Raw genomic sequence first — 53,517 nt, forward strand, 5'->3', positions numbered from 1 at the left:
GAAAAAAAAAAAAAAAGAGTCACGAGTTTCTGGTCAAGATGACAGCGGTGTAGTAAATGCAGTACTCACATCCTCCCACAACCCCATCAAAATTACAGCTAAACTACAGAACAACCATCATTCAGAACACCTAAAATCTAGCTGAATAGAAATCCTACAACTAAGGTTGTAAATGAGAAGCCATGACCTGGCTGGATTGCTCAGTGGATAAGGTATCCACCCAGAGTGCCCAAGGTTGCAGGTTCAACCCCAGGTCAGAGCATGTACAGGGGACTGAACCCACAACCTAGGCACATCAGGATGACACTAACCAACTGAGCTCCTTGGCCCAGAGCCAGATACAGTGTTCTTAAACACTAAAATGTCTTTAAAAAAAAAGAAAAAAGTCACATTTTAAAATAGAGACACTTTTTTTTTAAGAGACACACATTAGAGCATTTACAAGAGAAACGCTATGAAACCAAGGGTTTGCTCTGAGATAATCAGATGGAGTGAGGTGAGGAGGTGGGGCTGCAGAGAGCTGAAACAAGACAGTGAGTTGACAATTATGATATTGAGTAATGGGGTCATGGGGGTTTGTTATCTTCCTATCTGCTTTTGTATAGGTTTGAATTTTTGCATAGTAAAGTAGCTTTTTTATTTTAATCAAGCGAGATAGACAAACAAACAGCTAGGAAGAGAGAGAGACAAGAAGAAGCAACTCATAGTTGCGGCACTTTAGCTGTTCATGGATTGCTTTCTCATATGTGCCTTGACGGGGGTGGGGGGACTCCAGCTGAGCCAGTGACCCCTTGCTCAAGCCAGCAATCTTGGGCTTCAAGCCAGCGACCCAGCGCCTTTGGGCTCAAGCCAGTGATCACGGGAACATGTCCATGATCCCATGCTCAAGCTTGCTACCCTGCGCTCAAACTGGCTACCTCAGGGTTTCGAACCTGGGTCCTCAGAGTCCCAAGACGACACTCTATCCATTCACTGTACCACCTCCAGTTAGATGTAATAAAGTAGCTTTTAAGGATTTTTTTAAAAACAGGGCAAAGAATCCCACTTGGCTCTGTTGTCTGCCAACAATCCTGACCAACTACTCTCTTGTTAACCACCAGGGCGCTGAACCTCCCACTCTGGCCTCCAGGGAGGAGGTCCCAGGTGCCGTCTTCCCCTCTGCTGAGGCTCTGCCTCCGACTGGACAGGTCCTACTGCCTCTGTATCACCAGCCCTGCTCTGCACACTGCCATCAGCCTGTCCTGAGACATAACCTGTGACACAGCTTTGGGGATTCACTCAGTGCCCCCTGTCACTCTGACAGAAGGACCTTCAGAAACAATCTGCTCTCCTCAGAGAGGGACAATATGCTGTTTCTCCAGAGCAAGCAGTGAAGGTCTCACTCTGTCCTCGCTGTTAGTGAGCTCACAGCCCAACTTCGCCCACTTTTATGCAACGCATGGGACCTCACTCATAGGTTATCTTATTTTTCTCTCTTTCACACCTTCCTTCCCACCCGGAGACTCTTGATTCTGTTCCTAGACTATGCGGGGGGGGGGGGTCTTCCATCATAGCAGCGCCCCAGGTTCCCTCTTTCCCCTCCCCATCTGCTCCGACAACTCACTGTGCATGATGGCTTGGATCTCATACTGGGGCGTCAGGGTCAAGAAGCGCCAGGGTAGAACGGGGCAAGTGAACAGGAGGCTCTTCAGGGCCGGGTCCTGCAGGACCTGCTGCAGGGTCCGCGGGTCACCAGTCTCCAGTTCCCAGAAGGACCCCTTCGTGGACAGGGGCAGGTGCAGAACCACCATCTCTGTCTCCGTGCCCAGCACACAGCGGGCGGAGCAGGTCCCCAGGTACATTTCCACAGCCTCAAGCATGAGCGGCTGCTCCGCAGGGACCGCCTTGGCCTTTGTGTTAATTCTGTGGGTCGACATGAACCAGATGGGCAGCTGCTTGGAGCTCTGGATCAGCGTAGAGACCAGTTCCTCCAGGGTTCCGTAGCTCTGGGGGCCGGTGAGGGGACTGAACTGGCCTGTGGGGCACAGCAGAGAGTGTCGGGGGCGGGCAGGGCCAAATATACCAGGCCTCAGTCTGACCAAAGAGAACCCAGCCAGATCTCCCCGAGGACAGGGGCCCAGGACAGGCCAGCAGCTGGACACCTGGGCCACAGGACTGAGAGACAGGAGGCAGCAAGTGCCCATGTGTGAACAGACAGCGAGAAGCAAAGGTGGAGACGGTCCCTTCTGACACACAGGCACAGACAGAGGGCTGTTGCCAGAGACGGAGGACAGCACAAGGACGTGTTCCTCAACAGACACACTGACAACTGCCACGTTCTCCAACCTCCTTACCCCACCTGCCTCCAATTTTGCCAACTTTGCTTCCAGATACCTCACCGCTGCTCCAACGTCACACATGCCACCCCTGCCACCCTACCCTAGGGCGGTGCCTCTCTCTTAATTAGAAATCCAGGAGCCACTGGCCCATTGAGCTCTGACCACACCCCCCCATAAAGGGCCGGCCAATTCGGGCTGCTCTCCTCCCCCTGCCCTTCCCCCACCCCACCCATCTTCTCTTGCCGTCCAGCTGGCCTAAACTAACTGCACCCTGGGACATCACTTCACCTCTGAGATTTCCTGGTCCAGAACACTCAACACATATTCTATCCACAAAACCTAATACAAACCCGGACTGAGGTACATTCTGCAAAAGCTCTGGTCTAGATAGACTCTTCAGTAATGTGCATGTCAGGACAAGGAAAGGCGGAGGAACCTTCCAGCCCGAAGGAGACTAAAGAAACAGGACAGCTACCTGCGGTGTGTGAGCTGGGACTGAATTCTGGATCAAGGAGGAAAAACGGATACAAAAGACATCATTCGGGCCACTGGTAAAATCTGAACACAGGCTGTGGGTTAGGCACTATTATTATGTCAATATTAAATTTCCTGAATTTGATCATTAAACTATAGTTTTATGAGCAAATAAATGTCTTTGTCTTTTAGGAGACACACTAAATATCAGGAGTGACACGTAGAAGTAAAGAGCATCACATCTATAATTTACTCTCAAATGGTTCAGGAAAAATATATACACATATAGGTACATGGATAGTGACATGTCCATGTGTATGTGTATGTGTGGGGGAAAGAGACAGGAAAGGAAAGAGAGAAAACAAATGTAACAAATTGTTTAACAGTTAGTGAATCTGGATAAAGGTGTACAATAGTTCTAAAAAGTCTTCTGTAAATTATTTCAAAATAAAAACAAAATCCTCAAAATACAAAATAACACACATCATTTTCATATTTAAAAACCCTCATTGGGCCCTGGCCAGTGGTCCACTGAATAGAGCATCGGCCTGGCATATGGACATCCTGAGTTCAATTCCCAGTCAGGAAATCAAGAGAAGCAACTATCTGCTTCTCTCCCTTCCCTCTCTCCCTTCCCTCCCACATCCCTCCTGCAGCCAGTGGCTCAGCTGGTTCAGAGTGTTGGCCCCGGTTGCTGATGATAGCTCATTGGAGCACATCAACCTCAGGCACTAAAAATAGCTCAGTACTTGAGCATCAGCCTTAGATGGGGTTGCTGGGTGGATCCCGGTTGGGGTGTATGCAGGCAGGAATCTGCCTCACTATCTCCTTTTCTCTCACCAAACCAATAACAATAACAACAACAACAACAACAAAAACCCTCATTGGCTCCTCAATGCTGTCAAAATAAAGACAAATGTGTCTGTGACCCACCAAGCCCTCTTTGGTCTGACTCTTGCCACTTCCCACCTCACCTGGAACCCCCACCCTCATCTATCCTGTTTGGATGATCACAGTGACTCATACTAAGAACCAACACTCAGAGGATATCTGCTCTATGCCAGGCTTGTCCTATGCACTTCATTCATGCATGGCAACTCATTTCATCCTCACATCGAGCCTGAGTACGCTCACCACAGAGGAGGAAGCTGAGGCCCAGAGAGGTCACAGGAACTGGCCAAGACCACATTTAGTGGTCACAGAGAGAGATTCCCATGCAGGCTGCTGGCTTCAGCATCAGGCCCACAGTCCACCACACTCCACACCTCCTGCGATAACTGAGCTACATGAAGTTTCTAGAGCCCCAAATGTACATGTGCTTCTCCCTCTAATTACTCCTCTAGGGATCTGTCCTGCAGCTCAGGTGCAACCTCCTCCAGGAAGCCTGCACAGACCGCTGATGCAGACCACTCCCACCAGAGCCCCCTCTGAACTTGGGCCTACCTCTACTGTTGCCTTTTTCTCACTGCCATCATGGGAGCTCGCCTTCAGAGCAGGCTGCCCCTGTTCATCCCGAACCCCATATCTCAGCCCCCAGTATAGGGCCTGCCACACAGAGGGTGTCAGAAAATGTTTAGTAAGTGAATGTATGAGCAAACACAGAGACAGGGCACACACACAAAGCCCTGGAACAGAGAAAATCCCAGCCAAGATGTGACCAGAGAGGTAGGGAGGGAGAGGGTGCAGCCACGTCAGGCTCAGGGCATCGTCAGACCACCCTGAGCCGCATGTGCTAACCCAGAGGAATGGGCGTGCCCGCTGGAGTTGGCGAACCCACCAGTGTGTCCGCAGATGGGACTCGGGGAGACAGAGGTGCCAGCCTTACCCTTGAAGCTGGGGTCCAGCTCTATAGTCTGGCCTGTCCCTGGGTTCTCACAGACAACCTTACTGAGGCGAATCTGGGTGACCTTGATCAGGTCCCCGGTGGAGAGGCAGCACTCGTTTCCAGAGATCTCGTAGATGGAGCCTGCAGAGACAAAGACTCAGTTCCCTCGTTCAGCAAGGGCCAAGCACGGGGCAACCTGGGCCCTGTTTTCCCACAAGCCCTGCTCTGCCGCACTCTTATACATGTGTTCCTGCTGCCTGGAACGCCCTGCCCTGTCTTTCCCCACCTAATGGCCACTGGCCCAGTTGTCTCAGGCAGCATAAATGCCACCTTTGCCTTCTTCTAGTGCTGGATGTACCCCTCTGTGGGACATCCTCTGGCCTTCTTCACAGCCCTGTGCCTCCTAAGTGAGCTCAGCGAGCAGGGCTGACCTCTCAGTGTCACTGCAGCTGGCGCAGGCCTGGCCTCTCACTGCGGTCAAGTCATGAGTGAGTAAATAACCCAGTTTTCAGAGCCTAGCACCCATCCTGGTGCTTTCTTCTTCAGATGAATTGTTTTTAAAAGAAGCACCGCAGAGAATGGAGGGCCACTGACAGGGTGGGCGCTGCAGGCCGGAGTCTTGGCCCGTAAAGCAGTGTCCTCAGCAGAGAGCTGTCTCACACATGGAGTGCACAACGTCTGTGTTCTGCTGCTGATGGACAGGAAAGTACAGGTGGGCAAGCCTTGAGGCTGCCCGACTCAACCCACTCCACCCCGGCCCAGCGCAGTCCCGGCAGGGCCCTTCGCAACAGCCCTGAGAAACTAGTGAAAACCCCTCCCCTACCCCCAGGAAAATGCACACAGGCTCATAAAACACATAGTCTGTCCACAGTTTTGGGGGTGAGCCCTGGGGCTGGTAAGAACAGCAGCTGAGGCCTGACCAGGCAGGGGCTTGGAGGATAGAGCTTTGGACTATGATGCCAAGGACCCAGGTTCGAAATCCCCAATTTGCAAGCGTGAGCGTGGACTCATCCAGCTTGACAGTGGGATCATAGACATGATCCCATGGTTGCTGGCTTGAGCCTAAAGGTCGCTGGTTTGAACCCCAAGGTCACTGGCTTAAACCCAAGGTCGCTGGCTTGAGCAAGGGGTCACTGGTTCAGCTGTAGCCCCACGGTCAAGGCACATATGAGAAAGCAGACAATGAGCAACTAAAGTTCCGCAATGAAGAATTGATGCTTCTCATCTCTCTCCCTTCCTGTCTGTCCCTATCTGCTCTTCCATCTTGCAAAAAAAAAAAAAAAAAAAGCAGCAGCTCAGGTCAGTACTGCCTGTGGATGATTGCCCTAAAGACCCATGACTAGACCTGACCAGGTGGTGGCGCAGTGGATAGAGCATCAGCCTGGGATGCAGAAGACTCAGGTTCGAGACCCCAAGGTCGTCAGCTTGAGCGTGGGCTTATCTGGTTTGAGCAAAGCTCACCAGCTTGGACCCAAGGTCGCTGGCTGGAGCAAGGGGTCACTTGGTCTGCTGAAGGCCTGTGGTCAAGGCACATATGAGAAAGCAGTCAATGAACAACTAAGGTGTCGCAATGGAAAACTGATGACCTCTCTCTGACTCTCTCTGTCTCTGTAAAAAAAAAAAAAAAAAAAAGACCCATGACTGGCCCCAGTCACTGAGCAGCAGAGGGCTCAGCAGCCTCCCCTCACTTCCCGACACTCCATCCCCCCTGCTTGCCTTCTCCCACCTCAGCCTTCCGCAGGCCCTTTCCACCAAGGAAAAGGAATCCTATTGTATGTCTGCTATCCAGAACCTCCACTCTTTTGACCCCTTTGCTGATGCAAGTAAGGGTGATGATCTGCTTCCTGCTGGCACTGAGGATAATATCCATATAAGAATTCAACAGATGCCTGACCTGTGGTGGCGCAGTGGGATAAAGCGTCGACCTGGAACACTGAGGTCGCCGGTTCGAAACCTTGGGCTTGCCTGGTCAAGGCACATATGGGAGTTGATGCTTCCTGCTCCTCCCCCTTCTCTCTTTCTCTGTCTCTCTCTCTCACTCCTCTCTCTCTAAGAAAATCAATAAATAAAATATTTTAAAAAAAAATAAAAAAAGAATTCAACAGAGAAACGGCAGGAAGACGCTTACTACTATCCAAGGGATCTCTGATGATTACGATAAAAAGAAACTAGTGAAGGCGTTTAAGAAATTTGCCTGCAATGGTACTGTAATTGAGCACCCAGAATATGGAGAAGTAATTCAGCTACAGGGTGACCAGCGCAAGAACATATGCCAGTTCCTGGTAGAGACGGACTGGCTAAGGACGGCCAGCTGAAGAAGGTTCATGGGTTTTAAGTGCTTTCGGCTCACTGAAGCTTAAGTGAGGATTTCCTTGCAAGGAGTAGCATTTCTCTTCTGTCCCTTGTCACAAGTTTAGAAAACTTAAAGCTTATATGATGTAACCATTGGGGTCTGCTTTTAACTTGGACTAGTGTAAACTCCTTCATGCACTAAACTGAAAAGAGCCCCCCCCCAAAAAAAAAAAAAAAAGAAAAGAAAGACCCATGACTGTCCTCGGAAGGGCAGACACTTTTCCTTTCCTAAATGACAAAACTGAGCCTCAGCGAGGTGGCATTGGTGGCCCAACATTACAGGTAATAAGAGGCTTAAGTATAGGTAACTTGAGTCCAGTATGTTTGCCTCCAAAACTGCTACTCCAACCCCTTCCAAGTGTCCGGGCCAGCTGCCTGTTCCCTCACTATCACCATCTGTCCTCCTCCACACTCACCCCCGCCTCCATACTCACACTGTCAGGTTCTTACCTTACCCTAACTTCCGTCACTACCCACCACCCGGGGGTAGTCAAGCAGAATGAAGAAACTCAGGTATTATGACACACAGCGAGCAGAGGATGCTGGGAGAGAGCAGAGCACAGGTGCCTGCAAGAAGCCACCAGAGACAGAGTTGGGATTTGAACCCAGATCTATCAGATTCCCAAGTGGACCTGGCCAGAGCCACTGTGTGGTGGCCTGTCCTGCCTCCTGTATGGCCCTCCATGTGTCTCATCCTTGGTCTAAGACTCGCTTGGGGCCTCAGAACACTTTACTGGAAGCTGCTGTGGCAGAATGAGGGAACAGAGAGGAGACAGGACGACCAGGGGGCCCATGCATTAACTTGCTCTCTAAGGAAGTGGTCTCCCGGCCCCACCCAATGTCTTGGTTCCCTCTCTCCTCCTCTCCTCCTTCCCCATTTTGTCTCCCACAGCTCAGCCCTCACCCTCAGCAGCCTGGGTTTCCCATCTACTGAGCTGCTGTCCTCTCCCTTCCACCACCTGTCACCGGCCTCTCGCTCTTTCAGATAATAATAAATAACTAGCGGCTGAGCCCCTGCTGTGTACTGCCCCTGTGAACAAGGCCGGCTGTGGCCAGGTGAGCAGCTGTGCGACCATGCAAGGAGCAGAGAGAGGAGCAGGGACGGGAGCCATTTAAGCTGAGAACCGAAGAGCTGACCAGGATAGATCAAGTACTGCCTTTTGCCAAGCAGAGGGCAAAGGAATGGAGGGACGGAAGGAAGGTGGTGTAGATGGGTGTCAAAGGGGAGTGAAGGGCTACAGGGAGAGAAGGCTAACTTGGCACTTAAGAATCAAGTAACAGTTACAAGTCATGAGCGCCCTAATGCTGCAGCCCCGCACAGCTGGACTTCAATCCATATGCACAGCGGTTCCACTCTGGTTTTGTTCGGTTCCACCCACCTGGCTGTCAGTAATTTATTACTACTCAGGTTGAGTGTGGCCCCAAATCAGACAGCTTGGGCAGTGGCAGTGTCGGGATTCGAAGGTGGGTCGCACTTTCCCGGGTTTCTAAAGCTCTGACAGAGCCTCTGCCCCTCAAACCCACAGAAAACCTGGCCGCGGCGGGGACTCGGGTCGGGTGATCTCAGCCTTTCACTCACCCTGGAAATAGACGCCCGAGCAGACTCGCAGCACACGCGGGAGGGAGGCGGGGTCCAGGGCGCAAACGAAGTCCTGCAGCGACACGGGCTCCATGGTCCCCGAGGCTCGCTGGACCAGGACGGAGTGGCCGGGCGCCGGCCCTCCGGCGGGAGCCGGGAGCCCCGCCTCGCCACGCCCCGCCCCGCGGGGTGGAGTCGTTCTGCCTTGGGACCCGACGCGGAGCTCTTGGGTAAGCCATTTCCCTCTCCCCTCCTCAGTTTCCGCATCTCTAGAATGGGGTTGCAATTGGTACCTGTCACGTTGGTGGCACGATTTAGAAGGTCTAGATCAAGGAGGCTCTGAATAAATAAAAGCAGGTCCCACTGCAGTCATCAGTGACGGCCCCTCTGATGGAGGAGTGAGGGGTGATGATGATGAAAATGAAGCCCCAGAGACTCCCTCCACCCAGCCTATCCCCTCCACCCCAGCAGCCCTCTTCATTACAACCAAGAAACGCATCCTGCCTAGGGTGGTTCTGGGTCTCACCGGAGAGACACAGACCTGCCCTTGGGATCTGAGGAGGAAGATGGGCTAAGGAGAAATCTGTTTAGGAGAGAGTCCAACCTCTTCTCCTGACTGATTCCACAAGCTTAGATAAACTTTCAACATTTCCCTGTCCCTCAGGCGTCAGACCCACAGACGTTCAAACCCCAGCTCCTCATCTTGCTTGCTGTACAACTTGAAGTAAATTACTTTGATTTTCTGAGTTTTAGTTTCCTTATCGGTAAAATAAGGGATAGAATATTATCTTACTTAGCTGGTTGTGAGGATTAAGTGAGATGATACAGATATAACTCAAAATGTTTTATTTCATTTTTTGTCACTATAAAAGTAATAGAAGACATCTAATCAGAAATAATAATAAAAGTTTAAAATAAAAGAAATAAACCCTAATTAAAGACCTTTGACAAATAAAAAGGATAGACATTTCCCCCCACAACCCAGTTATATTTACTACTAAAATTTTACAGTGTTTCTTTCCACTCTGTTCTGCCTGTATTTTTTAATTTTTGATTTATAGCAATGGTTTTCAACTGCTGGTTGGCTAGAAGTGTCATATGGGTCTGCAAGAGTTAACAGCCTTGGCCTGATGAGGCTATAGCACAGTGGGTAGAGCATCAGCCTGAGACTGAGCATAGGTTGTTGGCTTGAGCGTGGGATCATAGACATGACCCATGGTCACTGGCTTGAGCCCAAAGGTTGCTGGCTTGAAGCCTGAGGTCGCTGGCTTGAGCAAGGGTTCACTGGCTCAGCTGGAGCCCCACCATCAGCGCACATATGAGAAAGCAATCAATGAACAACTAAAGAGCCTCAACAAAGAATTGATGCTTCTCATCTCTCTCCTTTCCTGTCTGTCCCTTTCCCTCTCTCTCTCTCTCTCTAAAAAAAAAGTAAAATAAAATAAAAAGAGAGAGAGTTAAGTACCCTGATGCTGTATGAAGATTATGGACACGGGCAGTTGAAAACACTGATTTACAATAAAGTTGCAAAAATAGTAATGATTTCTCATCTATCCCTCAGCTGTTTTCAAATTAACCCATTTGCCATCTCACATTAACACAGCACAATTGTCAAAACCGAGAAACCCACATCACTGAGTGACTGTTAACTAAACTGTATGTAGACTTTACTTGGATTTTTGTCTGTTTTTCACTGGTGACCTTTTCCTGGTCCAGAATCCCATCCAGGATCCGCGTTGCATTTAAGTCCTCATGTATTCTACCTGTAACACTTTCTCAACGTTTCCTTGTTCTTCTCGTGACCTTGACAGTCTTGAGGAGCTCTAGTCAGGTATTTTGCAGAATGTCCCTTAATTGTTTTTTCCTGATGTCTTCCTCATGACCAGCCTGGGGTCACGGATTGTAGGGTTGGGTACCACCGAGATGAGGTGTCCCTCTCATCACATCCTCTCAGTGGGGCACATGGCATACACATGACTTCTCACTGTGATATTAACCTTGATCATTTGGTTAAGGTGGAGTTTCCAGCTTTCTCCACTATAAAGTGGCTATCTTTCCCCTCTGTACCCTGTTGTTTGGAAACAAGTCACTAAGTGCGATCCACCATCAGGGGGAGCCACACTCTTGGAGGGGAGAGCCTGGAATTCTTTTGTAGGAAAAGTGTTCTCTTCTCCCCATTTATTTATTTAACATTTAAATTTTTTATTGATTTTATTTATTTATTTTTATAGGGACAGAGAGAGAGTCAGAGAGAGGGATAGATAGGGACAGACAGACAAGAACGGAGAGAGATGAGAAGCATCAATCATCAGTTTTTCATTGGGACTCCTTAGTTGTTCATTGATTGTTTTCTCATATGTGCCTTGACCGTGGGCCTTCAGCAGACCGAGTAACCCCTTGCTCGAGCCAGCGACCTTGGGTCCAAGCTGGTGAGCTTTTTTTGGCTCAAGCCAGATGAGCCCGCGCTCAAGCTGGCAACCTCGGGGTCTCGAACCTGGGTCCTTCCACATCCCAGTCTGACGCTCTATTCACTGCGCCACCACCTGGTCAGGCAAATTTTTTATTGATTTTAGAGAGAGAGGAAGAGGGAAAGAGAGAGAAATATCAATTTGTTGCTCCACTTATCCATGCATTCATTGTTGTTCTTTTTTAATTTTTTAATGTTTATTTTATTGATTTTAGAGAGAGAAAGAGAGAGAGCAGGAGAAAGAGAGGAACATCTTTTCCTGTATGTGCCCTAACTGAGGATCAAACTGTCAATCTCTGTGCTTTGGAATGATGCTCTAACCAACCGACCTACCCGGCCAGGGCTCACTGGTCGATTCCTGTATGTGCCCTGACCGAGGATCAAACCTACAACCTTGGCCCATATGAATGACACTCTAACCAACTGGGCTACCTGACCAAGGCTCCCCATTTATTTATTTATTTATTTATTTATTATTATTATTTTTTTTTACAGGGACAGAGGGAGAGTCAGAGAGAGGGATAGATAGGGACAAACAGACAGGAACGGAGAGAGATGAGAAGCATCAATCATCAGTTTTTCGTTGTGATACCTTAGTTGTTCATTGATTGCTTTCTCATATGTGCCTTGACATTTCTCTGAGATTTCAGACCTCATGTGCTTCTCTCATTACCCTACTATTTTAGGAAAATAAGATTCTGAGTGGGAAATGATCTTTCGTGCTGTTGTGCAACATGCAAATGGAGGAGCTGGGATTTGAATCCAGGCCTGTGGTAGCCATTGCCCAAGCCCTCTCCACCTCCCTAGACTGGGTGCCCTAGCCTGGATCTCCCTGGCACCCTAAGAGCTGAGCAAGGTGCAGAGAGGGAGGCTGGCTGTTCACACTGAGGTGGGGAAGTAGGTTGGAAAGGAGACCTGAGGAGGAAGCCTGCAGCAACCCAGAGCCGGAGTCCTCGTGGCACCACCAGTCTCTAACGGAGCTTTAAGAATCTGAAGGTGGTGGACCTGAACTGTGGTGGCACAGTGGATAAAGCGTCGACCTGGAAATGCTGAGGTCGCCGGTTCGAAACCTTGGGCTTGCCTGGTCAAGGCACATACGGGAGTTGATGCTTCCAGCTCCTCCCCCCTTCTCTCTCTCTGTCTCTCCTCTCTCTGTCTCTCCTCTCTCTGTCTCTCCCTCTCCTCTCTAAAATGAATAAATAAATTTTAAAAAAATCTTAAAAAAAGAAAAAAGAATCTGAAGGTGAATGGCTCAGGGCCTCCAGTGCGCAGCCACTGATCACAGTATTGGGGCAAGTCGGGTGACAGGGACGGGTGCTGGGCCCCTGCCTGATGCGTTGGCACCATATACTTTTACACATAGTTTCACATGGCCTGGTGTTTCCCAGCAACGTACCAGGGGTGTGGGGTCCTGCATGGTGGTCCTGCATTAGTTACCTCCCCCTTCCCAGAAGGGGGAGGGGCCTAACACTGACGTGACACTGGATGGTTGTTGTTACAGTGACCTGCTGTTCACTTAAGTGTCCGTCAATTTGGCACATTGGTCCAATGCAGTAGAAAACACACCAGCAGTCAGGAAGGTCAAGACCAAGGTGCGGGAGAGATGTGGAAGATGTGGAGAGCGCTTCAGCTCCAAGGGGGTGTGAGGCGGGCGAGGCTTCAGCCCTCTGCTGGCTGGTGTCGTGTGTGTGTGTGTGTGTGTGTGTGTGTGTGTGTGTGTGTGTGTGTGTGTCCATGCACAGCTGTCTCCACAGCCTGGAGGCTTCCCTGGGCTTCTGTGAGCATCTTCCTCTCAACACAGACCCTGATGGCTCTGTGGTGACCTAGAGAAATGTGTCCTTTCACAAGTCCCCAGACAGTCTGTGTGCGAGGGTTCCTCTGGCTGAGAGAGCGCCCCACGAAGCAGATAGAAACCCACCATGGGCCCCAAGGCTGTGGTCCCTCTCTCTCTCTAGAGCAGCTCTCTCCCTAGACCCCACCTCATGGCAGAGCCTCCTGCAGAGATAAGTGCAGGAAACTCACAGGATGAGGATGAGACCAGAATCCACCCACTCCCCGCCCCCTGGCCCTGGGAGGTGCGGGAGTTTGAAAGGGGATCTGTTGTCTTTTCTGTCTTTTAGGTTTTCTGATCATAAAGGTTGTATGAACAGGCCCCTGCCAAGGATCCCCCGAGACCATGTGGAGACAGTCTGCAGGGCTGCTCCCTCCCCTCACAGCTTTTCCCTGGGGGAAAAGTCACTTCTGGGAAAAGATATTCAATATCCTCAAGGAGGTAAGCATGTCTGGTTGTAAAGCTCTGAGGGACTGACTTGTGCTCTGGTGTGATGGGAACAGGAGCTTCAAGCCTTCTTCATTTCCTGACTTTGTGAAGCAGGCAGCAGACAGAGGACCTCTGTGTGGGGAGGAAGGTGAGAAGGAGAGGCCAGGGGTGAGGAGAGGTGGGAGGCATGAGGAGCAGAGAGGAGAGGAGGGGAGGGGAGGGGAGAGGAAAGGAAGGGAGGGAAGAGGAGAGGAGGAGGGAGGGGGAGAGGGAGAAGGGGAGGAGAGGAGAGGGAAAGAGAGAGGAGGGGAGGGAAAGAGAGGGGAGGGGAGGGGAGAGGAGAAGAGGGGAGGGGAGGGGAGAGGAGAGGAAGGGAGGGAAAAGGAGAGGAGAGGAGAGGAGGAGGGAGGGGGAGAGGGAGAAGGGGAGGAGAAGGGAGGGGAGGGGAGGAGAGGGAAAGGGAGGGAAGGGGAGGGGAGAAGGCAAAAGAGAAAGGAACAGATAGAGAAACCAAGGGGAAGAGAGGAGAGGGGAAGGGAGAAGGCTGAATGAGGAGATTTGGAAGCCTGCAGGGTCACCCTGAGAATCTCCTACAGTCTAGACTCAGGACTTCTGGCCAGAGAAAGGGTGTTCCCAAGACAGCTTGCTGGTCCGATCAGTAGGGGTGGCTGCTGAGGAGGGCTGGCCAGGAGTTGCTCAGGCCTGAGCAGGGGCCAGGCCCCAAGGATAAAGCTGGGGGAGGAGCAGAGCCAGACACAGAAAGTGAAACATTTGACCTTGGGCCTGAGTTATTTTTACCCCTTCACTTTCTAACGGGGATGAGGTGGAAGCCCACACTGTGCGCCTCTGTCCCAGAAGGGACTGCAGTGCCTGTGTGGCCAGAGCCGAGAGAAGGAAGTGGGCCCAGTCTGGGGGCAGGGATTAGCCTCTGAATAATTTCTGGGTTTGGGGGAGTAGCTAAAGCTTTTCAGCAGGGGTTTAATGAAAAGTTATCTCTTTCTGAAAATATGAAAAATGGAGTTACCATATGATCCAGCAATCCCACTTCTAGATATTTATTCAAAAGAATTGAAGGCATGATCTCAAAGAAATATCTGACACCCATGTTCATAGCAGCATTGTTTACAATACCCAAGAGGTGGAAGGAACCCAAGTGTCCATCGACAGATGAATGGATAAACAAAATGTGCTCTATTCATACAATGGAATCTTATTCAGCCTTAAAAGGGAAGGACATCCTAACACCTGCGACAGCAGTGGTCCCCAACCCCCGGGCCGCGGACCGGTACTGGTCTGTGGGCCATTTGGTACCGGTCCGCAGAGAAAGAATAAATAACTTACATTATTTCTGTTTTATTTATATTTAAGTCTGAACGATGTTTTATTTTTTTTAAATGACCAGATCCCTCTGTTACATCCGTCTAAGACTCACTCTTGACGCTTGTCTCAGTCATGTGATACATTTATTTGTCCCACCCTAAAGGCCGGTCCATGAAAATATTTTCTGACATTAAACCGGTCCGTGGCCCAAAAAAGGTTGGGGACCACTGTGCTACAGTGTGAATGAAACTTGAGGACATTATGCTATTGGGAAGTCCAATGTCATTCTTCTTCCAGACCTCTGTGTGAGAACGTTGGGGCCTTCTCAGCTGTCAGCAGCTCTTTCATTCTTGTTTCTGGACACTTGGAGATCTTTTAAATCTGGGGACTCAAGCCCCTCAGTTCTAGAAACTTTGGTTTTCTCTCTTTTAAGAGTTTCTTTTAGTTGTATATTGTGTCTTCTGGACCAATTCTTTAACTCCCTTGCCCTCTGTTCTACTTTCTAGGAGATTTCATAGACTTCACCTTCTATTCATGCTACCATTTTCTTTTATAGTTTTTTTTAAAGATTTTATTTATTCATTTTAGAGAGGAGAGAGAGAGAAAAGGGAGGAGCAGGAAGCATCAACTCCCATATGTGCCCTGAGCAGGCAAGCCCAGGGTTTTGAACTGGTGACCTCAGCGTGCCAGGTCGACACTTTATTCACTGCACCACCACAGGTCAGGTGCTACCACTTTTAATAATTTCATTTTTAACAATTTTCAGGCCCTGGCCAGTTGGCTTAGTGGTAGAACATCGGCCCAGCATGTGGATGTCCCAGATTCGATTCCTGGTCAAGGCACACAGGGGAAGCGACCATCTGCTTCTTCACCCCTTCCCCTTCTCTCTCTCTCTCTCTCTCTCTCTCTCTCTCTCTCTCTCTCTCTCTCATCCTCCCACAGCCATGGCTCAAATGGTTCAAGTAAAGTTGGTCCCAGGCACTGAGGATGGCTCCATGGCCTCGCCTCAGGCGCTAAAATAGCTTGGCTGTCGAGCAAGGAAGCAGTGACCCAGACAGGCAGAGCAGAGCATCGCCTAGTAGGGGGATTGCTGGGTGGATACAGGTCAGGGCACATGCAGGAGTCTGTCTCCTGGCCTCTCACTTAATAAAGTTTTTTTCAGAACTTCTTTGAAATTCTTTTTATTCATCCTGTTCTTTTTTTTTAATTCCTTTTTTAAAATTTTTTCTTTTATTAATTTTTAGAGAGGAGAGAGAGTGAGTGAGAGAGAGAGAGAGAGAGAGAGAGAAGGGAGAGGGAGGAGCAGGAAGCATCAACTCCCATATGTGCCTTGACCAGGCAAGCCCAGGGTTTTGAACCAGCGACCTCAGCGTTCCAGGTCGACGCTTTATCCACTGCGCCACCACAGGTCAGGCTCATCCTGTTCTTATGCCATGGATATTATATACCATGTGGGAGAGAAGGAGTTGACAAAGACTGTCTTCTGCTTAGATTCATTTCTCCAAAGAAAAAAGCTTAGAAGTAATTAACAAATTACAACTGTACTGTAATTATCATGGTTCGAATTATCAGTGAAGATAGCCAATAGCCATACTGGACTTAGGTTTGGAATTTAAACGTTACTTCCACAAAGTGTTGTATTACCGGAAGTCTAGCTGTCTTTCAAGACTTGTGCAAACAACCCTTCTGAGGATAGAGTTCTATTGACAGAGCAAACATGTTCTTAAGGACTAGAAAGAGAGATAGGAAGGGAGAGAAAGGGAGAGAAGCAACAATTCATAGTTGCTTTCACTTTAGTTGTACATTGACTGCTTTTCCTATGTGCCTTGACCAGGGCTGGGCCAGTGTCCCCTTGTTCAAGCCAGTGACCTTGAGCTTTTCATGCTGGCAACATTTTGGGGGGGGCTCAAGCTGGTGAGCTTTGGGGTCATGTGTCTGATTCCCCCGCTCAAGGCAGTGACCCTGCATTCACAAGTCTGCGCTCAGAGCCAGTGGCCTCAGGGCTTCGAACCAGCAACCCCAGCACTCCGGGTCAACACTTTATCCACTGCACCACCAGTAAGGCGGCACAGCCTCTTTCTTGTAATCTTAATGTTAGTTTTTTGGTTTTTTTGTAAAGTTTTTATTTATTTATTTTAGAGAGGAGAGAGAGAGAAAAAAGAGAGAGGAGCAGGAAGCATCAACTTCTATATGTGCCTTGACCTGGCGACCTCAGCGTTCCAGGTCATCACTTTATCTTTCTTGTAATCTTGAGTCAAGTAATTGTCTGAGCCTAAAGCTTTGCGCCCTCACCATCATGATTCCCTCGGCTTGGCTTCCAGAGGTGCTGCGAAACTCACACTCATGGTGAGGTCAGGAAAGAAGCATTAGTGCCAAACCTGGCTTCCAGCAACGCTGAGAACAGCGGTAGCTGCTGCCACCTCCGAGCCTCCGTTTCCCCAGCTGCAATGAAAAAATAAGGTCCCTCCTTCAGCCCAAAGGCCCTGTCCCACAGCACATCTGCCCTGATGTCCCCTGGCACCTATGCTGGGTCTGTCCCATCCATCCCTGGGCCTGGGCATTGCACAAACTAGAATTTTCACACACAGGGAGGAGATGGAAGGTCTGGGGACCCGAGAGGGAGAACTGGGCTCCGAGGGCCCTGTGCTCAGTGCTTTGTTTCATTCGATTCTTAATACCCCGAGATGTAGGTTATCTTGTTATTTCCATTTTACAGATGGAAAAACTGCCACCTAGAAAGGTCAAGCAGTGCACCCGAAGTCCAGCAGCCAGGGAGAGACTGAAGCAGGGTCCCAGGTTTGAACCACCCCTCTGTGCTGCAAGGAGCAGGAAGCCCCGGGGCAAGTTCCCTTTCTCAGGGGCCTGTCTCAGCTCTCCCCACAGAAACTCCCCACTTCCCCTAAGGGTTTGAGAGTCTTACAGAAATGTGGCTTCAGTTTGGTGGTGTCACCGGGTTTGGGGCTGAGATCCTCTGGGTGGCAGAGGCCTCTGGAAGGAGGATAACAAGCCTGTCACCCAGAGGGGCGGGATCCGAGGCTGGGAGGGGGGATGTGGGGAAGGAGGTGAAAGGGCTACATGATGCATTTCAGCTCAATGTCGTCCATATATCTGGCTCCCTGTGGGGTTGCTGGGACTCGTGGTCAACAGGACAGTCTGACCTCCTGCCGGCAGGTGGGGAAACCCAGTGGGAGAGGATTACTCAAACAGACCTTCCTTCTGCAGCCTGGGCGCCAGGGAACGCTACCCAGAGAGTGACGATCTAGCTGAGCTGGAAACCAGAGGGCTGGCAGCAGGGACAATGCACAGTGAGGAACTACAGGAATTTTCAAGTGGGAGCCACCTTGGAGGCCCCAGCAGGGAGTGAGAGCTGGCCCTGAGAGGCCCCAGGAAGGAGTTTGGCCTTTGACCCAAAGGTTTTGGGGATGAGCCCCTGATTGATGGGGTGGGACATGCATTTTTAGCAAGACTATTGGAGGTGTGGAAAAGGACTTGGCAGGCAGGGCGGGCACTTATGAGGCCATGGCTGTGCTCAGAGAGAAAGGAACGAATTCCTGCCTGGGATTCTGGGCAGATGGGTGAGGCGTTTAAGAGGCAGAATGAGTCTGACCAGGCGGTGGCGCAGTGGATAGAGCATCGGACTGGGATACAGAGGACCCAGGTTCAAGACCCCGAGGTCGCCAGCTTGAGCGCGGGCTCATCTGGCTTGAGCAAAAAGCTCACCAGCTTGGACCCAAGGTCACTGGCTCGAGCAAGGGGTTACTCAGTCTGCTGAAGTCCTGCAGTCAAGGCACATATGAGAAAGCAATCAATGAACAACTAAGGTGTCACAACGAAAAACTAACGATTAATGCTTCTCATCTCTCTCTGTTCCTGTCTGTCTGTCCCTATATATCCCTCTCTCTGACTCTCTCTGTCCCTGTAAAAAAAAGGCAGAATGGAAAGTGAGGGACAAAGCCCATGGGGTCTGGCTTAAGGTGCCCATCTGCGGCCGGGTTGCCTTCAGCTCTGGTCAGTTTTGAGAGGGCAGGTGGCTGGGACCACTGGGACATGGAGGGAGTGTGCCAGCCTTTGCCAGGCTTGTTCCCCAGCCCTGCTGTGTCCTGTTGATGGTAACATAGAGCCTGAACTTCCTATGGTGACTACCCACCTCAGCCCCAGTTCTGAGCTTTCCCAGAATTACAGGCCCATCTCCAGGACAGGCTCTGCTTCTGGTTTTTTGTTGTTGTTGTTTGTTTTAGCAAGACAGACAGAAACAGAGAGAGAGAGACAGAGGAACAGATAAGGACTAACAGAACGGAAGGGAGAGAGATAAGCATCAATTCTTCATTGCAGCTGCTTAGTTGTTGACTGATTGCTTTCTCATATGTGCCTTGACCAGAGGGCTCCAGCTAAGCCAGTGACCTTTTGCTCAAGCAAGCGACCTTGGGGTCATGTCACACTCAAGCCAGTGACCCCACACTCAAACTGGTGACCTTGGGGTTTCGAACCTGGATCCTCTGCATCCCAGGTCAATGCTCTATCCACAGAACCACTGCCTGGTCAGGCTGTTTTTTCTTTCTTAAGTAAGAAGTGGAGAGGCAGAGAGACAGACTCCCACATGCACCCTGACCAGGGTCCACCCAGCAAACTCCTTAGGGAGCAATGCTCTGCCCATCTGGGGCCTTTGCTCTGTTGCTTGGCAATGAAGCTATTTTGGTGCCTGAGGCAAGGACATGGAGCCATCCTGAGTGCCTGGGACCAACTTGTTCCAACCAAGCAATGGCTGTGGGAGGGGAAGAGAGAGAGATAGAAGAGAAGGGGGGAGGGGGGTGAAGCAGGAGGTTGCTTCTACTGTGTGCCCTGACCGGGAATTGAACCTGGTACATTCACACACCGGGCCGATGCTCTATTGCTGAGCCAATTGGCCAGGGCCCAGGCTCTGCTTCCAGAGTGGCTACTGCTACAGCTGGATGCTCCACAGACTCCCTCTGCTGTCTAAAGAAGCCTGGAGCAGTTAATTATTAGGAGAGAAAGGAGACCTCTGTCCCAGCAAGTGACTCTAGCTGGTGGGGGCCTCAGGGGGCAAGGCTAGACCTAGAGACCCCAGACCACGAGAAGGGTGGGAATGGGCCCTTCTTGGTCCTTCCCTGTAACCCCGCTGCCCTGAGCCCTCTGGTCTTCTAGCTTCTTAGGTAGAAGTCTTCAGAATCCCCCTCTCTGCCAAGGCTTCAGTACCACTCTGTCCACTTTCCAAGCCATTGTCTCTAGCCCAACCTTAAGTTCTAGGTGTTTATACAGCTGCTCACTCAACATCTTCCCCTAACTGTTCACGGCATGAAGTGACTCAGTCCCTTCCCATAACCTCTTGTCGCCTTTTCCCCTCGGCAGTGAATGGCGCCTCTGACCAGCCAGATGCCCAGGCCAGGGCCCCAGGGTGGGTCTTCTTCCTTCTCCCTGGACTCTGCCCCTTCTCTCCAGGTGCTACCATGGCCCAGGTCACATCAGCTCATCCCCTGACAGCCCTGCCATGGATCTTCTTACCTCTGGTCCCAGGGCAATGTACGCTCTTAAAATGCTGCCTCGTGCTTAAACCCTTCCACGGCTCCCCATGGCCACTGAAGCCTGAGCTTCCTGATGACCTGGCTCCTGAAAACTCTCCAACCTTATCTCTTGCCTTCTCCTTCCAGAACATACTCTCTGGCCACCTCAAAGCAGTCACACTCCCCCCAATCCAGAAATACCCTCTTTGCTTTCCCAGGCCTTGGACACATGCCTGTTTCCGCTAAGGGGGCAGCGATAAGAGTGAGCTCGATTGCTGCTGTGAGTGGTTCAGAGGAGAGGGCAGTCTGGACATTGTCAGCAGGAGAAGGCGTGGCTGCTGGCGAGGAAGACAGACCCCAGTGCCCAAGTGGCAGCATGGCTGGGTGTAGGAAGATGGCAGTGAGGGGGAGAGAGGTGTGGCGGGGGAGGCGGAGGCAGGTGGGCCGGGAGACTTGGCCGTTAGAGGTTCTCTTCTCGGAAAGGGGGGGAAGCTAAAGTCTCTGGTGGTGAAGTGGAATCAAGGGAAGGTTTTTGGCCCTGGCTGGGTAGTTCCGTCAGTTAGAGCGCCATCCCAATACTCCAACGTTGTGGGTTCTGTCTTCAGTCAGGACACATACAAGAATCAACCAAGGGCCTGACCTGTGGTGGCGCAGTGGATAAAGCGTCGACCTGGAAATGCTGAGGTCGCCGGTTCGAAACCCTGGGCTTGCCTGGTCAAGGCACATATGGGAGTTGATGTTTCCAGCTCCTCCCTCTCTGTCTCTCCTCTCTCTCTCTCTCTTTCTCTCTCTCCCTCTCCTTTCTAAAATGAATAAATAAAAAATTTAAAAAAAAAAAGATTCTAAAAAAAAAAAAAAAAAACCACAAGGGAAATTTTCTCACAACCTCCTTCCACAGCTTCTCTGTGTGTTCTGTTAATAAACGTGTCCCCAGCGTAGGGAGCAATAGTGTCACCCAACCTGGCCTAGGTGTGGAGACAGCACTTGGAGAGCCCCACAAACCCCAAAGGGGACCAGAGATAGAGACAGAAGAGTAAGAAATAGGGAGAAAAATCAGAAAGGGACCAAAATCTAGAGTCTCTCACAGACCCAAGGTACAGGCAAGGCACCAGCCTTAGGAGCTCCCCTGTGCTGTTTATAGTCCGAACCACCAGCGCCAGGTTGAAGTCCCTGCGTTACTGCTTGCCGGCTGTGTGACCTTGGTCCAGGCGCTTTCTTTGAGCCTCAAGTTCCCCAGCTGTAAGAGGGCACACTACCAACCTCCTACCAGGACTGTTGGGTTAATTAGGGGGACATTGAACATAATTTGCTAGCAGGTGCTGGCACAGGGAGCCATATTCTTCTCTGTCCTCCCCACCGCCAAACCTACAGCCCCGCCCAGGGGTTCACACCCGTTACCATAGCGACTCCAAGGATGGGAGCAGGGCCCCGCCTGCTGGTTAACTATGGAACTGCACCTTTGCCCCTGTTCCGAGGTAGACCGTCCAAATCCAATTTCCAAGTAGAACAGGAGCTGATTTTATTCTGTAGTAACAGATGCCATCCAAAGTCAGTAGGTAACTACTCCAGAACTCTCCCACCACCCTCATCATTTGCTGGGGTTTTAAATCTCTCCGCCCTCTCTGGTCCTGCAGCTGCCCCTCCTCAGAGTGCCCTCCCCTCTTCCTGCAGGCAAGGGTAGTGCCTTCCATTACCCAACTCATACATGTTCAACCCTCTTTACTTGATAAAAATGAGTCCGCACTGCCACGGTTTGCTCACAAGCAAAATGAAGGATCCAGACAGGATCTCGTAAATTCTTCTAACTCTAAAATTCTGTGATTTGCTGATAATGATTACCATATTTTAGGCAACTGTCACCAGACAGCAGATTCTGAGCCAAGATCACCTGGAGAATGGGCTGGTTCCTGTCAATAGGTGTCATTCTCCAGGGGTTCACTCCTCTTTCGCCCTGGGCAGGGGAACATGGGTTGTCCTCTCTCTCCTTAGCAGACGGCCTATTAGTGGCACAGGACTTTGGGGAAACCCATGGTCACTTCTCATCTGGGGTAGAGCGTGTCCTAGGATGGGGAGACTGTGTCTCTCAGCACCATCATGCTCACCTGATAATCATGTCAATCTTTGTGGTGAACAGGAGCACTTACCTATCTATGGCCAATGTCTAGACCTGCATTAAGGGAGAGAGGCAGCTGAATCCGCTCTGGCAGTGCTCACCTTTGAAATGCATGACTGGAAATCAGAAACATGGTGCCAGACAAACCAGGTTTCTACACATACATGCCTTCTTATCCACCTAACTACCAAATTCAGGCATTCCTGCTTTTCCACTAAAGTCATTTGGGTCCTTTATATATACTACCGTATTTCCCCATGTATAAAACTCACCGTTTTTAAAAAAAATTTGGAGTCTAAAACCTGAGTGTGTCTTCCACAGTGGTTGTAGATATTTTTACTTGCATTTCCTGCTTTTTCATGCGCTCATTGTTGAAGACTGATTTGTCATCAGACACAGATGAGGACAAGCTAATCGATGGGAGTTTTGACAGTGATGAGTTGTATGAATTTTATGATGAATAAAACTTGAGTTCAATAACTTTATGTAATTTTTTTTTTTCAAATTTCGGGTCCCAAAATTAAGGTGTGTCTTATACACGGGAGCATCTTCTACATGGGGAAATACAGTATACTGCTCACAAAAATTAGGGGATATTTCAAAATGAATATGAAGCAATAAAGAAGCATTTGATTTTTTTTATTAAACAAGAACATCAGAAAAGGAAACAAGCCAAAGAAAGTTGTTCAATTATGCAAATGAGATATAAAACCAATTTTTATTTCATTGGTGAAAATGCACTATACAAAAGGCTGAAAGTACTGGAGTATCTATGCACATTCTATGATCCCTTAATTTTTGTGAGCAGTATATATATATAACTTTTTGTTTGTTTTTTGTGTTGTTTTTTTTACAGGAACAGAGAGAGAGTCAGAGAGAGGGATAGATAGGGACAAACAGACAGGAACGGAGAGAGATGAGAAGCATCAATCATCAGTTTTTCGTTGTAACATCTTAGTTGCTCATTGATTGCTTTCTCATATGTGCCTTGACCACAGGCCTTCAGCAGACTGAGTGACCCCTTGCTCAAGCCAGCAACCTTGGGTCCAAGCTGGTGAGCTTTGCTCAAACCAGATGAGCCCACGCTCAAGCTGGCAACCTCGGGGTCTTGAACCTGGGTCCTCCGCATTCCAGTCAGACGCTCTATCCACTGCGCCACCGCCTGGTCAGGCTATAATATAACTTTAAATATATAACTTTGCAGGCTTGGATAGTATCTGTTGAGCCTAGAGACACCAAGGCAAGTTGCACTCTGCAAATCAAGTCCTGGAACCAAATAATGCAGGGCATGAGCTCTCTCACCAGGAAGGATTTATTTTATTATCAAACTAAATTTAATCTTTTAATAAACCTTCCAGTAAGTTGTCATTTGGAAAATTTAACTTCAAAACAAATGCCTAGCAGTGGATAGAGCATTGGACTGGGATGCAGAAGGACCCAAGTTCAAGATCCTGAGGTTGCCAGCTTGAGCGCGGGCTCATCTGCTTTGAGCAAAAAGCTCACCAGCTTGGACCCAAGGTCGCTGGCTCAAGCAAGGGGTTACTCGGTCTGCTGAAGGCCTGCAGTCAAGGCACATATGAGAAAGCAATCAATGAGCAACTAAGGTGTCTCAATGTGCAACGAAAAACTAATGATTGATGCTTCTCATCTCTCCGTTCCTATCTGTCTGTCCCTGTCTATCCCTCTCTGACTCTGTCTCTGTAAAAAACAAAAACAAATGCTTAGATACAAATCAACATAGCTACAGCCTACTGAGCATCAGCGTTCCACCTGTGGGCCACACACACTCTTCAGCTTAACATCCTGGAGGCTGTGAACTTGTGCTCTGGATTCAGACCAGTTTCAATCCTTACTTCACTACAGTGGGATCATGGGTAAGTTTATTTTGTCTCTGAGTCTGTTTTCTCATCTGTACAATGAGGATAAAAACAGTATTCCTTAAGGCTATGTGAATTCACATGCTGTAAATGCTTAGCAGGATAGGTAGGTTCTTGATGTATGACTAACAGAAATCTCTACTACAATGCGGGGAATGTACTCTCCTAAGTTGAGGACACTCATTTTTACAGAAGTTGGAGAAGTTGACTTCCTGTACACCTGTGATTTTATGGACCTCTCTGTGCTCCTGCTGCTGGAACGGAGCTGGCGTCATCACAAAGCCACCTACGTAATGCTCACCACAAACCAAGTGCACTTCCTGCAATGAGGTTCCAGTACGCAAGACACATCCACTCAATCCACTCTGGCTGAAATCCCTTCTAAAAATACTCAATTTTAGCTTCCTTTTTCTCCTGTGCTGCCTGAGCTGCAGCTGTAACCAGAAAGCAGCTGACCAGGCTTAAACCATGCCCACTCCAGGACAAGTGACCCAAAGTAGTGTCCCATCAGATACGTGGTTCTGCCTCCTAATGAAGGGCAGCTGGCACCTCTTAATCCATTTGGCTTCATGAGGCTTCACTCTGGGGACTGGACTGTCTAATTAGGATGTTCACATTCATAGGGGGCATTTTCATTTGTGGTAATAAAACGGGGACAGAGCACTACCTCCCAAGCCCAATAGCTGTATCTTTGACAAACATCCTCTAATGTTAGTGGGAATTGGTGATGGTGGCTGAATCACAACTGCACCAGAATGACAAAAGTTACGTTTAATTTACAATGTAATAAAGGTTACAGGTAAAAAGCTACACATAATGCGTGAAAAGGCCTATTACACAAATGTACAAATCTCTGTACAAAGCTCTTATCAACGTTTCCTACTTCGTCTCCTATGTTTGTTAGCCAGGTCTAGTCTTAGAGCTCTGGATAACGAGAGCTCTCAAAGGGGGGAACGAGCCTCTGAACCAGTATCAAACAATGTCCTCTTAGAGCCATCAGCTACCTGCAAAGTAAATCTGGAGTTGTTTTAACTGGCCATATCTCTTTGTAATTGAAGTTGTTTTAACTGGTCATATCCTTTAAAAATTGCCTTCCTAACACATTTGAAAAGGAAAGTATAAAGCCTTGGAGAGTAGAGGACAGTACTCTGGAATCAAATGAGAAACTTCAGCAAGTACTCAGGTTTGACAAGAAAAACAGGTCAAGTTCAAACAAAGCAGTAAGTTTAAAACTAGCAACCTGTGTCTATGGCACTGGTCACAGACCAAATCAAAATGTTCTCATTCCAACAGAAAGGACAAAAGAGAAAAGCCTAACTATTGGACCTCAAAACCACTGACCCAAGAAAACATTTTTTTGAGTTTAAACTTTAGCTTAATTGTAGAATTCTAAATCCTTCTTTTGATCAACCTCCGATCTGTGGCAACCCTTTTGCTATGTGGAACTTATAGAGCTAGTAAATATAAATTAGGGTGTTGGACCACAAGGCTGGTGATGTGACTGTCACCTACCTAGCTCTGTATTCAACCTGAGGGCCTGGAGTCTCTGCCCAGGGTACATGACTTTAAATAAAAATAGTCCTAGAAAGAGGTAGGAAAGAAACAGAAAGTACTGGAAGGCTTGGGGAGAGCCAGGGCAGTCTACTTAAAAGGGTTGTGAAGCACTTCTCTACACTGAAAGTTCTGAAAACTGGTCTTTATGGGATATTTCAACCCCACCCCCAGTTTTGATATTACATGGTTAGGACCCCAGGAAACATTCTGAAAGACGATACTGCACACATGGAAAAATCTTCTCCCTAGTTCATTAGCTCCCCCATCACCCTTCCACCCAATTCCCACCCAACCCCACCCTTCTCCATGACCAAAAATATCAAATCAGTAAGGAAGGTGTGGGCTTCTTGCCCGGCCAAGCTTCTTTTGCATATTTCTTCTTCTTGGGTTCATTGACAGCTTCAGGGTTATAGACTACAGGGTTCGGTGCAGGAGCCATGCTCACTGCTGATGGCACAACAGGAGTCAAGTCCACATCAGGAGCGAGGTTCGGGTACGGCATGGGCAAACCACCAATGAGAGCTGTCCCGTGGATGCCATGCGGCTGGGAGCCGGCCTCGGTGTGTGTGGGCGGCAAGCCCCCATAGAGTCCTCCACTGAAGGCAAAGTTCTGCATGCGCCTGCTCCCTGATTCTTCCAGGCCCAAGGAGCCGGGGCCCTCCACCCGCTTCTTCTGTGGTTTACAGGAAAAGAGGAGACAAGAGTGAGGCACAGAGGGTGTTAGTTAGCCTTTTCTATTCAAGAACTAAGAAAATTGGGGAAGGCCCTAAACCTCCAGCTTGTTTTGTTTCCCAGACAGCCTGTTTCACTGTCCTAAAATCTCAGGGTTTGAGGAGACTTTACAGTGGCTGTCTAATGTAATGGATCCACACAAAGTATTCACCACCCCAAGTCACACGGAGAAAAATGACAATAATGTATAACCTTTTCATAAAGTAAAACTTATCCAGTTTAAGTGACTATTCTTTATCCTTAGGTTGTCATACCTCTCCTCTTCTTTTTTTTTTTTTTGGGTGTTAAAATGCCCTTTTAGGAATCAGAGGTAATAACAGATGGTAGTATTTAAATTGGGGGGGGCGAGAATAAGTATCTATCTTCATGTTGGGCACCCAATTTTTAAACATTAATTTCAAAGAAAAACAAATCTGTCGTGAATGGAAGAAGCTTCTAGCTTCCAGCTCTTGGTTCTTCAACATACCTGGTCTTTAAACCTAACCTAGGTCTGGGCTGGCTCCTCTGTCTGTGCCATGCCTATCCACAGAATGAAGGCACAGCAAAAGCCAGATGTGCCATGCACAAATAGAACAATACCTCTTCCTGAGAGCTTAGTCAGAGGGAGAGGCTAAAGAAAGGTGGGTCTCTATGCAGCCTGCTGGGAGGTAAATTTACAGACTCACATAGCATCACAATTTACAGCAGCATGAAGCTGGCTGGTCACCTGCAGCCTTGCTATGGCCCTCCAGGATCCCCTAGACACAGATTGAGTAAAAGTATTTCCACAGGATAAAAAAAATGAGAGAGGAGCAAAGAATGTGTTTTAAATTAGGCATGTACTTAACACTTACATATAAAAGAGTGGATTTTATTTATTCGCTTATTTATTTATTTAGTATTTTTCTGAAGGGAGAAGCAGGGAGGCAGAGAGACAGACTCCTGTATGCACCCGAACGGGATCCACCCGGCATGCCCACTAAATGGTGATGCTCTGCCCATCTGGGCTGTTGCTCCGTTGCAGCCGGAGCCATTCTAGCACCTGAGGTGGAGGCTTTGGAGCCATCCTCAGTGTCCGGGCCAACTTTGCTCCAATGGAGCCTTGGCTGTGGGAGGAGAAGACAGAGATAGAGAGAAAGGAGAGGGGGAAGGGAGGAGAAGCAGATGGGTGCTTCTCCTGTGTGCCCTGGCCAGGAACTGAACCTGGGACTTCCACAGGCTGGGCTGACACTCTACCACTGAGCCAACCGGCTAGGGCTTTTATTTATTTTTATTGACTGATTTTAGTAAGAGAGGAAGGGAGGAGGGAAGGAGAGAGACAGAAAGACAGGAGTGTTCCTATATGTGCCCTGACCAGGGATCGAACCAACAACCTCTGTATTTCAGAACAATGCTCTAATCAACTGAGCTATCTGGCCAGGGCAAGGATGGATTTTTAAACCCAACAATACGAAAAGGCATTTTAAATACTGTTACAATGTGCTTCCTACCTTCACCGGGACCACTGCAGTCTGTACCATGTTCCGGAAGCGTCCAACTGAGGGATCCACATCCTCTGCAAAAAGACAAGGAAAGGGTTAGTTTGGTACTCTACTGGGAGGGTTTAAAGGTATAGGGCCCACTGTAAACAAAGCAATCACAACAATTCATATTAAAACAGTAAAATACAGCTAACACTTGGAGTGTTTACTGTGTGCTGGGCACTTATAAATTCTCACCACAAGCCTATGAGGTAAGCACTACTATAATAAACATTTACTAAACAAGAAAACAGCTGAGGCTTAGAGGAATAAAGTGGCAGGCCCTGTCACCCTATAAGAGTGGAAGAGCCAGGATTGAGTACAAGCAGCCAGAAATAGCACTGGACCTGTGTTATGCTGCCTTCCCCAAGTTCTCTCTCATTCCATATATTTCCCTCTTTCTCAAAAAATTTTATTTCTTTTTAGAGAGAGAGGAATGGAGAGAGAGAGAGACAGACAGGAACATAGGAATATATATATATTTTTTTTATTTATTCATTTTAGAGAGGAGAGAGAGAGAGAGAGGAGAGACAGAGAGAGAGAAGGGGGAGGAGCTGGAAGCATCAACTCCCATATGTGCCTTGACCAGGCAAGCCCAGGGTTTCGAACCGGCAACCTCAGCCTTTCCAGGTCGATGCTTTATCCACTGCGCCACCACAGGTCAGGCGAACATAGGAATATTGATCTGTTCCTATATGTGTCCTGACCCGAGAATAAACCAGGAACCTGTGCTTTGGGATGATACTCTGACCAACCGAGCTCTCTGATCAGGGCAATCCTTCTCTCTTTTGAGAGGAGAAACAAAAGAGAGCAGATATTAGCCAACTCATGTTAATGATAAAACAATGACATGTCAAGAGGTCATACACCACCTACCTTGCTAATGCCCGCTCATTAGCAAACAGAATTAGGATTTAGATTCAAAGCTTCCAATTTAATTTGGCCTTCTGATCTGAACAAATATACAATCAAGACTTTTTCTAAAGGATCTGAAGCTCCATGTCCAGGCAGGCTGGAAGACCAGCTCCCTTTTCACAGCTTACACACACATTATTGAACGCTACAAAGCTTCTAGCTTCCTTCACTCTGCAGGGAGAAAGAGCTACGACTAAGTAAGAAACGTGTTTACAGTCAGTCCCTCCATTATGCTTCACTTATTGGACATTAGGCATGGAAATAAAGAGCAAGACACTGCCCCACCTTTATGGAGTTCAGTTGTAAAGCCAGATAGGCTACAACACACTGGAGGTGCTTCAAGAGAGATGGCAAAACAGTGTTCTGGAGCACAGAGAGGACAAATGGGCTGGGTCACCTAGGATGAACAGGAGTGTTCACACTGACAGATGAGTGTGTGGAAATAGGCAGGCCAGCTTATTAGCATTACTAGGGAAACTACTCTAAGATCCCTTCATCTTTTTTTTTTCTTTTACATTTCTTTTAGAGAGAGGGGAAAATGGAGGGAGAGAAATATCAATTTGTTATTCCACTTATTTATGCATTTATTGCTTGATTCTTGTATATGCCCTGACCAGGGATAGAACCTGCAACCATGGCATACTGGGATGATGCTCTAAAACTGAGCTAACAGGCCAGGGTTCATCCTCTTTATCATTTTTAAAAGACTTTATTTATTTATTTTTAGAGAGAGAGAGAGAGAGAGAGAATGGGGGGGGGGGAGCAGGAAGCATCAACTCCCATATTTGCCTTGATAGGGAAAGCCTAGGGTTTTGAACCGGTGACCTCAGTGTTCCAGGCTGACACTTGATCCACTGCGCCAGCACAGGCCAGGTCCTTATCCCCTTTATCTTAATGTAGTGATGGGAAAGGAATCATTTCCCCAACAGATGTTGTATATCTTATTTTAAATGCACGGATTAAAATAAATAAATAGAATTTAACATTTAAAAAATTAAAAATAAAGGGAGCTTGCCATATATATATGTATATACATACACACACACACACACACACACACTTTTTTTTTTCTTCTTTTTTTCTTTATTCATTTTTAGAGAGGAGAGAGAGAGAGACAGAGAGAGAGAAGGGGGGGAGGAGCTGGAAGCATCAACTCCCATATGTGCCTTGACCAGGCAAGCCCAGGGTTTCAAACCAGCGACCTCAGCATTTCCAGGTCGACGCATTATCCACTGCGCCACCACAGGTCAGGCCACACACACGCTTATGAATTCCTTTGGAAAATAAAGATTCCCTATTTGAGTAAATAACACCTGGTTGATTTAAGTGTGGCTTTTCCCATGTTAGGATGCCTTTAAAGAATACACCCTGGTATATTCATTGAACAACCAATCTTTGTACAATGAATGAATGAATGAATGGTTTCTATACGGAAGAAGAAAGTGGAAAAGATAGCCACTCAGGAAGGAGACAAAAGGCATTCTCGTCTTTTCTCATCCCCATAGAAGTCCTATTCCAATCATCCCTTCAGCAAGGAAAGTTGAATGAAGCACATGAGCAACTGGAGCCTAACAGGAGTGGCTACAGGGGACGTGCCCACGTGTGCGCTAGGCCTAGAGAGGAGAGGGGCTAAGCCTCCCTGGGAAACCCTGTCCTGTGCTGACTGAATGGTGGTTAGGCCTCTCACCCTCTCCTCATTCTTTAGCCATTCCACTCCTAGAGAGAGGATATGCCTGTTCCAGGAGATCTCTGCTCCTGGAAGATCTACCAACAAATTCCTTGCTATATCTATTTCTGGTATAGGAAAGGTTGCATGGGTAGAAGGCAAAAGTTGTGGCAGATGATGATGATAATGGCTAACATTTATCAAGAGCTTACTGCATGCCAGGCACTGATCTGAAGATTTTTTTTTTTAAGAAAAAAAATTTTTTTTTTACAGGGACAGAGAGAGAGAGAGAGAGAGAGAGTCAAAGAGAGGGATAGATAGGGAGAGACAGGAATGGAGAGAGATGAGAAGCACCAATCATCAGTTTTTCGTAGTGACATCTTAGTTGTTCATTGATTGCTTTCTCATATGTGCCATGACCGTGGGCCTTCAGCAGACCGAGTAACCCCTTGCTCGAGCCAGCGACCTTGGGTCCAAGCTGGTAAGCTTTTTGCTTAAGCCAGATGAGCACGAGCTCAAGCTGGCGACCTCGGGTTCTTGAACCTGGGTCCTTCCGCATCCCAGTCCAACACTCTATCCAATGCGCCACCGCCTGGTCAGGCTGAAGATTTTTTTTTTATTAATTTTAATTTATTGTGTTAATATGGATTCAAGTGTCCCACTCAGTATCACTCTCACCCTTATCCCCTTGTCCCACATTACCTCCCTCCTTCCCTTTGGGATTTGCTGTCCTGTTATCTGTATTTATGTGTTATATATATATAATTTCATGAAGTTTAGTTTTTTGGGTTTTTAAAAAATTTTTCTGAAGTGAAAGGCAGGGAGGCAGAGACAGATTCCCGTATGCGCCCAACCGGAATCCACCCAGCACGCCCACTAGGGGGCGATGCTCTGCCCATTTGGGGCATTACACCGTTGCAACTGGAGTCATTCAAGCCCCTGAGGCTGAGGCCACAGAGCCATCCTCAGCACCCGGGCCAACTCTGCTCCAATGGAGTCTTGGCTGTGGGAGGGGATGAGATAAATAGAGAAAGGAGAGGGGGAGGGGTGGACAAGCAGATAGAAACTTCTCCTATGTGCCCTGGCTGGGAATCAAACGCGGGACTTCCACACACTGGGCTGCTGCTCTACCACTGAGCCAACCAGCCCGGGCCAAAGTTTGGTTTTTTAAGATTTTATTTTTTTTATTTTTTTTTCTGAAGCTGGAAACAGGGAGAGACAGTCAGACAGACTCCTGCATGCGCCCGACCGGAATCCACCCGGCACGCCCTCCAGGGGCGACGCTCTGCCCACCAGGGGGCAATGCTCTGCCCATCCTGGGCGTCGCCATGTTGCGACCAGAGCCACTCTAACGCCTGAGGCAGAGGCCACAGAGCCATCCCCAGCGCCCGGGCCATCTTTGCTCCAATGGAGCCTTGGCTGCGGGAGGGGAAGAGAGAGACAGAGAGGAAAGCGCGGCGGAGGGCTGGAGAAGCAAATGGGCGCTTCCCCTGTGTGCCCTGGCCGGGAATCGAACCTGGGTCCTCCGCACGCTAGGCCGACGCTCTACCACTGAGCCAACCGGCCAGGGCAAGATTTTATTAAAGAAAGGGAAGAGAGAGAGAGAGCGAGAGAGAAAGGGGTGGGTAGAAGGGAGGAGCAGGAAGCATCAAGTTGTAGCTGCTTCCCCTATATGCCCTTGTCCAGGCAAGCCCAAGGCTTCAAACCAGTGACCTCAGTATTCTAGGTCAGTGCTTTATCTACTGGGCCACCACAGGTCAGGCATCTGAAGTATTCTTACACATGGTAATCATTTAATCTCCCCACCAATCCTGTGAGGCCAAGTCTTTCGAGTCACTTGGCCAAGGTCATACAATTAAGTGAAGAGGCGGATTTCAAACCCAGACCTCTGACTTCAGAGCCCATACTCTTGACCACTATGCTATACTTTCCCCAAATACACTGCCTTAACAAAGCTCTGGAGCAATAATTTTCCAGATCAGATGCTGAGTCTTGAAAGAGACTTAATAATTGCTTTGTCCAGTAATTTCCAAGTTATTGGTTGTTCATCAGTGTAAGAGCTTGTTTAAAATTACAAATTTTTAGGTTTAACCTCCAGACACTCTTTTTTTTCTTATGTGAGAGGAGAGGAGATAGTGAGGCAGACTCCCACATGCACCCTGACTAGGATCTAGCCGGCAACCCGACCTGGGCTTCGATGCTTGAGGGAAAGAAAGGGTAAAGAGATGGGGGGAGAAGCGATGGTCATTTCTCCAGCATGCCCTGACTGGGGATCGAACCCAGGACTTCCATATGCCAAGATGACATTCACGAGCCAGGGCCATAGAAACTCTTACTCAATAGGTTCTGGGATCCAGAAATAAGCTTCCTAGATGGTCATGGAGTCCCTGACTAAACATAAAGATTTGTTTTGCTTTTTTTTTTTTTAAGAGAGACACAGGAACGGAGAGGAAGGAGAGAGATGAGAAGCATCAATTTGTAGCTGCTTCATTTTAGTTGTTCATTGCTTCTCTTATATGCCTTGACAGGGGGAGAGGGTTCAAGCTGAGCCAGTGATCCCTTGCTCAGGCCAACAACCTCGGGGTTTTGAACCAGGGACCTCCAAGTCCTGAGTTGACACTCTATCCACTGCACCACCACCAGTGAGGCTCGTTGTTGCTTTTTATGCTGAACCAAATATAAGGTATACCGGAAGTTTTGTCCATTTTTGGAATAAAACAAAATACAAACTTTTCTTACCGTCAATAAACTTTATTAAATAATATAATTGCCATTATTATTAATGATTTCTTGCCAGCATGAGGGCAATTTGTATATCCCATTTTTGAAAAATGTTTTTTGTTTTTTTTTTAATATTTTATATATTCATTATAGAGAGGGGAGAGAGAAGGGGGGAGGAGCAGGAAGCATCAACTCCCATATGTGCCTTGACCATGCAAGCCCAGGGTTTTGAACCAGCAACCTCAGCGTTTCCAGGTTGATGATTTATCCACTGCACCACCACAGGTCAGGTGAAAAATGTTTTATCTTTTGATGCAAAAAATTGAACCAGTGCTTGTTTGTATCTTCTTCATTTTTGAATTTTTTGCCCTTCAAAAAATTTTGTAAGGACAAAAACAAGTGATAGTTGGTATTATTCCTTCACCAAACACTTTCAATAAATTTCTACATGCTTCTGTAGCATTTCTTCCTTGTTGAAATTCATAAAAATTACAGTGGCGTAAATGAACTTTATCAGTAGCCATGGGTACACTATCGCTTCACTCATAAGACTAACATGAATCAACTTTGTTTTAGTTAATTTGCTACGTCAGTATGTATACCTTAAGTGATAAAAATAGAGAGGCACACATGCGCCAAATAAACATGTGCTTACATGTCGAAACTTGTTGTGATAGAAACGGACAGAACTTTCCGGTAGACCTTATATTTGCTACTCACTGGCTCTGATTTTGCCCACTGCTTCCTCCTTAAGGTCAACCTTGCGAATACCTAACCACACTGGCCAAGCCTCCTATAATCTACCCTCCCTCATACACGGTTTCCCTATATTCCATCATTCAGGGTTTTCCATATCTATGAGTCTCCTCCTCCCTCAGGACCACTTAACACATTTGATGGTTGAGGTCATACTTGTATTTAGTAACATATTTGGGTGAGTTCTGCTCGGAACACAGATCATTAATTCTTCCATATGCAATCTTAAACTGCATTTGATTAGTTTTCACATACCCCTAATGACTGAGACTACATTTTCAATTAACTGAAATCCCTTGATCTTTTTTTTCATGCTGGTGCAGATCTTCTCCATTTAAATAATTGATATTTTGAACCTAAATGCAGAACTTGCAAGTGATTCTCACTGCATTCAGTTTGGGAATTAAAAATAACTTGTCAGTCTGGGATCCTTGTTTCTATTCATTGAAATTTATTTTCAAACAAGGTTTTTTGAATCTTAATTCTATCTTTACTATAAAAACTATACCTTCCAGCTGTATGTCATCCACCTACCACAATACTTGAGATGTAACATGAGACCAATAAATAAATGTTGAATGACAGAACAAATTGGTAAAGTTAGTGGTCTTCCTGTAGTCTGATGCTCTTATTTTGCTGACATTTTCATACAAGTTACTTCCTCACAGAGGGGCAAGTCTTCAATGCAGTTAATATTAGCAGCAGAAGGCTCTCCAATTTTTTTTATTTATTTATTTTTTTTGTATTTTTCTGAAGCTGGAAACAGGGAGAGACAGTCCGACAGACTCCCGCATGCACCCGACCGGGATCCACCCGGCACGCCCACCAGGGGGCGATGCTCTGCCCATCTGTTGTGACCAGAGCCACTCCAGCGCCTGGGACAGAGGCCAAGGAGCCATCCCCAGTACCCGGGCCATCTTTGCTCCAATGGAGCCTCGCTGCAGGAGGGGAAGAGAGAGACAGAGAGGAAGGAGGGGGGGGGGGTGGAGAAGCAGATGGGCGCTTCTCCTGTGTGCCCTGGCCGGGAATCGAACCCGGGACTTCTGCACGCCAGGCCGACGCTCTACCACTGAGCCAACTGGCCAGGGCCAAGGCTCTCCAATCTTAAGAGTTACCAATCATATGCAGAATGCCGTAAAGATACTAATGTCCTATTTTGAGATAAAGACAGCAAACACCTATGCTTAACTTAAACCTCTACTATAAAGTAGACATACTGAATCAGCAGAGAAATAATATGGGTCCTCCCTGTAGCTATTTCTTCCACAGTGTAAATGGATAATGCTTTAGTGTTGAAGGTACTTCACCAATGAACTATTATACGAGACCACAGCTTTTTTATAAGAAACTAGGATACCTTACCTGGGTTGATGATCTCATCATCCTCGCTGAAAGTCACCCGTGAGTTCTTCCTCTTCCTCTTTGGTCTCTGAATATCTAGATTCCCCTCCTCAATGGTGAGGGTGGAAATTCGCTTGTTGTGGGCAGTGTTGAACTCTGTCAGGTTCTAGGCCAGGGTTCACATAGGAAAGATAGGGTCAGTACACAAAAAATTTGAAGAATATATTACTAAATAAAGGGCAGGAAGGCATTAGGGGCTAAACTTGACTTCCCCAAGCAGACAAGATTGCTAATATTAACAAGGCACCTTTGATAGAAGGTGGAATGCCCTCCTTGACAGGGAGGCAGTGCTATTCAAAGGGAGGTGAGGGCCTTGAGCTAAGAACAAGTCATCTGTACAAACATCTTTGGGTTGAGATTTAGAGGGGTTTTTTTGTTTTGTTTTAAAAGAAAGGCTATCATGTCTTTATGGTGAGAAATAAAGGAATGTGACTGGAACTCCAAGAATTGTTTTAAAGTAACAAAACAGAGATGAGAAAGGATGGTTGACAGCTTCCTTCCCAGCAGCCCTCTCTTTTAGAACTCACAAGGACACTGCCAGTGCACTTAATATTTTGCCACTCCCCAGTCCTGTGTATGGCCCCAATTCTATTCATAATCATCCATTCATCTCAGTGATTAACTTGGCCTCTGCACTGCAGCCTGCCTCTTCACAATCTTCTGGACTTACTCCAATCTGCATTGCAGTCTGAGATAGTCTAAATGCCTTGAGAATGAAGACCCAGAGAGGACCTCACATACTAAATTTACAAGACAGGAAAGCACAGAAGAAGCCTAGAGAAGAAATGAGCAAGAGTGACCATCATTAATGCCTCTGGCTATAAGGCTACTTACTTCTTTAGAATTAAATTACTTCTAAATTATAAGATTTCCACGGTGCTTTTCTTCAAAGGGCTGGGAAACTAACTGCCTTAGTGTACCACTAGAATAGTAAGTGCATGTGGGTGGTTAAGGACATGCTTGCATATAGCCTACCTGAATAGACCAGCCACACCAGTGCAGAGATAGACATGTAAAGCAGTGGTTTTCAACCTTTTTACACTTGGGGACTAGTAAAAACAGGAGAATTATTTCAGGGACTACTAAGGCAGAAATCACACTGAGCATAAGTGAATCTAAGATCATTAGGTTTGATTCTTGTGATATCAGGGTGGTTAACTCCTCTGTGGACTTGAATGAAATTTCTGGTGGACTAGTCCGTGGATGGTGGCTGAAAAACATTGATTTAAAGGATGGCAGCCATATCACAAACTACTGGGGTCAGCACCTAGAAAAGGAAAACTTTAGCACTTTAAAAATATTGTAAAAATGGGCCCTGGCTGGTTGGCTCAGTGGTAGAGTATCGGTCTGGTGTGCAGGAGTCCCGGGTTCGATTCCTGGCCAGGGCACACAGGAGAAGCGTCCACCTGCTTCTCCACCCCTCCCCCTCTCCTTCCTCTCTGTCTCTCTCTTCCCCTCCCACAGCCAAAGCTCCAATGGAGCAAGGATTGCCCGGGCGCTGAGGATGGCTCTGTGGCCTCTGCCTCAGGCGCTAGAATGGCTCTGATTGCGGCAGAGCGACGCCCCAGATGGGCGAAGCATCGCCCCCTGGTGGGCGTGTGGGGTGGATCCTGGTTGGGCGCATGCGGGAGTCTTGTCTGACTGCCTCCCCGTTTCCAACCTCAGAGGAATACAAAAAATAAAAAATAAAAAATTGTAAAAATGTTGCAGCCGTCAGGGCTGCCAGGTCTGTAAAAACAAAAGCAGTCTTGGACCTGTGGTGGCGCAGTGGATAAAGCGTTGACCTGGAAATGCTGAGGTCGCCGGTTCAAAACCCTGGGCTTGCCTGGTCAAGGCACATATGGGAGTTGATGCTTCCAGCTCCTCCCCCTTCTCTCTCTCTCTCTCTCTCTCCTTCTCTCTCTCTCTCTGTCTCTCCCTCTCCTCTCTAAAATGAATAAATAAAAAATTGGAAAAAAAAATAAAAAAACAAACAAAAAAACCCAAAAGCAGTCTAGTTCTACTCAGAAAAGTTCTGGGCTATTTGGACAATTTAAAAAAAAAGTAAATGAACAAAAGCTTCAGTCTCAGTGCTGTTTAGTTGAACTTCTTTTTTTTTTTTTTGTATTTTTCTGAAGCTGGAAACGGGAAACAGGGAGAGATAGTCAGACAGACTCCCGCATGTGCCTGACCAGGATCCACCCGGCACGCCCACCAGGTGCGTCGCTCTGCCACGACCAGAGCCACTCTAGCGCCTGGGGCAGAGGCCAAGGAGCCATCCCCAGCGCCCGGGCCATCTTTGCTCCAATGGAGCCTTGGCTGGAGGAGGGGAAGAGAGAGACAGAGAGGAAGGTGCGGCGGAGGGGTGGAGAAGCAAATGGGCGCTTCTCCTATGTGCCCTGACCGGGAATCGAACCCGGGTTCCCCGCACGCCAGGCCGACGCTCTACCGCTGAGCCAACCGGCCAGGGCCAGTTGAACTTCTGAGGAGTACTGACTATTGGTTAGTAGAAACTGCATTGGACTAGAAAAATTTAACTCCCAGCCTTGGTTTCTAACATCTAGTGAAGGTATGTAAGACAACCATGAGGGTCTGCTGGCAAGAGACCTAGTCTCCTTGTTAGCCTTAGTCAGCCACACAGAACCAAGTTCACACAGTGCAGCTCTCCAGAGTATGTCAAAGTTGATCACACTATACCGACAAAGTGGCAAAGGCCCATATTAAGCTCGAGAAAACCTTCTACCACTAAGTCATTGGCATTTCAAGCTACACAGATCAGCCACATACTATAAAAACCAGAGCTCCAAAAAACAAAATAATGACATAGACATGGAATTACATCAAGTTCGGTTTCCTCCTCTGGAAGCCCCAGTAAGCCCTTGAGTTCATCATCCTCTCCACCCATCTTCTCATCTCCTTTCACAGCTGACGGCAATGTCTGAGGCTTCTCACGCAGAGTGTATGCTCTTGTGGAGGCGCCAAATGAGACTGTGGAATCGATGGGAATTTGCTGAGGCTTGTGAGGTTCCAACCGAATATGACCCAAGAAAGTGCCGTGTGCTGGGAATAACCAAATCAAAAATGTAAGAGAAAATAAACCAACCTGAATTGTAGAAGGGAGAGCAGCTCCTCCCAGCATATCAGTTCTGCTTTTTAAAATGAAAATGACACTGGGTCCACTTTGCATCCCTTGTCATGGGTCACAATGAAAAGGAAAAATCCTTCACTGGGTCTTGAATCTCTTCAGTGGAATTCTTATACATCTTCAGACCTGCTGTTACCCCATATAACAAATACCACTGCTTGCTCTCTGCTGCCAGACAAGGTTGGCTCCATTCTGGGTCCAGCAGGAATGGCTCCAACCCAGCAATAACCACGCCACCCAAGGCAGGAGACAGGCATCGCTGTGGTCTGACCTCTCCAGCCCCAAGTCTAACCCTGGTGGCAGTTATGCTTGGGTTCTCCCCAGGACAAGAAAGGCTGGCTGAAACAGGTGCAATATCAATGCCAAGGGAAGCCAAAATCCTACTGCAGAGTCTGATTATTTTTCCATGTCTGCATTCTGCATGTTATAAAATGGAGAGAAAAGATGAGATAAATTTGCAAGTAAGTACTTGTGAGACAAGGCTCTCCAAAGCCATTATATAAGCAGACTGGGGTGGGGTTGTGTTGGGGAAATGGGGAAGAAAAACATGGTCAGCCCAGGAAGCAAGATCCTTTACAATTTATACTGTATTTATACATGGGAAAATGAACAAACTTTAGGGATCCATGCAGGTAAGTCTCAAATGCATTTCTGGGATTATCTTTGACAAAGTTGAAACTCTTTAGTTGGAGCATATTCATGAAATTAAAATTGATATTATTGGTAGTCAATGCAGAATATAGCTAGAATAAAGAACCCATTATTAAAAATTAAATTTTGTTCAAAACAAGTTTTCTTTTGATTTTTTTTGGAGCTAACCACAGCTTCTGCTTATATTGGACCACAATTTATCATGCTCCTCCCTTCCAAGTACTAACCGACCCTGCTTAGCTTCCGAGATCAGACGAGATCGGGCGTGTTCAGGGTGGTATGGCCGTAGACTATCATGCTCCTATAAACACTTGGATACCCAGAGTCCCTGGCTCCTGGGTGTTTTTGTTGTTGCTGCTGTTCTCTGTACAGTATATACCTATTGCCTCCTCCAGGATAGTCCTCCCCAAAACCCTCTTCTCTTCCCCAGTCATCAATTATTTCAGGAAGATAGGCAGTATCACAGGAGTCGAGAAGGGCTGACTTAAAAACCAAACGTAAACTTCTTCCTTGATAAGTAATAAAACACAATTTTGAAACTGAGGAATCCAAAGAACATTTTCACATTGCCCCCCAAAAATGTGTGAGATAGGATGTGATGTGAGTTACTTACTACTGTTGAGATCTATTAGGAAAACTCTCTTCAGATGCTTGTGGTAGACCAAGGCAGCGTGGACCCGAGAGCAAGACTGGTGGTCAATGGTAAAGTCACACAAGTCAGGGTTTCTCCCAAATAAGTAATACTTCTTCTCATCAATAATCAGTTTCTAAATAAACATTAAGTTAAATATTACTTAAATTGTTTCAACAGGGTTTAGGAAAAATTCCTTGCCAAGGTGAAAACAATTATTTCCTATTTTTAATTCTCTTCAAGATAAAAAGCTCAGAATAATTTACTAGCATTTTGAGGGGTAGATGGCAATTAATCTTCCCAAATATAGTGGTCAAATATCTAGTGTTCATATAGAAAGTACTTGTCCTAATTCTATTAGATGAAAGAGACCTGCAAAAGGGATAGTCTTCTGTTCATTGGAAATTTAAGATTTCACTGAATCTTAATTTTAGGTCAAGCAAGAAACAAGAAGACAAAGCATGTCTACTGCTTCTCAGAAAATATAAACCCAAAGGAAGATTACCAATTATTTAGGAAAGGAAGGGGGTATAAACACAATACCTATCTATATTCTAATTATGCTGTCATAGCCCCAAAGTACTTCTGGAATACTTTGAGCTGAATTTAGCTTTATGAAAAACTCACTACCACTGTCCTTACTTATCTTTTTACCCTGGATCAGTAAACCCTGACACAGCCTGGTTGTGGACTGGGCTGTCATAGATTAAAGACTCGAGATAAATTTCTGCTAACACTTCTTCCAGTTTTAAAAGTCTACAATTGACCCTTATTTGGATACACGATGTTTTTCCTTTAAAGGAAAACCTTACAAGTTCTCATAAAGTTCTAGTTCACATTTTACATTATACTTCTAAAATCTCTGAGAAGAGCCTGACCTGTGGTGGCGCAGTGGATAAAGCGTCGACCTGGAATGCTGAGGTCGCCGGTTCAAAACCCTGGGCTTGCCTGGTCAAGGCACATATGGGAGTTGATGCTTCCTGCTCCTCTCCCTGTTCTCTCTCTATCTCTCCCTCTCTCTTTCTCTCCCCTCTCTCTCTAATAAAAATGAATAAATAAAATCTAAAAAAGTAAATAAATAAAAATTTTTTAAAAAACACTAAAATCTCTGAGAAGAGAGCACAAAGCTTTAGTGTTCCCCTTACAAAATGAGAAATATACCTCATGCACCGATCATTTAATCCTCACAACCACTTTGTGAGGTGGGTAGGTACTATTATTCCTATCTTTATAAATGACAAAATTGAGGCATAAAGAAATTAACACATTCACATAGCTAGATATTTATAAGTTGAATTAGAAATTCAGACAGATTGCCTGACCTGTGGTGGCGCAGTGGATAAAGCATCGACCTGGAATGTTTAGGTTGCTGATTCAAAACCCCGGGCTTGCCTGGTCAAGGCACATATGGGAGTTGATGCTTCCTACTCCTCCCCCTGTTCTCTCTCTCTCTTTCTCTCTCTCTTCTCTCTATTTCTCTAATAAAAATGAATAAATTATTAAAAAAAAAAAGAAATTCAGACAGACAGAACCTGTCTGACTTTAGAGTCTAAGCTCCTTAAACCATATTATTTATTTTCTTTACATGCATCAAGAAATGCACCATATGGCAAGGAATATTTTAATGAGTGAGCAAATACTATGGGGCTACACTCTTAATTCTTCTTTAAACAATCACCCAGTTTCTTTTCAAGTTTAGCCTTAAGGCTCAATTAGTTCAAGCTAGTATAGGTATGTAGGCCACCTCTGGGAAACTCCATCCAGCAGCGCCCATCTGCTGTGGGCTTGTTCCAGGCCCCTACTATACTGCTAGGCAGCACCACAATTTTAACAGCCTGACAGCTCAATAAGACAATCATCTACATGTCTGCTCAGACCCAAGTTTTAAGACTTGGTTTAAATATAAAACATTGCTTTAGAATAGAGAGAGCTCTGTAATTTCAACATCTTATTCTCCCTAGGTATTATCTGTGCAGGATGAATCTCAGTGCATTTCTCATTCATATTTACATACACAGATTATGCCCTCACAAACTTAAATTAACTAATCACAGTGCTCACTAGCTAGTCTTAAGGAAACGGTATATAAGACCAAATGTCTGTAATTCTAAAGTGCCAAAGACATACCAGAGATCTGTGTTTAAAGTGGGGAAAAAAGAGAAAGGGTTGCTAGATTAAATATATACATTCCCAATTAAAGGCATCTCAATTACAGAAACATGAAAACTAGGCAAGAAAATAATCTGTCTTCGAATTAAGAACATTTGTGAACTCCTGTACAATGTGCTTCTTCTGTCCAAGTAAATGAAATAATGCATTGGTCTTTCAACAGTCACTGAAACCACATTTCTTGACTAGCTATGGCTAGTACCATTATCTAGTTGTGCCGCTGAGTTATAACTCAGAGTGTATCTTTACACACTGGGCTTAAAAGACTCATGGCTTTTGTTTTAATATTGCACTTCTTAAACCCAGCTATCACAACACATCACAAGCCTTTGACACAAGGCTAGGATATAGATAGCTCGGTTAGTATCAAGTGCTGCCTAAATCCTTAAAAATAAGCACATCTCAGATCTATTCCTCTCAGAAACAGCACAGTGATGTCTAAATACTGTAACTTGATAACTGTGTAGCAACTCAGCACACCTAAGAGCAATAAAGACAGAACATTATCAGTTAATGGAAACCAGTAATCAGAGGGATATTTGACAACTTATAGCACTTTGAAAATATAACTTATTTCACAAAGGAATATGGTATCATTAAGGTTAGGCTTCCTTTTCTGCTTCTTTTTGCAAACTGAAGAGTTACTAAAGTCTAGAAACAAAATAAATTCCTATGTCTTCAAAGCTTCATGATATTTAGCAACAATAATTTAGGACCTGGCCAGTTGCTCAGTGGATAGAGCGTCGGCCTGGTGTATGGACATCCCGCGTTCAACTCCCAGTCAGGGCACAGAGAAGTGACCATCTGCGTCTCTTTCCCCTTCCTCTCCCCCTTCTCTCCCTCTTCCCCTCCTGCAGCCAGTAGCTCAGTTGGTTTAAGCGGTAGCCCCGAGTGCTGAGGACAGATCGGTTGGTCCAAGCAAGTCAACCTCTGGCACTGAGGATAGCTCAGTTGATTCAAGCATCAGCTCAAGATGGGTTGCTGAGTGGATTCCGGTCAGGACACATGCGGGTGTCTGTCTCACTATCTCCCCTCCTCTCAATTGGAAAAAAGGAAAAAAATAAAAATATTTTATATCTGTGGAACAGTCTATAGTAAAACTGTTTTTAAAGACATTTTAGTGAAATTATTTCATTGAATAATCTTGATGTTTTGTAACTTTTAAGCTAGAAAAACACTATAGTTAATGCATTATAAAACTGTATACCTGAAACCTACATTAACCAATGTCACCCCTATAAATTCAATTAAAAAATAAAAATAAATTAAAAAGAAAAAAGAATCTATGACAAAGAGGCTAAATGACTGGCTATGGGTATGATGAGTTAATAAAAAAATTAATCACAACTCATGCCTTAATACTCTAAAATACTGGGATATCTGACATCCTGAAGAGACAACAATATATTTACAGAATATCATTAAGGAGATCTCAGTTAGCTTTCAACCATGGAATGATATGTTTTTACTATATACACCAAAAAACTGCACTCAGAAGTGGGACCTTGCCTGACCTGTGGTGGCGCAGTGGATCAAGCGTTGACCTAGAACACTGACGTCGCTGGTTCAAAACCCTGGGCTAGTCCGGTCAAGGCACATATGGGAGTTGATGCTTCCTGCTCCTCCCCCCTCCTCTCTCTCTCTCTCTTCTCTAACATGAATAAAAATAATTTTTTAAAAATTAAAAAAAAAAAAAAAAAGTGGGACCTCGTACCCAAATTACATCCAAGCAAGCAAACATAAAAATTTGGTCTAAGACATGGAGACTCACAACTCCACACTCACAGCAAGCTTAATCTCCATTTCTTGGTAACTAAATAAAGCCATAACAATCAAATTTAAAAACTAAACTAAACAAAATACATCCTACAAAACCTAATAGCTAATCAAAATTTTCAAGTCCTATGTGGTGTTGCAGTCTAGACTTGTATAAAACCTGGTATTTTGCTACACTTTTCCTTTATGGTACAGGGGGTCCTCGGGTTATGACAGTCTCAACATATGACTTTTAGAGTTTATGAGGCTCACTCCCATAAAAAACTAAAAAAAAACCCCAAACCTAAGAAGTCAGTGTTTTGGCTATGCCATTAGCGTTGTAGTTAACGGGCTATGTGAGCAAATTAGTGGTTGTGTGTGGCAGAAGAATATGCAGTGCAGTGTACAGTATAGTATTATTTATGTCCTTTTCCTTTTTCTGTGGCTTAGTTGTGTTTTTACGTTCTAGATTATGATTTTATAATTGTGTTAGGATAGGTAAGTGACTTAGACTAGGATGTATTTTCAACTTACACCAAAATTCGGGTTATGTCACAGTTGTAGGAATGAAACTGTGTAGTAACCTAAGGACTCCCTGTACTTATTTCAATTATTATCATGTAATGTTTTTATGTGATGTGTCTTTCCCATCAGATGATTTCTTTGAGGACGAGAACCATGTGCCAATCACAATGACTACAACACAACAAGCATTCAATGCTTTGAATAAACAAATAAATTTCATCACCATTCCATTCTTTTCTCTGAAGGGTTCAGGCCTGAATAAAAGCAACTTAAACTCAATCTATAGCATTCACTTTCTTCCTTTTTGCTTTTTCATTTTATTTATTGACTTTTAAAATCTTTTATTTATTTATTTATTTATTTATTTATTTATTTACAGGGACAGAGAGAGAGTCAGATAGAGGGATAGATAGGGAGAGACAGACAGGAACAGAGAGAGATGAGAAGCATCAATCATCAGTTTTTCGTTGCGACACCGTAGTTGTTCATTGATTGCTTTCTCATATGTGCCATGACCGCGGGCCTTCAGCAGACTGAGCAACCCCCTACCCAAGCCAGTGACCTTGGGTCCATGCTAGTGAGCTTTTTGCTCAAGCCAGATGAGCCCGCACTCAAGCTGGCAACCCCGGGGTCTCGAACCTGGGTCCTTCTACATCCCAGTCCAACGCTCTATCCACTGCGCCACCGCCTGGTCAGGCTATTTATTGACTTTTAGAGAAAGAGGAAGGGAGAGAGAAAGAGAGAGAGAGGAGAAACATCGATTTGGTGTTCTACACATTCATGCCATCACTGGCTGATTTTTGCATGTGCCCTGACTGGGGATCGAACCCATAATCTCGGCATCAGAACAATGCTCTAACCAACTGAGCTACCAGGCCAGGACCACTTTCTTCTTCAAGTATTGTATATCTTGCACCTTCTACCCAATTCCATGTACTCGGGGCGGGGGGGGGGGGGGGATTCACCATGTTATAGGACTTCCAGTTTGATTAGGGCCCAAAGGTCCATGATCTATTAAAATCCTTCACTTAGAAGGTGAGAGAAGTCAGAAAATACTGAGTGTCTGTGGGAAATAAGAGGTCTGAACGTGTTATATCACCATGTGCTTTTAATAGAAAAAAAATCAAGATGAACAAAAGCGTTGCTGGAAAACAAAGCACAGGAGAGGGGGTGGAAAAGTGAGTCACTAGCAAAAATCTTTAGTGTGGTGGGAAAAAAGAAAAGACACGTATTTCCATACCTCAATTAGTTTGTCTCCTTTGACTACATCCAAATGTAATCCAGGTGGTGGTTTACCTGCCCTAAAAAATAAGAGGGAAAAGTATTTTCAAGATGAGTTCATAAATACTATTTACAATTACTGTCCCATTGAACACTACAGCTCTCCTACCAGCCTATAATTAGTTCATTTTCAAGCAGAAATGTCATCTACTCCACTGTTATTACAGCTTCTAAGTTTGACACTTTACTTCCCCAGTGATTCAATTGCTCTAAAACAGATTTTAATGGATCTGTATTTAGAGCAGCACCAAAGAAACCTATATTTTAGCACTGGACATCTACCTCGGAGAGAAAGTAGCATAGAGTACAAGAACTAGACCTGGGGTAGCCTGATTACTTGAATTTGAATGTAATTTTTGCCACTACCACTAAAACCATATAAAGGTTGAATAAATCAGCTGGTGTTTTGAGCTAATAAAGATTAGTCTCATCACAGAATGAACAGAGCTCTCAGGTCAAATCAGAGGTACATAATTAGGGAGTTAGAGTAATCCAGTATCATGCCCATGAAACATGGTACCAATAAATACAAGATATTTCTTACTCTTGAACAGATCTTTCTACAACAGCTTAAGGGAGCTTTTTTCTATATTCCTATAACCACAACAATCAACGGTGATACTCAGGTCAAAGCATCTAACACAAAGGCTGCTGCCTAACAAACTGAGGAAATGGTAGGTGATCTGTCTCCTCTAACTCTTAAGTTCACGATCCTGGTTCAATTTCTGGATACAATGCAGCAGGGAACCAAACTGGAAACAAAATTTGTAGACTGAAGTAACTGGGTGTTGCAAAAATGCAAAGGGACCCAAAAAACTCACACATTCACTTATTTCCTGTGTCTGCTTCTTTGAAGTTTGGGGGGGGGGGGGGAGTCTTGCCAGAGTCCCTACATTTGTATATAAAAATATATCTATTCATCTAATTTGAAAATGCAACATAATTGCCTCACAATCCTTCCCTAACTCCTGTATGGCAGCTGCTGAAAGGACAGCCCATATTCTTTCGGAAAGCGATGTTACATCCATCCAAAACATGCTTTCTTAACTTCTACTATGTGCCTTGCTAAGGCCTAGGAGCTGGGAGCATAAGGATGCATCAGAACAGTCCTTGCCCTTGAAGATCTCAACCTAACTCACGGGAGGCAGAGAAGAGTAAGCCATATACAATATACTGCGTGAGGTACAGTGGAAATAGCTTTAACTCAGATGGGTCTCCTTGCAAGGCAATTCATAATTATTTGCCTTAATTCAAATCCTAAATTAAATTATTCCATTATTTCCAACACCTTGAGAAAAAATAAGGGCTTCCTTCCAACAATTACTGATGCCCACTTGTGCCCGGCTTCGCGCTGGCGGCTGAGAACGCAGGGCTAGGTCAGAGCGGTCCCTGCCCTCAGGGAACTCCCAGTCCGCGACTCGGGATGCAGCACAGCAGAGGGATGCGGGGCTCTGAGGCTGGACCAGGGCCGGCAAGCCAGCTCGTGCGCGTTCGGGACAGAGAGCTGGGGAGCAGGTCGGGTGCTCCACGAGAGCATTAGGCATTCAGTCAGGAGTCTGGGTAAATTCAGGGCCACGGCCCCGAACCGCCGCGGCAACTAGCTGCATTGCCGGAGGGGCTGGGTAAGCGAGCGCCGCACAGCCCCCAACTCTGGGTTTCTCAGTGCCTGGGCCCGGGCTCCCGGTTCCTCCCCACGCCGCCCGGCCCGACGGACTGTGCTCCCTCAATCAGTCCCAAAGTGTCTGAACCGTTCAGCTCACTGCGAGAAATGAGCCGCCCACCCAGCCCTGGCCAAGCCACGCCAGGCACTTCAGCCCTAGTCGCCCCGCCACTCACCAAGTCGGGCAGTCGAACAGCGGGAGGCTGGAGCCGGAGTTCGCGGCTGCCGCCATCTTGCGTCTCCCCCTCCCATTTGGCGGGCCCGCAGCACGCCGGGAAACTGGAAGACTCAGAGGGGAGAGGCGGCATCCCAGTAGCCTATGCGTACACGCACGCGCACGGACGCACGCACGCACGGACGTACAGGGCCCTTCTAGTAGCGGTGGAAACTGGGATGTGGTTTTGGTATTTCAGTGTTCCAGACAGGTGGATTTCTCGAAGAGAAACCTCAAGGGCTAGGGTTTTCCTTAGCTGGAAAGTGTCTGAGAAAAAAGTGCTTGTGAAGAGGGGTTATCCATCTCCCCAGACATTATGCTGGGATCTTAAATCTTGCCACTCCATCCTTGCTACAGGCTTGCACCCCAGTCTAGGAAGGAGCTCAGAGATTGCAGTGATCACTCATTCTGTTTCTCTTATGGCCCTTATCTGCAGAGCTGCACGCTCACTTCCCCTTCCTAATCCTAACCTGGGCCTTGTTGGCTTCTGTAGATGATCTGGGAATCTGTAGATGATTTAGGGGTTATCTAGTCTATTCATGGAAAGTATGGTCAAAGCCTGACCAGGCAGTGGCGCAGTGGATGGAGCGTGGGACTGAGATGCGGAGGACCCAGGTTCGAGACCCCCAGGTCGCCAGCTTGAGTGCAGGCTCATCTGGTTTGAGCAAAGCTCACCAGCTCGGACCCAAGGTCACTGGCTCGAGCAAGGGGTTACTCGGCCTGCTGAAGGCCGGTGGTCAAGGCACATATGAGAAAGCAATCAATGAACAGCTAAGGTGTCGCAATGAAAAACTGCTGATTGATGCTTCTCATCTCTCTCTGTTCCTGTTTGTCCCTATCTATCCCTCTCTCTGACTCTCTCTCTGTCTCTGTAAAATAAATAAATAAATAAATAAATAAATAAATAAATAAGTCTTAAAAAAAAAAAAAAGTCTGGTCAAGCTGGAGCCAGGAAGCATCCAATCAGAAGGCAGGCGTCCAAATTTTCTTTTTTTCTTTCTTTTTTTTTTTTTTTTTTTTGGCGTCCAAATTTTCAATGGTTAATCAAGTTGTGGCCCATTTTTATTTATTTATTTATTATTTTTTTTTTTTTACAGAGACAGAGAGTGAGTCAGAGAGAGGGATAGACAGGGACAGACAGACAGGAATGGAGAGAGATGAGAAGCATCAATCATTAGTTTTTCATTGTGTATTGCAACACCTTAGTTGTTCATTGATTGCTTTCTCATATGTGCCTTGACCGTGAGCCTTCAGCAAACCAAGCAACCCCTTGCTGGAGCCAGCGATCTTGGGTCCAAGCTGGTGAGCTTTGCTCAAACCAGATGAGCCCGTACTCAAGCTGGTGAGCTCGGGGTCTCGAACCTGGGTCCTCCGCATCCCAGTCCAACGCTCTATCCACTGCGCCACCACCTGGTCAGGCCCATTTTTATTTTTTTGGCCTGTTTAGATTTAAATTTTTTTTAGCCCTGGCCGGTTAGCTCAGTGGTAGAGCATTGGCCTGGCCTATGGATGTCCCAGGATCGATTCCAGTCAGGGTACACAGGAGAAGTGACTATATGCTTCTTCACCACCACCCCTCCCTCCCCTCCAGCCATGTCTCTATTGATTCCAGCGTGTTGGCCCCAGGCACTGAGGATGGCTCCCTGGAGCCTCCACCTCAGGTGCTAAAAATAACTCCTTTGCAAGCATGGCCCCAGATGGGCAGAGCATCAGCCCCAGCCAGGGTTTGCCAGGTGGATCCCAGTTGGGCGTATGCAAGTCTATTTCCCTCCTTTAACTTGTAAAAGAAAAAAATAAAATGGATTTTTAAATTTTGATCATAGTGACTAAATCAGGGGTCCCCAAACTTTTTACACAGGGGGCCAGTTCACTGTCCCTCAGACCGTTGGAGGACTAGACTATAAAAAATACTACGAACAAATCCCTATGCACACTGCCCATATCTTATTTTAAAGTAAAAAAAACAAAATGGGAACAAATACAATATTTAAAATAAAGAACAAGTAAATTTAAATCAACAAACTGACCAGTATTTCAATGGGAACTATGCTCCTCTCACTGACCACCAATGAAAGAGGTGCCCCTTCCGGAAGTGCAGCAGGGACCGGATAAATGGCCTCAGGGGGCCGCATGCAGCCCGCGGGCCATAGTTTGGGGACCCCTGGACTAAATCATGAAAGGAAGCATTCATTAGGATTCAGGTCTGTCCTAGGCTAACAACTGGTGAAAGAGACCATCAGCAGGTCTCTGGTTGTAATGGCTTTCTCTATTGGGTGGTTACTTCTCCAGGCAAGTATGTATTTTATGTGGATCATCTCATCTCATCCTCATAACACTCAGGAGATAGGTATTATGATCCCTGAGGGGAGGCTCAGAGATTGAGTTGCCCAGCCTCACTCTACCTAGAACAAGGAGGAGTGAGTGGGATTCAAACCTAAGTCTATTTGTGATGCCAAAGGCCATGCTCTTTAATCACCATTGTCTCTAACAATGATGTTGTTAAGAGCGTATATATTGTCATGCAACTGATGGCCAACATTTTTTCACTTTGATAGAAAGCATGAATCATGTCACTTTTTTTTTTTTCTGAGCGGGAGAGAGAGGGGCAGACAGGGATAGACAGATAGGAGAGAAATGAGAAGCATCAATCATAGTTGTGGTACCTTAGTTGTTAATTGATTACTTTCTCATATATGCCTTGACCGGGAGGCTATAGCAGACTGAGTGACCCCTTGCTCAAGCCAGTGACCTTGGGCTCAAGCTGGTGACCTCGAGGTTTTGAACCTGGGTCCTCTGTGTCCCAGTCCAACGCTCTATTCACTGTGCCACCACCTGGTCAGGCTATTTCTTTTCTTGATTCCCTGATACTGGTCCTCTAGATTTTAAATTGAACATCATCCTGTTCAAAAGATTTTGTACTTAATGACATCTTCAGGAAAGAAGATTAAATTGCAACATATTGACTTGGATTTTATTTATTTATTTATTTATTTATTTTGTATTTTTCTGAAGCTGGAAACGGGGAGGCAGTCAGACAGACTCCCGCATGCGCCCAACCGGGATCCACCCGGCACGCCCACCAGGGGGCGATGCTCTGCCCATCCGGGGTGTCCCTCTGTTGCCACCAGAGCCACTCTAACGCCTGGGGCAGAGGCCATAGAGCCATCCCCAGCACCCGGGCTCCAATGGAATCTCAGCTGCTGCGGGAAGGGAAGAGAGAGACAGAGAGGAAAGAGAGGGGGAGGGGTGAAGAAGCAGATGGGCGCCTCTCCTGTGTGCCCTGGCCGGGAATAGAACTCAGGACTTCTGCACGCCAGGCCGACCAGTCACTTGGATTTTTAAATGATTGATTCTTAGGAAGGTAGGAGAATCACCTTCTCCTTTGGCCTTCAAAAGCACAGTAAACTCATCCAGCAAGTATTTCAACTGATCAGAGGTCTTATCAAATGACCTGTTAATATCCTCCTTTCTGATCTTGTGATTCCAAAGAAAGACTAGGCTAATGGGGAAAATACAAATTCTAGACTTGGTTTCAAGAAAACAGGCTATGACTCTCTCCTTTTGAGTACAAGGACCTAATTCTTAAGATAAAATTAAATAGTCTCAAAAGTTTTTTTGAGTGTAACAGGAAAAAACAAGATTCTTTTATTTACAGAAATCGTCATGGCCTTTGAGGTTCCATGCCCCTTTCAGGCATGAAGTGCTATTGAAGCCATTTATAGCTGAGTGACCTGTTAACATTGCCTTTCAATTTCTAAGCTTCTGTGCAGGGTCCATTATTTAATCCCTTCTATTGCTAACTATACACCCAAGAAACCTAAAGTTATATTCTTACCCTTGTAATTATTTACTCCTTGGTCATGTTCCCTGGTTTCAGCACAGCTGATATTGATGCTGGCTTGTGATATAATGGCATCTTGGATTTACCTAGGCCTTATAAGGCAAAATGCACTTTGGGCACCAATGATGTCAGTATATATCAGTAAACTGGAGCGCAACCAGGGGTCCCCAAACTTTTTACACAGAGGGCCAGTTCACTGTCCCTCAGACCGTTGGAGGGCCGCCACATACAGTGCTCCTCTCACTGACCACCAACGAAAGAGGTGGCCCTTCCGGAAGTGCGGTGGGGGGCCGGATAAATGGCCTCAGGGGTTGCATGCGGCCCGCAGGCCGTAGTTTGGGGGTGCCTGGCTCTAGACCCTCAACATTTTGAAATGGAAAGACAGATGGGCTAGCTGCTTTTGGATTTTGGTATCTCAACAAAGACATTAATTTCTTAGACACTGAGATTTCCTTAGAATCTAAAGAGATTAGAAGCATATTGATGTCAGAAAACTTAAAAACAAAGTAATCTGCCTGACCAGTGGTAGCACAGTGGATAGAGCATCGACCTGGAATGCTGATGACTCAGGTTCAAAACTCTTAAGGTCACCAGCTTGAGTATGGGCTCATCGGTTTGAGTGCAAGCTCACCAGCTCGAGCGTGGGGTTGATGGCTTGAGCACGGGATCATCAACATGATCCCATGGTCACTGGATTGAAGCCCAAGGTCGCTGGCTTGAGCAAGGGGTTACTGGCTCGGCTGTAGCCCCCCTGGTCAAGGCACATATGAGAAAGCAATCAATGAACAACTAAGGTGCTGCAATGAAGAATCGATGCTTTTCATCTCTCTCCCTTCCCGTCTGTCTTCCCCTGCCTGTCCCTCTCTCTCACTAAAAAAATTAAATAAATATGATAAAAAATAAATAAAACAAAACCAAAAAAAGGTTCATAGAAAATTTGGTAGAAACTGCCACCACTGCAGATTTTTAGAGCAAGCTTCGTGAAAGAGGTGGTAAGTAGGAAAGTTTATATAAGGGATGAATGGAGCCAGTGTCTAGTGTCTAAAGGTGTGGTTTTAAAATCTGAGTGCTTGAGATCAAATCCTCCTAGCTCCATCACTCCTAAACTGTGTGTTCATGGGCAGGTTACTTACTATGCCTTGTTTTCATAATCCATAAAAAGGGGACAAGAAAAATGTATCTTCTACATGATTTTATAGGTATAAGGTATTAAATATAAAATGTAAAATGTAAAACATTTAACATTTAGCAAAAATAGCTGTTAGCAAGAGCTCAAATTTTACCCTTCAAATGACCATTCACATGAAGCCTTTCCTTACGCCTTTTTAAATTTTTTTTAGGCGAGAGGAGGGAAGATAGTGAGGCAGACTCCCACATGGCACCCCAACCGGAATCCATCTGGCAACCCTGTCTGAGGCAGATGCTGGAGTAGTGAGCTATCTTGAGCACCTGAGGCTAAAAGGTCAGACCAACTGAGCTATCTTCAGCACCTGAGGCCATGCTTGAACCAATCGAGCCACTGGTTGCGGGAGGAGAAGAGAGAGAGAAGGGGGAGAGAAATGGAGAGAGAAGCAGATGGTTGCTTCTCTTGTGTGCCGATTGGGAATTGAACCTGGGACATCCATATGCCAAGCCAATGCTCTATCCCGTTCTGGTAGGCTATCAGTCAGTGATGAGTCTGTAGAGCAGTGGTTCTCAACCTGTGGGTCGAGACCCCAGCAGGGTCGCCTAAAGCCATCAGAAAATAGATAATGCATATCAGGTATTTACATTCCGAATCATAACTGTAGCAAAATTACAGTTATGAAGTAGCCACCAAAATTATTTTTTGGTTTGGGGTCACCGCAGCATGAGGAACTGTATTGCGGGGTCACGGCATTAGAAAGATTGAGAACCACTGCTGTAGAGGCTATACAGGATAGCTACCTAAGGAGCCCTAAAAAATCTGTGTGTGAGCCCACATCGAACTGCACTGAATAGGTATGAAATTGGGAGTTTTCCTTTTATTTGGTGCAGATTTCACATTTCTATTGTCTTTTGTTGCTTTCCTGTGACCGGTCAAAAGTGCACCATGACTTTATGGACACACTGTATTTAAAGTGAATTATTCAGGCCTGACCTGTGGAGGTGCAGTGGATAAAGTGTCAACCTGGAACACTGAGGTCACCAGTTTGAAACCCTGGTCTTGCCAGGTCAAGGCACATTGGGAGTTGATGCTTTCTGCTCCTCCTCCCTTTCTCTCTCTCGTTCTCTCTATACTCTAAAATAAATAAATATATAAAATATTTCAAAAAAGTTTAAAGTGAACTATTCAGTTT

The 53,517-nt window shown here is 46.4% G+C and overlaps 3 protein-coding genes and 1 non-coding gene across 5 annotated transcripts in view; 1 reads left to right on the forward strand and 3 right to left on the reverse strand.

Moving 5' to 3' along the window:
* The window catches only part of THEMIS2 (thymocyte selection associated family member 2), a 20,022-nt gene extending 11,362 nt beyond the window's left edge, over nucleotides 1-8,660 (reverse strand). For both annotated transcript variants that reach the window (XM_066269942.1, XM_066269941.1), the window contains exons 1-3: nucleotides 8,549-8,660; nucleotides 4,618-4,758; nucleotides 1,604-2,014 (exon numbers count right to left, since the gene is read on the reverse strand). In XM_066269942.1, coding sequence (XP_066126039.1) covers nucleotides 1,604-2,014; nucleotides 4,618-4,758; nucleotides 8,549-8,642 — 646 coding nt within the window. In that variant the 5' untranslated portion in view covers nucleotides 8,643-8,660. The remainder of the gene's footprint in view (nucleotides 1-1,603; nucleotides 2,015-4,617; nucleotides 4,759-8,548) is intronic.
* Nucleotides 6,392-6,932, forward strand: LOC136329167 (eukaryotic translation initiation factor 1-like). The gene is made up of 2 exons (XM_066265112.1): nucleotides 6,392-6,504; nucleotides 6,725-6,932. The coding sequence occupies exons 1-2, from the start codon at nucleotides 6,392-6,394 to the stop codon at nucleotides 6,930-6,932; spliced, it is 321 nt and encodes a 106-aa protein (XP_066121209.1).
* Nucleotides 8,661-24,860: 16,200 nt separating the features above from the next.
* Nucleotides 24,861-47,413, reverse strand: PPP1R8 (protein phosphatase 1 regulatory subunit 8). Its single transcript, XM_066269943.1, has 7 exons — nucleotides 47,321-47,413; nucleotides 45,444-45,504; nucleotides 39,737-39,890; nucleotides 38,167-38,387; nucleotides 35,310-35,454; nucleotides 27,860-27,924; nucleotides 24,861-26,331 (listed from the first exon to the last, which is right to left on the reverse strand). The coding sequence occupies exons 1-7, from the start codon at nucleotides 47,374-47,376 to the stop codon at nucleotides 25,978-25,980; spliced, it is 1,056 nt and encodes a 351-aa protein (XP_066126040.1). The 5' UTR covers nucleotides 47,377-47,413; the 3' UTR covers nucleotides 24,861-25,977.
* On the reverse strand, nucleotides 42,134-42,299 carry LOC136332418 (small Cajal body-specific RNA 1). Its single transcript, XR_010730683.1, has one exon. It is a non-coding gene; the product is annotated as a small Cajal body-specific RNA 1 (non-coding RNA).
* Nucleotides 47,414-53,517: the final 6,104 nt, after the last annotated feature.

This window comes from Saccopteryx bilineata, chromosome 3 (genome assembly GCF_036850765.1).
Source record: "Saccopteryx bilineata isolate mSacBil1 chromosome 3, mSacBil1_pri_phased_curated, whole genome shotgun sequence".
NCBI classification, from domain to species: Eukaryota; Metazoa; Chordata; class Mammalia; order Chiroptera; family Emballonuridae; genus Saccopteryx; species Saccopteryx bilineata.

What these genes read in the sequence shown, in the direction of transcription:
- LOC136329167 (XM_066265112.1), top strand. Translation starts at nt 6,392, where the DNA reads ATGTCTGCTATCCAGAACCTCCACTCTTTTGACCCCTTTGCTGATGCA. An exon ending in CATATAAGAATTCAACAGAT is followed by an intron (nt 6,505 to 6,724) that starts GCCTGACCTGTG and finishes AATTCAACAGAG; the next exon opens with AAACGGCAGGAAGACGCTTA.
- PPP1R8 (XM_066269943.1), bottom strand. Translation starts at nt 47,376, where the DNA reads ATGGCGGCAGCCGCGAACTCCGGCTCCAGCCTCCCGCTGTTCGACTGC. An exon ending in CTGTTCGACTGCCCGACTTG is followed by an intron (nt 45,505 to 47,320) that starts GTGAGTGGCGGG and finishes CTTATTTTTTAG; the next exon opens with GGCAGGTAAACCACCACCTG. An exon ending in TGATGAGATCATCAACCCAG is followed by an intron (nt 27,925 to 35,309) that starts GTAAGGTATCCT and finishes GTCTTTTTGCAG; the next exon opens with AGGATGTGGATCCCTCAGTT.